At 41.0% G+C, this 60,948-nt stretch overlaps 1 protein-coding gene across 1 annotated transcript; it reads right to left on the bottom strand.

Moving 5' to 3' along the window:
• Positions 1-1,795: 1,795 nt before the first annotated feature.
• Positions 1,796-55,291, bottom strand: rad21b (RAD21 cohesin complex component b). Its single transcript, XM_072252679.1, has 14 exons — positions 55,137-55,291; positions 27,476-27,653; positions 26,608-26,737; positions 25,370-25,469; positions 20,118-20,224; positions 14,503-14,709; positions 13,737-13,859; positions 13,486-13,608; positions 12,138-12,361; positions 10,883-11,045; positions 9,443-9,588; positions 9,072-9,227; positions 7,779-7,862; positions 1,796-2,840 (listed from the first exon to the last, which is right to left on the bottom strand). The coding sequence occupies exons 2-14, from the start codon at positions 27,617-27,619 to the stop codon at positions 2,649-2,651; spliced, it is 1,899 nt and encodes a 632-aa protein (XP_072108780.1). The 5' UTR covers positions 27,620-27,653; positions 55,137-55,291; the 3' UTR covers positions 1,796-2,648.
• Positions 55,292-60,948: the final 5,657 nt, after the last annotated feature.

Genomic DNA, 60,948 nt, shown 5'->3' with positions numbered 1-60,948 from the left:
ACCTAGCACACACTCAGGTTGGAGGAACAACACCTTGTATTCCATCTGGGTAGCCTCCAACCTGATGGCATGAACATTGACTTCTCTAACTTCCATTAATGCCCCACCTCCCCTTTGTACCCCATCCCTTATTTATTTTTTCTTTCCTACCTTTTGTTTCCCTTTTCTTCCTCTCACTATAACTCCTTGCCCATCCTCTGGGTCACCCCCCTTTCTTTCCCCCTAGGTCTCCCATCCTCTCCCTTCTCCAGCCTCGTATCCCTTTTGCCAATCAACTTTCCAGCTCTTGGCTCCATCCCTCCCCCTCCTGTCTTGTCCTATCATTTCGGATCTCCCCCTCCCACTTTCAAATCTCTTACTATCTCTTCTTTCAGTTAGTCCTGACGAAGGGTCTCGGACCGAAACGTTGACTGTACCTCTTCCTATAGATGCTGCCTGGCCTGCTGCGTTCACCAGCATTTTTTTGATGTGTGTTGCTTGAATTTCCAGCATCTGCAGATTTCCTCGTGTAGGAGGAGATGAGTTGTACAGCTCTCTTTACATGCATATGCAGGTCAACTATTTGAGTGATTATGCAGAAAGTTTGAAGTTAATAACTCATCAGGGGTGATTGATAAGTTCGTGGCCTAAGGTAGAAGGAGATGAGTTATTAACTTCAAGCTTTCTGCATAATCACTCAAAGAGTTGAACTGCATGTGCATGTAACGAGAGCTGTATAACTCATCTCCTTCCACCTTAGGCCATGATACTTATCAATCACCCATCTGTGGACACTTTCCAGAGGTCCAAGATCTGTATGCTCCACGACCGCTGGACTAAGTATGTAAATGTAGGAGGGGGACTATGTTGAAAAATAAATGTGTTAGGTTTTCTAAAATTGACGCTGTCTACCTTAGGTCATGAATTTATCAATCACCCCTCGTATGTCACCATATACTATCCTGAGATTCATTTTTGTGGGCATTCACAGCAGAACAAAGGAATACAATAGTCAAGGAAAAACTACACACTGACAAAAGACCAATATACAAAAGATAACAACATGTGCAAATAAAAACATAAATAAATACTGAGAACATGAGTTGTAGAGTCCTTGAAAGTCCATCTGGTTGTGGAATCAGTTCAGTATTGAGCTGAGTGAATTTATCCACTCTGGAGACTGATGGGTAAAGGGTAGTAACTGTTCATAAAGCTGGTGGTGTGGGACCTCTTTCCCAGTGGCAGCATTTAGAAGAGAACACGGCCTAAATGGTGGAGTTCCTTGATGATGGTTGCTGCTTTCTTGTGGCACCACTGAAAGCACCCTACCCAGATGCACCACAGTTTGGGACAGGAGCTGATCTGCCCAAGAACCAAGAAACTGCAGAGTTGTTGCAGAGCTCCATCCATCACAAACATCAGCCTCCCCTCTGTGGACAGTCTAAACTGGACATCCTCTCCTCATGCCCTCCCCCTTCCATTGGGAAGAAGAGAAACCAACATATTTTAATAGCATCTTTACTCTATAACTTACTAACCAATGCTTAACTCCCAAATATTGTCTTCCTAGTATAATACTTTCAGTTACACATGCGGGAAAGAAATTCTTCTTGCTCCTTACAGCTAGGACAATCCCTCAGGACTTCACTTAATCAGAAACAGAAACTCAACTTTGCCCTCATGAGATGGATCAAAAATTATCATACCCAATTAAAAAACGGATGGAATAATGTCAATGTAAATTAGCTTATAACTACATGAGCAGATCATGATTTGTAAAAAAAAATAAAGGCATTGCACAAGACAAAACTCCCAAAACTGATACAAGTATTTTATTAAAAAAGTTATACATAACAGCAAGAACTATCACTGTTCAGCAACATTTAGCAATGACCTAATTAAGCAACAAACTAAAGACTCAGTAGCATCAGCAAAATGCTGCTTCAAATGAAAGCTGTCATCTTTTCCATAATTAGACATTCATTAAAAATTATCTACACATTTTATACAAAAAAGTGGATTGAAGCTTACAGGCACATAATGTTTAAAATGAAAACAGCTTTGTAACACTCCAGACAGTTAGAGCATCCTAGAATTATGAGCATGACATTAGAATTAACTGAATATTTTGTATGTCCTTGGTTGTATTTTAACAAATAATTTGAAATTCCAGTGCAGAATGGGTATACTGGTAGCCTGTGTTCTAAAATAAAATCTCAATACAAAGGAACCAGCACACAATTGTAAAAGTTAACTTAAGTGCAAATGTTCACTACCAATTCTATAGTACTTTGTTGTAATTTTAATAAAAATACATCTTATTGAGATAATCTACCAGCAATGGTGGTACACATGACTTTCTTGAATAATTCTATCAATAAACCCATAATTATATTTGCACAGAAACATACTAAATGTGTTCATAATCTGAATGTTTAGCATTTTTCCAATCATGATTTTTTCAGTATAAAACCCGCCATGGAGTGAAAATTATTTTTCTTTGTCATAAACACTGGAATAACACACCTATCCCAAATATTGAAGTTTCTCTGTCCAAAATAATCTTTTAATAGTCAATATACATAAAACCATCATATCAAAGAGTTGCAATGGTCTCAATTCCCCACTCGGGGCAATACATATCTAGTGAATAAACACTAGCCATAAGATCAGACAATATTGAACCTGGGTCCTGGAGTTGCAATGATATCGCTGTAAGGCTCAGCCTGTGTAAGCTCAATTGCCTGTTGCTTCTTCAATACTAAGAAACTGTAGAATTTTGCAGCTGCTTGTTTTCGGTTATTTTTCCGGCATAGATCTGCCAGGCTAATGGATTCAGCTCCTGTTTTAGCCAAAGCTCTCTGCAAAAAGAAAAAAAATTATTGAAGTCACACTCTAAATTATTTTTATACACACATACATACATAAACAAAAGACTACAAAAAAGGAACCTGTTATTGATCAAGTAAAGGACCATAAAAAATTGCTTGAAAAGCCGAGCTTAAAGCCACTTCAAAGGATGAAAGGGATTTTTATACAACTGTGTAATGTCTCTAATTGGCAAAGTCAGTACTTACTGGACATCTCTTCTTAACCTTAAGGTTTTGTGGTTAGTTGACTTGAATCCTTGACGTCTCCGGTGAAGATGTTCTCATGTGATTACTAAGTATTTCTAGTATTTTGAGTTAGGAACTACGAAGGAAAAATGATGGTGTTCCAAGTTTGAACAGTAATAACTTGGAGAGGATGCTACAAGTTATGATGGTAACGTTACCTTGCTGGACCCATGTCTCTCGATACAGATCAAACATAGGAGCTACTGCAAGGTAACATGCAGATGAGCACACGGCAGCCAAAGTGCATCTTTGGGATTAAGACAATGTTTTGGTGATAAATGACATGTCAACCAGAGACACAGCTTAACTGTAAATGCTACTGACTGACTAGACTGCAGATCTATTATAAGAGTATATTTCATTACGGACTTGACATCTTGCCACGTACTTGGGGAGTTAGACAAGTCAGCTGCTGCAGAACACCAAGAATTGTAGTTAATGGCTAGTTCAGTTCCAGTAACAGTGTCACCAACTTTATTGATGATGGAAGTTTTGCCAATAGAAGTGAACGTAAAGAGAACATGGGACAGATTGCCCGAGATATTTTGTCAATAGAGCTGGATGCCTCTTAATGATGCATGCCTGAATACTGTTCTGATCTTGCATGAAAGCAGACTTCTCCATTAAATGACAAGTTGCTATTGGAAGTGACCTTAGGAACAAAATATTTATTTGAAATTTAGTTTTTATTACATGGAGGCTCAAATATTACGCTCACTTCTTACTGAGCATCTCCAATAATATTTCCCACAGGGAGCACATCCATGTGGATCAAAAATGGCAGCAGTAGTTTCAGAGTAACTAGACAAATGCTATAATCGTATGATATATTAAAAAAAACAAAATTGGAGGAAGATAATTTTTTAGGCTAAATCAGTGTGTCCATGGAGTTCCCTGTTAATTTGGGACTTATTAGCAATGTATTAAGGGGAAATTTAGGACAGGTCCACAATCCTTTATCTGAAATTCTGAAATCTGAAAAGCTCCAAAAACCAAAGTTTTTTTTTTCCATGGAGTGTTTCGTAACAAGGTTTGGCGCACCAACAGCTGACGTCACACAGGCGTGACATGGCAGCACTAGCAGAGGCTGCCAGAAGTCAGTTGTGGATCAGCGCTGGTACTGGTTACACATGCATTTGCTGTTTGCTGATATTTTGTGTTCACTGTTGACCTTGTTTAATTCCGCTGTGAAAATGTCAAAAAGATCTGCAGATACCACTATGAGTAAGAATGAGAAAAACAGAAGGAAGCATCTATCATTATCAATAATGCAGAAAATATTCAGAGGTTTGGCTGCAGAAATTTAAGAAGCATCATGGTATAAAATATCTGAAAATCTGTGGTGAAAAAGCTTCTGCTGATCATGAAGCAGCTGAAAATTACATTGATGAATTTGCCAAGATAATATCTGATGAAAACCTTAGTCCTGAACAAATTTACAATGCTGATGAAACAGCTTTGTACTGGCGCTACATTCCTAGAAAAACATGAACAACGGCTGATGACGATATGGTGAAAATGTGTGATCAGTTCATTGCTGGCCTTGAACAATGTGCATTTATCAGTGAGCAAGAGATTATGGTAGTTTACTCAGTTAAAGGGAGATTGCTTAGACATAAACCTATGTTAATGAGACAGATGACACTTGAAGAAGTCTTTAAAAACGTCGTCTGTCGTAGTGCTGCTTCATAACTTGAGAATCCTGTTCCTGGCCCATCAGGTACCTGTACGTATTTAGCTTAGTTTGAACCTGTACATGTCCTAGAGTATTTACGTTCTACATTATTTCCAATAAGTCATTTACCATGTGCTTGACTCGGTTGGTTTGAAGCTGTATATTTTTATGTTTTATTGAATGTTTTTGTTGGAAATAAAATATACAAGTGTATTTATGGTCTATAATTATCCCACTATTTCATTTATCAGTATATTACTCTATAAATAAACTGTAACAGTATTTTTAAAAGAGTGCGGATTGGGAAAACCCAGGAGCTCTCGCTCCAGCACTCGTCGTTTGAGCATGCACAGACTTTTTTCTTGTCGTTATTCCCTAAACAATACAGTATAACAACTATTTACATAGCATTTACATTGTATTAGGTATTACAAGTAACCTAGAGATGATTTGAAGTATACAGGAGGATGTGCGTAGGTCCGGAGCTCCCCCGGGTCCTAAAGTTCACCACACTAAGACAGGTTAATTATCAATTTTCAGAAATTGTATTGGGAATGTTGGAGAAAACCAGAGCAACCAGAGGATACTTGAGCAAACCTGCAAATTACGCAGACTGCACCTGGGGTCACAAGTTAACCTGAGCCCTGGAGCTAACAAACCACTACACTAATGTATCACTATACTCAGGCTACGTCCACACTAGACCGGATAATTTTGAAAATGCCGGTTTCGCGTAAAAATGGGTATTTGGACATATCTCCTCCTACTGGGCATGCGTAGGACACACAGAAAACAAGCGAAGAGGAAATGGTATACTTGTGGCGCGTTTGTCCAGAAACGTTTCCTACAGCCATAGTCTCTTCACCAATGAACGGGACGACAGCTACAACTAAATGCAATAAGGCTTGTTACTGGGCAAAAGTGAAATTTGCTGTTACCTCATTTGTTTGCCTTTACTTTTGCCATGATTTTGTATTATTTTGCTGTATTTAACATGTGCAATAAAACAAGTTACTGGGCAAAAGTGAAAATTGCATCTATTGAATGTTTGCACAAGCAATACGGTAATAAAGCACCTTGTTAAATGTATAAGACATGTCTGCATCAGTGTTATCTTGTATTTCCATACAATGTTACATTAGGCTGTTACACATCTATTGTCAGATATTCTGGTTGTGGTGGTGGAGGTTGCGTTCAAGAAAACAATGAAATGCCGCGCTGCCGCCACCATTTGTTAAGGCACGTCATGACAGCGGTTTTAAAATTAGCTGCCCAACCTGCTGAGCTCCTCCAGCGTGCTGTGAGTGTTACTGTCAATCAATGCCTCTCAATAAACCTTTATCAGATCTCCCCTTCAACCTCTGCCACTCCCAAGTGATATTTAGATTCTATATATAGTGCTTCCTCCACTTTGGTATCAACAACGAAGCATGACACTCATGCAGTTCCCTGCTACAAGGAGTGGAATTGTTGTAATTTTGGGCTTTCACTGGATTACATTGAGTCCAATATAAAAATGCATTACAAGGCAGCAAAAATGACAATAGCAGCAATAGTAACTTAAGAACTTTTTTTTTTGCATTTGCAGGTTGGCTCTGATAACTTTCAAAAAAGCTTGTAATTGAATACTTACGTATCCAGTCATAGTTATCTGTTATAGCTTTCACTAAGGTTACAAATTTTTTTTTGTAACACAAGGACACTTTATTATAAAAAATCTTTGTTTAACCAAAAAGCTGCAGTTAAATTTACCTAGTGCACCCTATCAAAATGGATTTCATCCCTGCGAAGACTTAGAGCTCTTGGGTAAACAATTAAACAGCACTGAACACAGCAGAACTTAATATCTAATGCCCATAATACACACAAAAAATCCAGAACTTCTTGAGTTTCAATGGAGGGCTATACAGTGTATGCACGTTAATTCAGCCATTAGTTAATCAGGGACAGCCACTTATTTGGGACAACTCTTAAAGAACACCAGTCGAGAAAATAGCCGGGATTCTCTTAGTTATTTGGGACACTGTCACTTAATTGGGACTGGAGACTGTTGCCAAACTGTTGCTAATTAGCATCAGTTGTGTGCACTTGTGTGGCCATCAGACAGTACACCATACTTACAGCAAACAGTTTTTAAATAGCTTCAGCCGGGTGTGCTTGTATTCAAATAGCAGTGATCTTTGTCACTGAAAGTTTGTGAGAAATAAGCAGTAAGACAATTCAAGGACTGTTTTGCTCACTGTAGTTTCAAGCAGTCAGGCTTGGAAATGCCAGAAACAGCCGAGAGTGAAAATGAAACTATTTAATTACTTCAACAAATTAGGAAACTCAAAGAATTTAAACGTTACCATTGCCTGCCCTAGCATGACTCAGCGGATGAGATCTACAGTGATAACAAATGGCCAGGAAGGTGGCTCTGAAGAAGTCCTGATGAAGGACCTCAGCCCAACTGCTTATTCATTTCCTGCAGAGCTCCTGCAGCATTTTGTGTGTGCTGCTTGAAAATCTTAATAACTTCTAATATCCTTCCTAAAGCTTGTTGTTCAGAATTGAACAATTGTTCAAGTGCCTTTCTTTTGTCAGATAATTCTATATCTCTAGAAGCCTTCCAAACATCTAATGAAAAAGGTCAAATTTCAGTCCAAAAGATGCCATCTAATAATTAATCATCTAAAACAAGAGAAAATCTGCAGATGCTGGAAATCTAAGCCACACACTTAAAATGCTGGAGGAACTCTGCAGGCCGTGCAGCATCTATGGAAAAATGTAAAGTCTAAGTTTCAGGCCAAAACCCTTTGGCAAGATGTAATCATCCAACTCCAGTTTTACTCCATGTATTCTAATTGGCTGAAAACATTTATCTTAAGTTTGTCTTGACATCTCTTACTGTATTAACTCTGAGTGAATCACAGCTTAACACCTGAATCATTTTATACAATTTAACTGCTCAAATCGCTACCGAACATTCCGTAGTCCTTTATTTCTAAATTACATTTTAATCAACTTACCTGTAGTCCATGAAGCATTTGTTGAGTTCTCTTATTCCACCGCCTTTCTTCCTGATCCTGTTCACCTCCAACCGTTTCCTCTTCCTGAGAGCAAAACAGTTTTATGACTTAGCGATTACGTTTTAAGTATGGAAGAAACATCAATAACCCAAGCTTCATCCAAAAGGCCTTAATAAAGACCTTCATTAAATAATAACACTATCAAGTATTCAAGTCGCCTAAATATATGAATTATGAATTGCTCCATAACAGATTTTGAAAGATAAACGATTTGCAGATTTACTTTGGGTTATGGCCAAGTTTTGTTTTAACCAAGCTACAACTTTCATCATTAATTTTTATATTTGCACAGACAGATCAGCAAACCAGCTCATATCATTCTGTTTGAACTCTTCATAGAATAGAACTTTCCAGAATTTATTATTCGCCTCAATTAAAATAAAATGAAGATCACTTTGTTGATCAAATCTATGTCCTTTTTCATTACATTATTACCCGTGGTAAGAAATTTTGATAGTGAAAACTAATGGAAAAAGCAGAAGAAATCCTCAAATCCAGCGTCTTATTGCTCCCAATCGTAGTTCATTATTTCTGCCAACTTGAAAGCTCCCAAATGAATCTTTGAAATGGTCAATCAATACTTCCAGATATACTGGAGACATTTTAATTGAGTTTTGTTAACAGTAAGCTTTGGGGAAGATAAATAAGGAACTGCATCTGATTTTGTCTCCTCCCACACTACTGTTTTCTTTCCCCAAGATAGCAAAATGTCTTTGGACCATAGTCTCACTTAAGCAACCAATCTCAGTATCTGACAAACAGGGTTACTATAGGTGAACTGAATCAACTCCCACTTGATATTATGTGCTTACTGATTAACGTGAGCCTCAGGAATTTGTTTTTAAATCTTTGATACAAGGATGCTCAGAAGAATTATACCGAGATCAGCAAGCTCAAATAGCCTGAGGAAAAGGAGATTCCTTAGCTTTGTACCCTACCATTTAACCTTAAATTGTTTGAAGCACTGAGACGTGTTATTCTAGCAACTTCCCACTTTCACATAAAGTATGTTACAATATTTGTGGGAAAAAGTAATGTATAATTTTCGATGGTCTAATTTTGAAGAGATGGACCAACAGCTGGCTTCACTCTTGTACAAGTCTGTGACATATAGCCCATATATTTATCACTTACACAAAAGATCTGCTTCAGGATTTAAATCATTCGCTTCAGGAAAAAAAAAAGTGTGAAAAGATGATTTTCCTGTGGTTTAGAAGCAAATAGCTGACCCACCTCCTCCTCTTCCTCTTCATCTTTTTCTTTTTTCTCTGGCAGAACTGCAAGTTCTGGGACAAGGTCAGTGATGTGCAATTGTTCCTCAGGAGGAAGCTCTACAGGTGGAATCTGCAGTTCCTGTTCTTGTTGCTGTGGCTGTTGTTGCTCTTCTTGCTGCAGAGAGGTTCATAACCACCATTAGAAATGGGAAACACAAATCTCCAAAAGCAATGTCACATGACACTAAGTTATATTGAACTAAATCATAAGCTGTTTGACTTCAAACTGTACACTAATTTTTCAATATAACTTTAAAATTATACTTATTAACACTGACAATGAGCAAAAATATTTTATTTGAAAAAAACATTTTAAATGTATACACTTACTGGTAATGGAGGCTCAGGTTCCATTTCCTTTGATTTACGCTTGGCAATTCTCTGTGGTGGTGGCATGATTGACTCATCTAATGCAGTCCTACTGCTCTCTAATATAGATTCTTGCAGGCGACTGGGCTCTTCCAAGATGGGTTCATCTAGATTCCAAAAAACACTAAAAACTTTAACATACTCATTTTACCAGACAAATTCACTTCCATGTTGTAGCTGTCTTCTTAAAGCATTGACAGTATATAAAAGTATAAATTGAAACATGGTGACAATGCTGTATTAAGTATGATAGTAGCAAGGAACTCAACTTTAAGCCATCAAAAATCATCTGAGATTATGGAAAGGATATCAATCATGGTTATCGTGCAGATCCTGACTTTGCCATTAGCAGGAGCACAATTAATTTATTCACTGCCTCATTTCTTCAAGGGATTTACCTAAACCTGGACTGAAAACTGAATTCTTTTAAAAGTATTCGCCCCTGGTGAAACAGGATTTTTTGATACTAAATCCCAGCATCCAAAAGACAAATTATAAATTTTGCACTACCTAGAGGAGATTTACCAGGATGCTGCCTGGTTTAGAGAGTATGCATTATGATCAGAGATTAAGGGAGCTAGGGCTTTACTCTTTGGAGAGAAGGAGGATGAGAGGAGAAATGATAGAGGTATACAAGATATTAAGAGGAAATGATAGAGTGGACAGCCAGCGCCTCTTCCCCAGGGGCACCACTGCTCAGTACAAGAGGACATGGCTTTAAGGTAAGGGGTGGGAAGTTCAAGGGGGATATTAGGGGAAGGTTTTTTACTCAGAGAGTGGTTGGTGCATGGAATACACTGCCTGAGTCAGTGGTGGAGGCAGATACACTAGTGAAGTTTAAGAGACTACTAGACAGGTATATGGAGGAATTTAAGGTGGGGGGTTATATGGGAGGCAGGGTTTAAGGGTCGGCACAACATAGTGGGCAGAAGGACCTGTACTGTGCTGTACTATTCTATGTTCTATTAAAATATGAATACAACGGGCAAATAAAACTCCAAAAGGACAAAATTTGTAATATTCTGAGTTTAGTACTAGATGGGCATCACGGACAAGACTACTTATCGCCTTGTACATGCTCCAACATTTAAGAAAATTAACCTCATAAATTGCTGATTACTTTTACCCAGTGTCCTCAAATGTATATCTGTTAACAAAAAAATAAATTCAAATTGAGCTAGTATTAATTATCATTTGAAAATAGATCATTCTGTAGTTACTGCAGTCGAATTTACCTTTCTTGAAAGTGGTCGAGATTAAGCTATGACTAAATTACATTTATAATACTGAATACTGGCAGATTACCGTAAACAATTCAGAGACAGATATAGATGATTTTTGGGAAATTATGCAATTGAATTAGAGATACCCAATCTCTCGAAGAGTAGCAACAATTCCTACCAATTACATCACGCTGCTGCTGTTGTTGTGGCTGCTGCTCTTCCCTTGGCACCTCTGGATTTTCAATCTCTTTCAGGAACTGCTCCAAATTGTCTGCCTCACCTCCCTTTCTCTTTTTTCTCAGCTCATCTGGTACAATTGGAGTGAGGCAACGTGTGAACAGCTAAGCAGAAATGAAGAGGATTATAAGTAACACGATAAACAACAAATAATCTCAAAAGGCACGAAGTCATACAACCACCATACCTTGTATTAGCAAATATAAACACAAAACTGTATAAAATTAGATTGCCTGCTAACCAAAGTAATTTAGTGGTAGAAACTAGTGTTGCAGTCCCAATGTGAATTATATTAAATAATCAAAATATAGTATAAAAATTCAACTTTAGAAATTGAACATCAACGTCAATATCTCTAACCTGGTAATTTCTCACCCTTTCATTCTGGTTTCTCTCTCACCCCTTCAATTCTCCTCAGCTGCCTATCACCTCCCCCTGGTGCCCATCCACCTCCATTTCTCCCAGGGTCCACTCTCCCCAATCAAGATTCCTTCACCTTTTGCCCTTTTACCTATCCCCTCCACCTCCCCAAGCTTCTTACTTCAATTCCCACCTCTTCACCCACCTACCTTCCCCCTCACCTGGCTTCACCTATCACCTTCTATCTTGTACTCCTTCCCCCATCTCCCTGCCACCTTCTTATTCCATTTTCTTCCCCCATCCCCCTAGAAAGTCCTGATTTGCACTCTCAGCCCAAAACATCAACTCTTTATTCCTTTCCATAGATCATGCAGAGTTTCTCCGGTATCTTGTATGTGTTACTCTGGATTTCCAGCAACTGCAGAATCTCATGTTCATAACTTGAGATAATTTTAAATAAAGTTTTTAATCTGGTTTTAAAAAAAGGGGGCAGGGTGGAGACACATCTCGACCTCCTTCTCGCCACTTGCCTACAGGTAACCCATGGGAGCAGGTGGTGGTGCATATCACAATTCCTGGTTAAACGACCACTGATGCCAGGCAGACACCCTCTGAAGAATATTGATAATGGATGTGATCACCCGTTTTGCAAAGGCACTGGCAAGAACAAGGTGATAGCAAACAACTTCTGAAGAAATATTTGCCAACAATCATGATCATGGAAAGCCCATGATCGCCCACATCACAATGATGATATTGATGGGGGGGGAGGATCACTAATTATTATAAACATGCTAGATCACAGACAGAACATGAATATTTACACCACTACTTACTTTCAACAATCTGTTATTCCAGAGGGGTTGAGCTGGAAGCGAGAATAACTTCTCCACACCACCTGTCTCTTTCCACATCATAAGTTTTTTGGTTGGTGGTGCAAGATCCAACGTTGTTACAATGTCAGAGTAATCACTTAGTTGTGCCCGAATAGTTTTACTGTCCAGTTCCTTAACACTGTCTACAATCAGCTTCCTCTTCCTCTTGGCTTTTGTTTCCTTAACTGAAATAAATCACCCCAAATTTATCAATTTATTAAAAATACTTAGCTATTGAGAAAACTACATATATATTTTGTTTGTGTAAGTAACCAGAGCCATTCTCTTACAGCCAGAATAAAAAAGGAGTGTATGCAAGGGAACTCAGGCTGGGGAACTGAATATACTCAGAATGCAAGACGTTGGAGAAAAATTCTGAGTAAATTTATATATCAAATATGCATATGTCACCATACACTACCTTGAAAATCACTCTTGCAGGCGTTCATAAAAGAATTAATACAACAGAAACAATGAAAAGCTACAAACAATCCGCAAAAGACAAACTGCGCAATTTTTTTAAAAAAAGTAATAAATAATACTGAGAACATGAGATGTAGAGCCCTTGAAAGTGAGTCCATAGGTTGTGGAATCAGTTTAAAGCTTAGATGAGTGAAGTTATCCACGGTCATTTTTGGAGCCTAATTGTTAAAGGGTAATAACTGTTCCAGAACCTGGTGGTATGGGACCCAAGTTTCCAGTAGGTCCTTCCCAATGGCAGCAGTGAGAAGAAAACATGACCTAGATGGTGGGGGTCCTTGATGATGCTTTTGCACAGCAGTGTCCATGTAAATGTGCTCAATGGTCAGGAGGGCTTTGCCTGTGATGAACTGGGCTATGTCCACCACTTTCAGATAGTTTTCCATTCATGGCCACTGATGCTTCCATACTAGGTCACGATAAGATTGAAAAATGGCATAGCATAGATCTGATAATAAATACTGGCATCAGGACAGTAGCAAGAAAGACTAATATGTAAATCACTTTGGGTGACAAAAACACAGCAAAGAAACCCTTGCCAAGTGTAGTCATTGACCATTCAAACAGCAGCCATGCCGTCAAGCAAGCTATCATGAAATAATGAGCACCTATAACTAATCCAATGTGACAATCATATGTGACTTAAGAGTTCTTAAAGACTTGGTGAAGGTATCCTTGGAGAAGAAAGGAAGAACACATTCAAGAGCTTGACTGGCAAGCTAAATGAAACATCTGCCTGTGAGTTCCAGCCTGCTTTATACACGAGTTTGTAAAGTCCTCATTTCGATATTTGATCATGGCTCCGAAGTAAAGCTCAAAAAAAGCTTACCAGTTATATCAATTGGTTCCAATGCAAATGCTTCCTCTTCATTTGGTACCAATGTTGTCTGATCAGTCATGGTTGGAAGAGGTTCAACAGGATCATCAGAGTCTGGACTATCAGGCCCGCCGACTGTTTTAAAATAAATTTGAGATGTTATTTTACCATCCATAAATGTAATGCTCATAGAACTTTGATACAAAGCAACTCAAATTCAGTTTATGCATCCTACAAGGATTACAGGAGTTTCAAATACTCACTGGACATGACATCATCTTCATCATCATTATGGACAGGTTCTTCCGGCATCAGTACTCCACCATCTGTTAACACTGGTGGATCATCAAAGATACCACCATCGTTGTGACTTAAAAGTTTATCATCTGGAAAGTAAAATGTTTTTGTTAAATATTTATGAAAGTAAGCAGAAAGAGCTACAGTACTGACACTATTCTAATCTAACAGAGCAGCAAAATTTGGAGATTCACAAATTATCTTTTAAGGTGTAAAGATAAGTTGTTAGTTAAAAAGGCACGTTGGACCATCTTGGCCTTAAGGCACAAAAACAAGGAAGTTATATGAAGACTTACAGATTATTTGAAATGCTATAAATTGTTTCCTTGAAACTTTAGGGAAGAAATCAAGGGCTCAGGCAATATTTATTAGAAATAAACCACAAGAAGGTGTAGTTATGTGTTACTACCTTATGAGAAATTAAGGCCAAGAGACTTAATAACTGAACACCTTAATGAAAGGATTGAGTAAATATGGAGAAACAGATTTGCCTAGTAAGAGGAGCAGTAATGAAAAGGAAAAAAATTATATTTGTTTCTATATTTAATATGCCATTCATATGTGAAAATTCTGATAAGAAGCTATACTGTTTAAGAACATTCAAGTATACACACAAAAGCTCTATAAGGTGAAATTCTAAATAAACAGAAGATTTTTTTTGAAAACACTTGACAGCACTCACATTTTAATTACTTTACTGCTTTAGAATTGTGTGTAGTAAGTAAAACATACCAAGAATTCCACCATCAATACCATCCCCAAATCCATCATTTTTGAGGGGATCATCATATGCCAGATGGTTACTTTTCTCAGCCAGCTGAGATGTGGTGTTCTGTACTGGCTCCAACAACAGATTGGAATCACTAGTGCTTCCCATTATATCTTCTTCAAATGTGCTTCCTTCTCGCATAATCTCTCGGTCATCTACTCCAAAGTCACCTTTAAATAAGACATAAATTCCACATCAGCAACAAATTGTGTTATCCACCAGATGTCAAGCATATTAAAACAAAACTTGTGTTAAGCAGAAATGGTTCTGATGCTACATTTTGACTTTGTTCAATTTTTAATGTTGTAATAATGCAAGAATTAAACAGAGTGCCATACATAGTTCCAGCAACAGGCAGTGCCATTTTATACAAAGCCCATTCCTAAGAACTGTCCATTTCCAGATTCGCTTGTTTTAATTATTGCCCATAATCAAACTAATGGAATATCTAATGTATCCAGTCATTAATGATTACCATGAAACATTATTACCATATTAAGATGCTTTGAGAATGTATGGGAGAACTTGCATAAAATCAATTTCATAAACTGGGAAGTCAATGTACATTATATAATACTCAGAAGTATTTATATAGTGGATTTCAGCTAACATGGGCAACCTCTTTTTTGGAAGAACTCTTACAGATCAGAAAGTAATCGAGAAAATAGCCAAGCTTCCCTTCATTTATTTGGGACACTATGTCGCTTAATTGGGACAGGAGACTCTTGCTGAACAGGTTCGAGAGCATGCACTGTGTGGCCTCGCCCATCCCTAGGTGCCCTTGTCCTTACATGGGAAACAGGGTTTAAAGGTCAGCACAACATTGTGGGCCAAAGGGCTTGTACTGTTCTATGTTCTAAATGGCCCATTAAGTATGCTCCACCATTCCATCATGGCTGATTTATTTTCCAACTCAACCCCATTCTTTTCCCCGTAACCCCTGATGCCCTTACTACTTCCACTTTAAATATACCTGATAACTTGGACTCCACAACTATTTATGGCAATGAATTCCAGAGACTTGTCGTCCTATGGCTAAAGAAATCCCCCCTCATCTCTATTCTAAAGGGACATCGCTCTTTTCTGAGGTCGTGCCTTCCTAGGTTCCCCAACTACAGGGAATTTATCTTCACATCCACTATCTAGGCCTTTGAAAATTCAATCGGTTTCAATGAGATCCCTCCTCATTCTTCTAACTGCACCAAGTACAGGCCCAGAGCCATCAAGTGCTCCTCATACATTAACCCTTTCTTTCCAAGGATCATTTTCATAAAACAATACCAGCTCATCATTTCTCAAAACAGCTCACAAAATTAGATATGGAGCCCAAAACAGAAGATACTGAATTAACGCAAACACGAGAAAATCTACAGATGCTGGAAATTTAAGCAACACACACACACACATGGCCTGTTGCGTTCCACCAGCATTTTGTGAATACTGAATTAAATAAAGTTTTACTGAAAAAACTGTCTGGTTGGGACCAAGAGAAGGAATCTGGAAAAGGCAATGGATATGGGTAACATAAGGAAGCAAGGGTAGATTGCGATTAGCTAAAGAATTTCTAGCTCAGCCGTTTTGTTTTAACCCATTCATTTGTTTGGATATGGGCATTACTGCCAAGCCCAGAATTTACTGCATACCCCAGCAGAGTGGAGATACATCTCTACTCAAGGCGTTAGGCACTTCTCCGCTCCACTAGCCTGCATGTAACCCTTGGGCAAGGTGTAGCATCTGTTTAGCCTCCTAATCAGGGTCACGTGAAACCCAGGGAGCAGGTGTTGAACAGTCAGATGAGCAGCTGGTACATATTACAAGTCCTGGTTATGCAACCACAGATGTCAGGCAGGCAGTCTCTGAAGAGTACTGATAATGGGTGGGGTCACTCATCTTGTAAAAATAACTTTGCCATATCAAATTTGTTCAGGCCTTTTAACATTCGGAATGTTTTTATGAGATTCCCCCCTCATTCTCCTGAACTCCAGGGAATACAGCCCAAGAGCTGCCAGACATAGAAACATAGAAAATTGGTGCAGGAGTAAGCCATTCAGCCCTTCGAGCCTGCACTGCCATTCAGTATGATCATGGCTGATCATCCAACTCAGAACCCTATACCTGCCTTCTCCCCATACCCCCTGATCCCTTTAGCCACAAGGGCCATATCTAACTCCCTCTTAAATATAGCCAATGAACTGGCCTCAACTGTTTCCTGTGGCAGAGAATTCCAGATTCACTACTCTCTGTGTGAAGAAGTTTTTCCTCATCTTGGTCCTAAAAGGCTTCCCCTTTATCCTCAAACTGTGACCCCTCGTTCTGGACTTCCCCAACATCGGGAACGATCTTCCTGCATCTAGCCTGTCCAATCCCTTTAGAATTTGATGTGTTTCAATAAGATCCCTCCTCAATCTTCTAAATTCCAGCGAGTATAAGCCTACTCGATCCAGTCTTTCATCATATGTAAGCCCTGCCATCCCAGGAATCAATCTGGTGAAACTTCTTTGTACTCTCTCTATGGCAAGAATGTCTTTCCTCAGATTAGGGGACCAAAACTGCACACAATACTCCAGGTGTGGTCTCACCAAGGCCTTGTACAACTGCAGTAGTACCTCCCTGCTCCTGTACTCGAATCCTCTTGCTATGAATGCCAGCATACCATTCACCTTTTTCACTGCCTGCTGTACCTGCATGCCCACTTTCAATGACTGGTGTACAATGACACCCAGGTCTCGTTGCACCTCCCCTTTTCCTAATCGGCCACCATTCAGATAATAATCTGTTTTCCTGTTCTTGCCACCAAAGTGGATAACCTCACACTTATCCACATTAAATTGCATCTGCCATGAATTTGCCCACTCACCTAACCTATCCAAGTCATCCTGCATCCTCTTAGCATCCTCCTCACAGCTAACAGACGCTCCTCATATGGTATACCCTTTCATTCCTGGAATTATTCTTGTGAATCTTCTCTGAACCCTCTCCAATGTCAGTATATCCTTTCTAAAATATGGGGCCCAAAACTGCACACAATACTCCAAGTGTTGTCTCACGAGTGCCTTATAGAGCCTCAACATCACAGTCCTGCTCTTATATTCTATACCTCTAGAAATAATGCCAACATTGCATTTGCCTTCTTCACCAATGACTCAACCTGGAGGTTAACCCTTTAGGGTATCTTGCACAAGGAGTTCCAAGTCCCTTTGCATCTCTGCATTTTGAATTCTCTCTCCCATCTAAATAATAGTCTCCCCATTTACTTCTTCCACCAAAGTGCATGACCATACCAGGACTTAGACTCAGTGACCATGAAGGTGCAAAGGATAACAAATCAGTATAGTGTGCAACTTGAGCACCTGGAGTTCCTCACATTCCCATAAGACTAACGCCCATGTCAAGTTTTTAAATGTTTCCTGGACAAATTAGCTCCAATCAGTGGAGAATCACTCACTTCCTCCCTCTATGGTTAATCTGGTTGAATGTGCAGTCAAAGATGACTCCCAATGATGGCAGACTAATAGATGGCAATGCCTCTGAATGTCACGGTTAATGGTTTGTCTCTCTCTCTCTGTTGGAGTGGTCACTGCCTGACACTTCTGTAGTGCAAACATGACTTGCCATTCTCATCTCATGCCTGAGTGCTGTCTTGCTGCATGCAGATATGCTGAGAAGTTGCAAACACAATTGAACAATGTGCAATCTCAAGCAAACATCCCCACTTCCATGGTTATGAAATAGCTGAAGTCAGCTGGGTCTAAGATACTGCACTAAATACATCTGCAATTCTGTCCTGGGGATGAGATGATTGACCTATACTTTATCAAATGCTGGCAGTCATTTTAACCTCACTGCTGGAATTCAGCTCTGATCCATGTTTGTAAAAGACAATGAAGGCTGAAGATGATCAATTCAGCAAAACTGGGCACCAATGAGCAAGTTAGTGGTAAGTGCCATTTGACTGTATTGCAACAACACCTTCCACTACATTGTGAGTAGCATGGTGGTTAGCACATTGCTTTACAGTACCAGCAACCTGAATTGAATTCCTGCCCAGCTGTAAGGAGTTTGTACGTTCTCCCCATGACTGCATGGGTCTCTTCCCACATTCCACAAACGTACCAATTGGTAGATTAATTGGTCATTGTAACTGTGATTAGGCAACGGTTAAATTGGGAGTTGCTGAGTGGTGTGGCTCAAAGGGCCGGAAAGGCCTACATGCTGCATCTCAATAAGTAAATAAATAGCCAGGCTTTTACTTGCAAACAACAGGAATTCTGCAGATGCTGGAAATTCAAGCAACACACATCAAAGTTGCTGGTGAACGCAGCAGGCCAGGCAGCATCTCTAGGAAGTTCAAATCTCTTACTAACTCTTCCTTCAGTTAGTCCTGACGAAGGGTCTCGGCCTGAAACGTCGACTGTACCTCTTCCTAGAGATGCTGCCTGGCCTGCTGCGTTCACCAGCAACTTTGATGTGTGAGGCTTTTATTTGCCTTGTTTTTCGCAAATAGGATACACTGTGTAGAAGCAAGGGTTGTAGCTGCACGGCTAGAGGTTGCTGGCTTTGGAGTACAACTCTTCAGAATTGTAACAATGAACTCTGCTTTTTACGGCTGTAAGGAGTTCTACAATAATGGCGTTTTTAACTGCATCAAGATCTCAAGAATAATCAACAAGCACTTTTGTTTAGTTATTGTAGACTTCCTGTGCCATCAAGCGGCACATTGCAACAACCTCATTTTAATTTTAGCCAGAATTGCTCAGCTCCAGGCTTCGTCACCTCTTATAAACATGGATCAGAGCTGACTTCCAAACAGCAACAGAGGCAATGTCATCAGACCTTCTTGTTTATATTATGAAGGCTTCTACCTAACTTTAAAAGAGCTGCCTTACCCACAGTGGTTTGGAACATAGAATTCTGAAATTGTAATGTTTCACCTTTTTTTTTAAACATAGTGAAAAATCACATCAACATTTTGTGGATAACTTATTTCAGTAAAAAACCTAAAAAATCTTTTCAATGTTACATAGGAACATAGTAAACCTGCAGCACATTACAGGCCCCTCGGCCCCAAATGCTGTGTCGAACACGTTACTGACAGTAGGCTGAAAATATTATTAAGATACAAAAATGAGTGGGATGAAGAACAGGCATTAAAGCCTTAGCCATAGACAACGCAGTTCTGTGTGACAGATATAATCACTCGACCAATCTACTCACTAAGTAAGCACTCACAAGAGCACTCTTAACACAAATGTAATATTTTCCAAAATGGCAATTACAAATTAAAAATCCTATAGTATTTAGAAAATAATTACTTACTGGCAACCGTAATTACTTGGTTCACGACTGAAATCACCTTGTGGTACATTAAGGAAGCAACCAATGAATAGCAGAAAAACTGATGGCTCTTCTTAGCTATCACTCAACAATTTTACTTAGGCTGTTAAAGTAAAACATAGTACACAACTGCAGAAATGCTAGGGACAAAATTTCTAAGTGACCAAATTAAAGCATATGCACGAGTTTTGTCCGGATTTTTACAAACATTTCTGGTGTAATAATGATAAAGTTCAGTTCTTACCAAAGTCATTATCCTGAATTAAAGTGATGTTACCAACTTCCTCTCTCATTGTGATTTCTTCCACTCTACTCTGGTTCAAGGTAAACTGCTGAGCCACATCAATATCACTAGAAAATAGATCATATTCATTTACCTCAGAGAAAACACAGAGTGAAAAAATATCAACTAGATAGGAGCCATAGAGAACATCGAGTCAAGCCCTTTGCCCATCCAGTCTGTGCTGAACTGTTATTCTGCCTGTCCTATCAACCCGCACCTCATGAATACCCCTCTCAGGAACGTACTTATCCAAATTTCTCCCGAATGTTGAGATGGCAAACAAATGCCTATAGGATTTACAAAAATCAGGTTTCAAATATTATAATTAATATGTTTTCTCATAACTCTGGAAAAGCAATTGCCGAATTTACACATCATTATCCCCCAAGGTACTACGACATTCAGGTTTGGTAACTGTACCAGAACAGTAAGCAATAAATCAAAATACAGACAAAATCTGTTAATTCAGTATGCTTGGGATTTTGGTGACTCTGAGATATTGAGAGATCTCATTCTCTTAATATACAAACACAGCTGTAATTCATTTTTTCATAAAAGATGTTATGTAGTAAAATTATCCAGCAAAGCCAGTGGTTCAGGAAACAGGACCAGACAAGTTTTCCTGGTGTGACTACTAGATAGCTGTTTTTTTAGGATCTCTGAATTTATGATTGGGAACAAAGTACAAAAACAATTTTTTTTCTTTGCAGAATTTTCTGTTATTTGGACAAAAATTTTTGAGAGTGTTCAGTGGATAATTTTAGTTTTTTAAATTATGTTGCATATGGTATGCAACTTAATTATTGCTTCAACTTTAAAGTCCTCCAATTTTTGTATTAAAAAAATTGAAATCTGGGAGCTTCTCTACTGAACAACTTTATATTGTCACTTTAGGACTGCAAAAACATGAACACAATCTGTAAATTTGACACTAAAACACACTTGATCTTTGATATGCAATTATACCATATTATATCCTAATTTTTCATTACTGAAATATGCAATTGTCTTAACAAAACTAAGTTTTCATCTTCATTCAAAAAAATGAGCTTAAATTTATTTTCAGTGCAAAGCAATTATTTTAAAATACATACTCAAAATGAGATAATCATTCTGGAGTAACATGGCTTTCTTTGGTAGGCAGATGTTTAAAATCAATTGGAAGCAAAAGCACTACAATTTCAACTGTATCTGCATCTGCATGTCCTACAGTTAAATAAAATAGAAGAAAACTATTAAGTGTTTTCTTCCTAACGGCTAAATAACTCCTTATACAAGGGAATAATGTCAAAAGAGGTATATGCTAAACAGCCCTTTGGGCCTGCACATTCAGCACAGTGTAATAGTTCCCATCTCTTCACATCCCTATTCATCTGGCATTAATACATCTACCTCCACCTGAATATGTTCAATGACTTGGGCTTCACTGCCTTTTCTAGTAGATAATCTTACAGGTTCACCACTCTCTGGATGAAGCAATTTCACCTGATCTGAGATCTAAATGCCATACCCTCTATTGCGTGACCCCTGGTCTGGACACTCCAAGTAAACATTTGTTGCACAATCTCACTTGACACTGAAGATGATCATTACCAAATCTGTAATGCCAGGTTTTCCTACAGTCTGTTGTGATGCTCATTATCAAGGTTTAGCTTCTTGGCAAGATATTGGAGGACAATCAAGAAACTGGAAACAATAACATTAACAAATGAGAGTAAAAATCAACAATGCTGAGGTTGTGAACGGTAAGCATCACAAACAGTCTGTCTTGAAACCATGACTAAGAAAGCTCACTACTCCTCTACTTCCTCAAGAAGTTAAAAAACTTGGCATGTTCCCTTTGATCCTCACCAATTTTTAATCGATGCACCATAGAAAGGATCCAATCTGGACAAATCACTGTTTGGTATCGCAACTACTCTGCATGTGACCACAAGAAACTGTAGAGTTGTGGATGCAGCTCAGCATATCACAGAAATCAAGTCTTACTTGCATGAATTGTGGTTATACTTCACACTGCCTCAGTACCAAAGTTTTAAGTAGACAATAATCATGATCAAAGCACAAGGCCGACCTACTTCAAACAATCTCTTCTTTCCCCTACTCCCATCAGGTAAAAGATACAAAAGCCCAAAAACACATACTACCAGGCTCAAGAACAGCTTCTATCCTGCTGTTACAAGACTATTTAGAAAATAAGACCATATTTAATGAGTGCCGCGTACAATAAGATGGACTCTTGACTATTGTGTAATGACCTTGTACATTATTGTCTACTTGCACTGCACTTTCTCTGGAACTGCAACACTTTATTCTGCACTCTTGTTTTACCTTGTACAACCTCAATGCACTGTGTAATAAATTCAACTCAGTACACAGAGACTGTATAAAACCTACAACACAATACAGGCCTTTCGGCCCACAAAACTGTGCCAAACATGTCTTTACCTTAGAAATTACCTAGGGTTACCTATAGCCCTTTATTTTTCTGAGCTCCATGTACCTGTCCAGGAGTCTCTTAAAAGACCCTATCATATCCGTCTCCACCACTGTCTCTGGCAGTCCATTCCAGGCACTCACTACTCTCTGTGTAAAAAACTTACCCCTGACATATCCTCTGTACCTACTTCCAAGCACCTTAAAACTGTGCCTCTTGTGTTAGCCATTTCAGGCCTGGGAAAAAGCCTCTGACGATATACACCATCAATGTCTCTCATCTTATATACCTCATCTTCCGTCGCTCCAAGGAAAAAAAGGCTGGGTTCACTGAACCTATTCTCATAAGGCATGCTCCCCAATCCAGGCAACATCCTTGTAAATCTCCTCTGCACCCTTTCTATGGTTTCCACATCTTTCCTATAGTGAGGTCACCAGAACTGAGCACAGTACTCCAAGTGGGGTCTGACCAGGGTCCTATATAGCTGTAACATTACCTCTTGGCTCTTAAACTCAATCCCATGGTTGATGAAGGCCAATGCACCATATGCCTTCTTAACCACAGAACCAACCTGCGTAGCTGCTTTGAGTGTCCTATGGACTCGGACCCCAAGATCCCTCCGATCCTCCACACTGCCAAGACTCATACCATTAATTCTATATTCTGCCATCACATTTGACCTACCAAAATGAACCACCTCACACTCAGCTGGGTTGAACTCCGTCTGCCACTTCTCAGCTCAGTTTTACATAGAAACGTAGAAAATAGGTGCAGGAGTAGGCCATTCGGCCCTTCGAGCATACTTTCAATGTCCCGCTGTAACCTCTGATAGCCCTCCACACTATCCACAATACCCCCAACCTTTGTGTCATCAGCAAATTTACTAACCCATCCCTCGACTTCCTCATCCCAGTAATTTATAAAAAATCACGAGGAGTAGGGGTCCCAGAACAGATCCGAGGCACACCACTGGTGACCGACCTCCATGCAGAATATGACCCGTCTACAACCACTCTTTGCCTTCTGTGGGCAAGCCAGTTCTGGATCTATAAAGCATTGTCCCCTTGGATCCCATGCCTCCTTACTTTCTCAATAAGCCTTGCATGGGGTACCGTGTCAAATGCCTTGCTGAAATCCATATACACTACATCTACTGCTCTACCTTCAATGTGTTTAGTCACATCCTCAAGAAATTCAATTAGGCTCGTAAGACATGACCTGCCTTTCACAAAGCCATGCAGACTATTCCTAATCATATTATGCCTCTCCAAATGTTCATAAATCCTGCTCTCAGGATCTTCTCTATCAACTTACCAACCACTGAAGTAAGACTTACTGGTCGATGTGACAATAATAAATTTATTTACAAATTTAAAAATAATTAGAAATAGAGGTTTGAGTTGCAGACCTCAGAAAAAAATTTCACTTCAATTACTAAATTATGCATTTTGAAAATTTGAAATTGATTATAATTTGTAAATTTTGTCAGATCCTCAAAATGACCAATGAGTTTGTTCTATCAGACACTTGGGTATAGTTTCAATATCCTATTGCAAGAACAGTTGGTTGGATATTTCTCAATTCACCTTCTCTGCTTAAAATGACAAGTGGGGCATGATATCATTTATAGCTTTTCCATTTCGCTTTCCTTCAAGTGAATTCAAAATACAGGTTGAGTACCCCCTATCCACAATGCTTGGGGGGGGGGGGGAGCAAAAGTGTTACAAATTTCAGGAATCTTTTCTTATTTTGGAATATTTGCACCCATATAATGAGCTAGCTTGGGGATGGAATGCAAGCCTAAACACAAAATTCATTTACAATACATTTTCAGCTTATACATATATCCTGAATAATATTTTTAATAGTTTTGCATGTGTATACCGAACCATCAGAAAAGTAAGCTTTCTACCTCAGATGCACAGGTGGGGAAATCAGTGGCTGTTTGTGATCACTATCACCCCTGACTGAATTCATGTGCAGTGCAGTCTTTGTCTTACACTTGTTCATCACACACGTACTGATGCAGCTGTTCAGCCTATTATATCTTCACCTGCAACAATCTTGGCAAACCCAATGAGTTTCTCTGCTGTGTCATGATCAGCAGATGCTTTATCACAAATCTTTCAAAAAATAATGCCATGCCTTTTCTTAAATTTCTGCAACCAGCCTGCTGAATATTCACAATTGCCTTCAATTTTCAGTTAGTTGTGATAGATCACTGCTTGTTTCACAATTAGCATACCATTAAGTGGCATATATTCACTCCGATGCTGACAAATCCACTCTCTCAATACACGATCAAGATCTTCATTTCTCACTTTCTGCACTGTTTTTCTATTTTTCATTAACTTCTGTTCATTGTGAGGTCATTTCTCAGAACTGTCTATGGAACACAGAACCTTCCCAGTGCCTTGTAGAATTTTCTATTTGTGATGTCACATCAGTGCTCAAAAATATTTGAGGTTTTTGGATTTTGTTATTTCAGATAAGGAGTGCTCAACCTGTTTCACATCTCAATATCAAGCTTCACAAAGTAATTAGTGGAATGTTTTACAATTAAGCCAGGAATCTTGGCCAAATTTTAACTCAAGCAAAATTATTCCATACCACCTAAAACAAATTGGTGCACCTTTTGTTTCTCTTAATTCATTCTGTCCAATCTGACAACCAAATTTTAATGTTAAGGTTATGACGTTCTCTTGAGTCATGATCAGTTCTCAAATGTTTTGGGTGATACCTAGGAAATGGTCTTTAAAAAATTTCAAGTACTTACTCTAAGTCTGGTAGTGGTTGGTCAAAATCATGAAATTCTTCGGGCAAGGTGATAGCATTGTATGCAGCTTCTCGGTTCTCTTCTGGAAGATCTACCACACCTATAAAGCATATAAAATGTAACTAAGTTTGGAAAATATCCACTTATAATTTCAGCATTGTTACTGCACATGAAATGAGAAAAGTGAAACTAGAAAGAGTAAGCCAAAGTATCACAGGGCCACCATTAGTGACCAGATTTGAACTCCAATTGTGACCTGTGACTGAATGAGTCATAATGTACAATTAGACAAAAGTATTGAATGCATATTCATCAGGCAATTTTACAGTTTCAGTTCAAAATTATGCAATTAGAAATTTGAATTTGATTTGAGCCTGTCTGTCTTCTGAGATCTTTGTAACTCCAAACTGAAACTTCTCAGTTTGGCCTCAGCAGCCACATGCATCAATCATGAAAACACTGAAATCATGTTAATCACAGAAGAGTCAAACTATGGAAGGAATTTTCACTGGACCCAACATATGATTGTTAACTTTACTAAATCTGCTTGCTCCATTTCTGGAATGCAGCAAAGGACCAAAAAAAAGGGCTGCCGTTCTAAACTTACATATGGTAAAATACATATTTTAATAAAAGTTTAGTTTGAACCTCCAAAGTGAAAATTTTGCAATTAGCATGATGACAAAATGTGGCAGATTATTTTGGACTGTAAATTGTAAAAGCAGATATGGGCTTTCTAATTTTCTCTCTTTGGTTTGAAGACAATAAACAAAATCTCAGACACATTCCTATATTTTGCATCAATCTTACACAATGTATTAGAATGTGAAATGTTGATATCATTATGTACGCCATAACTACTAGCCTAAAAAGCAGCTGTTGTTCGGAATAATTGACAATCGCAGCAATTCACATTCTACCACAATGCCAACAAACAACAAGACACACAAAAGCCTTAGCAATTCAACTTAAGCCTGGCATTTTTTTTTGGTCTCGTTTCCATTTGTAAAGAATTAATATTGCACCAATGGATCACTCTTTGATCGATCTTAAATGAGAACTAATTAATAAATATACAGCCAGAAGCAAACCAGTTTAAAATTTTATAAGCTGCCTCTCCAAGGTTCTAATGTGTAATCCTGTCATGTCCAAATACAACTATTTCTTTTATATTCCGCCCTTTATTTTTTAAGATAGCAGAAACATTATTAGTATGCAAATAAAGTATCATATTCTACCTGGACGAAAAGCCATTTTAATCTTTATGAAGGCTTCATTGCAGTCTGCCAAAAGATATTTGGCTTTTCTATGATAAATCCTGACCACACCGAGCAAAAGATGCCCAGAGGTTCGCAAGGCCATCTTGACCTGGAAAACAAAACATAAAAAGCTGACACTAACAATTTTTCCAAATTATCAAGCACCAAATCAATTTCTGAAACAATGGGATGTAAAAGACAAAAATACTTTAAAACAATTAAAACTAGTCTATCAAAACAATGTTTATTTTAGAGTTCAAAGTAAATTTATTATCAAATTGTCACTGTTTGCTACCCTGAGCTTCTTTTTCTTGTAAACATTCACAATAGATCAAAGAAATATAACAGGGAAAAAAACATTTATTCAAACTGTTACTCAGCTGAATTAGATTTTCATAACATTAGATTTAATATTTCTAAGTTGTCATTTCTAAGTTCTATACAGTAACTGCTCAGTTACCCAGCACTTCACAGTTTTCACATTCCATGGATGGAGTACTAGGGAGAGACAAAACAGACTGTGCCAGGGGAGCTAGAGGGGTTGACAGTACTGAGGAAATGGCTAGCTGAGCTCAGGCTAACCTTCAAATGATCCACCTGTCAGAGAACTCCGCTTTTATTGCAGGGGAATTATGGAGTCCTGGTAGACAATATAGATGGATGAACTTAATACAGATTTTGGAAGTCCTACATTGAAGCACTTGGTGCATGCACACGAGGTGCAAGCAAAGAATTAAGTTACCTGAACAGGCAGCAAACATGTACCATATGCCACAATGTAGACATCGGAGATTAGCATTTACAAAAAAGCATGTTAATAATTCCTTTCAAATATTGGTTGAATTACCTTGGGGGAAATAATGCTTTCCACGCTGCTCTCCAGATTACATTCAAATACGTGGGCTTTAGTCAGCTTCTTGTCCCAATGGGCTGCAAGCCAAATTTTGGCAAGCGGCCCCCTTTTACTCAACACAAAGTGAGCGTAGAACATCTTGCGTGATCACTTGTAGCACAAGATCATAAATCTAGATAAAAGTAAAATGATCAAACACTCGTCAAGAACAGATTTACTCCATATTACAATGCAAATATTTCATCCCAATGTCCCCATCCTAAATTCAAGTGGTAGTGTTCATAAAAACTAAAAACAATCCAAGAAAAATTATTCAAAATGTTCACAAAAATAAACAATGTTTACCAGAACAATACTTAGTAGACTAAAAGGCACAAAGCAGAAAACATTAACCATTCAACTTAAATTTTTATCAACAAGTCACATAAGAATTCGCAATATCTTATTTTGAAGTAATTACACATACATATCAAAGAGAAGTGATCTCAAAATAATAAACTGAAAACAGGTACAACCATCTTTTGTTTTGGCACATTTAAAACAAATGGCAAACTTCTGGTAAACAAATTAATTTCAGAGTCAAAAACAACAAACAATTATCTCCATAAATTTTATATGAACCCATTCAACCATTTATTCTCAAACTAGACTCCCTGGTTGGAGTCCCTCAGACAAGGGAAACAAACTCCATGCATATTTTGACAATTCCACTTATTCTTCTAAACGTTTAGAAGAGTAAAGAGTAAAAGTCTGATAATAAGTGATTTGAATTACTCAGCATCTGGCAGGATGATATTACCAGTACTCCTTATAAACTAACTGCCCCATCTCTAACATGATCAATAGCTGATCAATTGGGTCCTCAACTCCTCATTATCCACTTCCCCATAATCATCAATTCTTCCATCTTTTATCTTGATCTTGAGCAGCTGCATCACTGCCTGGTTCAGGAATTGCACCATCTCCAATCGCAAGACTCTGCAGCGGATAGTGAGGTCAGCTGAGAAAATCATCGGGGTCTCTCTTCTCGCCATTACAGACATTTACACTACACGCTGCACCCGCAAAGCCAACAGCATTGTGAAGGGCCCCCCCACGCACCCCTCATACGAACTCTTCTCCGTCCTGCCATCTGGCAAAAAGTACCGAAGCATTCGGGCTCTCACGACCAGACTGTGCACCAGTTTCTCCCCCCAAGCCATCAGACTCCTTAATACCCAGAGTCTAGACTGACATCTACATCATTATATTGTAATTTGTCCTCTACTGTGCCTATTGTCTTGTTTATTACTTCTTGAACTGCCCTGCATTGTTTTGTGCACTTTATGTCATCCTGTGCAGGTCTGTAGTCTTGTGTAGTTTTTGTGTTGTCTTACATAGTCTAGTGTAGCCTTGTGTCGTCTCACATAGTCTAGTGTAGTTTTGTGTTGTTTCATGTAGCACCAGGGTCCTGGAGGAACATCATTTCGTTTTCACTGTGTACTGTACCAGCAGGTTATGGTCGAAATGACAATAAAAAGTGACTTAACTTGAAATATAAGCATATCCAAATGATCCTATTAAAATTACATGCTCCCAATTGCCACACTCCCTTTAAACTCATGGGGATTCTCACTCCTCAAGCTCCTTTTCGCTAGGAGTCAGTTTGCTACCTTCCCTTTATTCTCAGCTCACAAACTTGCTTTAAACCCACCAGGTTAACTGGCAAATTTATATAACTGCGCAAAATCTAAGTGAAAAACATGCAGAAAAAAACCTCAGTTCTGTTGAAATTACTTTTTGCTCATTTGATACAAAAATCACTACCACTAGAAAGGTGAAAAAAGCTCACTTATGCAGCAAAAAAAATAAACCAGTCTAATTCGCCGACGTAGTTAGTGCTGTCAAGAGAGACAGTTGGGAGACAAAGGAGGATTGAATATATTTATTCTGCTTTTGAAGATTTAAGCAGGATATGAAAGGTATGGGGAAAAAAACAAATAGAATACTAACTATAGGCAAGAGCTGAATGTGATGGAAACATCCAGAATACAATAAATATGTGATAAGAGCACAGCTTAAGACAGAAGGTCCCAGAAAGGCAGCAATGTTGGTGCATCTTTTGCAGACAAAAGTATATGGAACAAAACCATCTGAGAATGTCCCTCCAGCACTACCTAAATTAGTTATGAAACCAAATTCAGAATTAATACTGGTAGCAGAAGAGGCCATGTTAGCTCTTATTGGAAGTGGTGTACATACTCTGTAATTGGGATCCCACAGTATGACAGCGTTAACAGGAAGAAATAATGGGGACTTGGCAAAAAGGCAGTGATAATCATTGGTCATTTAAAACTATTTATAAACTGCAAAAATAGGTTCACAAAGATAGCTTGATTGTATTGGTAGCTGCACAACCTCCTCCCCCCACCCACCGCTAATTCCAGTGAGGCACTGCAGGAGCTCTACAGTGCCAATGACTTTTAAACCAAACACACTGATGTTATCTTCATTACTGGGGTCAGTCAAAGACAGTCCTGCCTGAATTCCACCAGCATATTTGTTTTTTTACCAGAAGTAAAAATACACTAGACCTGGTTTACACTAGCATAGCAGGTGCCTACAAATCCCACATTGGACTCTCAGATCACTTACCTGTAATAATTATTCCAGCAAATGGTCAAACCATTTCCGAAGGTAGTAAAATGCTGACCTGATGGTGCAGTCTCTGCACTGCAAGACTGCTTTGATAATACAATTTCCCTCGGGATCAAAAAAGTATGACTATGACAAACTGGAGAATGTTCAGGGAGGCTGTTACCTATGGCAACTATGTTGACATCGAGAAATATGTGGATTCTGTGACCAGCTACATGAGAAAAGTGTTCTGAGGCTGTTACCATCACAAACCACATCCTGGTGCGGGCAAATAAGAAGCCATGGCTTACAGCAGAGGTCAGTACCAAGCTGAGGGATCGTGATGCTGCTTTTAAATCAGGAGATGCAACAGCTCTCAAGGAAGCAGGAACTATGCTTTCCCGCTCCATCAGAGAATTTACAGGCATTCTCAGAGAATTTACAGCCACTTCTGCGATACCAGAGACACGCAGAACATGTGGCAGGGAATTCAGACTATAAGCCTACCCTGCGCATCAGTGAACATTAGAAATAGGAGCAAGAGTCGGCCATCCGGCCTGTCAAGCCTATTCCACCATTCAATAAGATCATGGCTGATCTGACCATGGACTCATCTCCACCTACCTGCCTTTTCCCCATAACCCTCAATTTCCCTACTATGCAAAAATCTATCCACCCTTGTCTTAAATATATTTACTGAGGTAGCCTCCACTGCTTCACTTGGCAGAAAATTCCACAGATTCACCACTCTTTGGGAAAAACACACTCCTCATCTCCGTCCTAAATATACTCCCCCGAATCTTAAGGCTATGTCCCTCAATTCTAGTCTCATCTAACAGTGGAAACAACTTTCCTGCCTCTATCTTTTCTATCCCTTTCATAATTATATATGTTTCTATAAGTTCTCCTCTCATTCTTCTGAATTCTAGTGAGTACAGACCCAAGAGACCTGATCTCTCCTCATAGTCTAACCCCCTCATCTCTGGAATCAACCTGATGAACCTCCTCTGCACTGCCTCCAAAGCTAATATATTGTTCTCAAGTAAGGAAACCAGAACTGCACACAGTACTCAAGGTGCGGCTCACCAGTAGCCTGTACAGTTGCACCATAACCTACCTCTCCACTCTTAAATTCAATTGCTCCAGCAATGAAGGCCAACGTTCTATTTGCTTTGACAGCATGCTGCACCTACAAGCCAACCTTTCGCGATTCATGCGTAAGCACTCCCAAGTCCCTCTGTACAGCAGCACTCTGCATTTTTTTTAACCATTTAAATAATCTGATCTTCCATTTTTCCTTCCAAAGTGGATGAACTTGCATTTACCAACATTGTGTTGCATCTGCCGGACCCTTGCCCAGTCACTTAACCAATCTAATCTCTCTGCAGACTCTCCGTATCTTCTGCACAATTTGCTTTTCTACTCAATTTAGTCTCATCAGCAAACTTAGATACACTACACTCAAGCCTCCTCTTCCAGATCACTAATGTACATCATGAACAGTTGCAAGCCAACGCCAACCCCTGCAGCACATTGCGCACTAATGATTGTCAACCAGCGTAACACCCATGTATCTCAACTCTCTGCTTTCTATTAGTTAACCAATCCTCTGTTCGTGCTATCACCCCCAACTCTATGCATCCTTATCTTATGGATAAGTGTTTTATGTTGCACCTTATCGACAGCATTCTGAAAATCCAAGTAATTAATGTCCATCTGTTCCTCTCTATCCACAGCTCTTGCTATATCCTCAAAGAAGTCCAGTAAGTTTGTCAAAGAGGACCTGCCTTTGCTGAATCCATGCTGCCTGATGGATCCATTTCTTTCCAGATGCCTTGCTATTTCTTTAATGATGGCTTCAAGCATTTTTTAAATTACAGATGTTAAACTAACTGGGCTATGGTTATCTGCCTTTTACCTACATCCTTTTTTGAACAGCGGCATGACATTCGCTGTCTTCCAATCCACTGGGACCTGTCCACTGTCCAGAGTCCAGAGAATTTTGGTACGTTATTACCAAAGCCTCTACAATAACTTCTGCCATTTCTTTCTGTACCCTGGATACATTCCATCAGGACCTAGGGCTATCTATCTACAGGTCCACAAGTTTGCACAGCACTACATCTTTAGTGATAGCTATTGTATCGAGGTCCTCACCTCCCATTGCATCAATAACATCTCTCTTTGGCATGTAGAAATGCTGTCCACCATGAAGACCAACACAAAACAGTCATTTAAAGCCTCGGTCATTTCCTTATTATCCAATTTCAATTCCCCCTTCTCATCCTCCAAGGGACTTAAGTTCACTTTAGCCACCCTTTGCTGCTTTATACAATTATAAAAATTTTACCCTCCGTTTTTATATTTTGTGCTAGGTTATTTTCATAAAATATCTTATTTTTCCATTATTGCTTACCTAGTAGTTCTTTGATGCTTTTTAAAGCTTTCTCAATCTTCCAACTTCCCACTGCTCTTGGCAACTTTGTACGCACAAACTTTTAGTGTGATGTCTTCTTTTATTTTTTTTTTTAAATTATCCAAGGCTGGCTCTCTCCACTCTTATTGTCCTTGCTTTTAATTAGAATATACTTTTGTTGAGCACCATGAAAAATCTCTTTGAAAGTCTTCCACTGTTCCTCAATCATCCCATCCTGTGTTCCCAAGTCTACACTAATCCTCCCTCATCCCATTGTAGTTTCCATTATTTAGGCATAATACACTGGTTTTAGATCGAACTACTACACGCTCCATTTGTATAAGAAACTCAATCATACTGTGATCACTCTTTCCAAAAGGATTCCTAACTACAACATCACTAATTTTACCTGTCTCCTTGCACAGGACCAGATCTAAGATAGCACACTCCCTTGTAGGTTCAGTAACATCATGGATGCATTCTATGAAGTCCTCCTCAAGACAGCCTCGACCAACTCGATTCATCCAATCTATGTGTGTCAAAGTCCCCCAGCATAACTGCTGTTCTATTCCTACATGCCTCAGATATTTCTGTTTATTGCCTGTGCCAGTGTAATATTATTATTCGGTGGCCGACAGACAATTCCCACCAGTGATTTCTTCCCTTTACTATTCCTAATCTCCACTAAGAGATTCTGCTCCTTAGATCTTGTATTGTCTCTCCTCATCACCCTGAGCTTGTCTTTAATTAAGAGTGCTACCCCACCTCCCTTACCTTCTTGCCTATCCTTCAGTATTACCTGATATCCTTGGATATTTAATTCTCAATCCTCTCCACCCTGCAACCACGTTTCTGTAATGGCCACTAAATCATATCTCTTTGTACTGATTTGTGCCACAAGTTCACTGACCTCGTTTCAAATACTCCGGGTGTTCAAATAAAGTGCCCTCACACTCATTGTGCTTTTAAAGTGTTGTAATCTTTTTCTCTTTTGCACTTGATTTTTCTTCACTCCACTCTTACTTTTCTTTCTTATCTTTTGCTTTTATCTTTATCCACACTTCTCTTTTTTACTTTATCCATACTTCTCCAATCTGTTGAACTCAACTCCCTACTATTTAATTTAAAGCCATATTCACAGTCCTAGTTATGCGATTTGCCAGGATCCAGGTCCTATCATGGCTTAGGTGCAGCCCATCCAATTCGAACAGCTCCTCCTTCCCCAATACTGGTACCAATTTCCCATGAATTCAAACCCACTTCTCCAACACCAATCCTTGAGCCACGCATTTAACTCTCTAACCCTCTTGACACTATGCCAATTTGTACATGGCTCAGGCAATAATCCAGAGATTACCACCTTTTTATTTCTGCTTTTTAATTTTGTCCCGAGCTGCTCAAATTCCGTTAGCAGAACCTCTTTCCTCATTCTACCCATGTCGTTGGTAACTGGATCTTTCCCCTCCCACTTCAAATTCCTCTGCAAGCCCCAAACTCAGGCTCCAGGCAGGCAACACAGCCTTCAGGACGCTCTATCTATTTGTCCATTCCCCTGACTATACTATCCCAAATTATCACTACATTTCTCTTCTCTCCCCCCTCTTGAATGACTCCCTGAACTACAGTGCCACAGGTAGGTTGCTCATCCTTCCTACAGCACCCACTTTCATCCAGGATGCTTCACTCCCTGAGAGGCTAAGTGTCTTCTACACCCAGCTTGATGCGCAAATCAAAGTGCTGGTGAGGGAGGCACCCCTAACCCCAGGGGAGCAGACACTCCATCAGGCTAAAGCTGAGGTGAGGAAGACCCTGGCCAGAGCCAATCCACGCAAAGCTGGGTGCCAGATAATATACCAAGTCCAAGTTCTGAAAGATTATGCAGCCCAGTTGACAGATATATTCAACAGCTCTCCAGAATGAACATTAAATTTCCCTGAATGCTATTGCTATCGCTTTGCTTTGGAAATTAAAGAAGAGAAACTCAGTTTATTAAAGAAGAAAGATGTGTAGCAAGACAAATATAGCTCCTCCTCATTTAACGAAGGACAATTTTGACGACAACATTTCTGGTTGATCTGCCACCCTTCAAGAAACCTCTAACATTTTAATTTCTTTTTCCCCGGCTTAAAGCCACATACAGCTGACCATGCTGGAATACCGGTTTCTCCAGATAAATCAGTACATTGTCCATGGTTTGGCTTTGCGCCTCTTGTATAGTCATAGCAAAACATGACACTATCAGGAACTAGCTCCACTGAAGAGGGACATCGTCCCCTTCTGATAAACTGAGAGTAATCCTTCGGATCATGACAATGTCATTTTTGAATGACCAATGTTTCTCTTTGCTACGATGAGATTGTCGTGCAGTTCTTCCACCATCATTCACGTTCCATTGCAAAGCCTTGGTGGATCCAAGTTCCTCATTGAAATGATGGGAGATACCCTCTTCAATTCCAGTTTATGTGGTGGCAATCCAGAGAGTTCGACCGAATCAAGGCATTCTATTGGAAAATGAGTGGTGTTAGCTCCTTCACTTACGGCATTGAAGGAACAGTATTCTTTCATAATTCCAGGGAAGCATCTAATGCATGTGAAGTTTATTTTTCACATCATTTCATTGAGAGGAACCAAGATATAATTCCTCGAGAGCAGTTCTGCAGGATTGTCGAAAGTCAGGTAGATAAAAATCAATACATTCTCCCATAGTTTTCGCTGGTAGAATATCTTCAGGTAATTCAATTTCATAGTTTTCATTTTCCTCAATCTTGTCTTCTCCAACATCCAATAAGAACTCAAAATATTGTCCTGGTAAGTAGTGGTATCTTATGGATAGCGGAATCAAAGGTTATAGGGACAAGGCAGGAACCGGGTATTGATAGTAGATAATCAGCCATGATCTCAGAATGGCGGTGCAGGCTCAAAGGGCCGAATGGTCTACTTCTGCACCTATTGTCTATTGTCTATTTTCCCTCACTCAATCGCATGTTTCTCTTCAATTGAAACTTGATGAAGCTTCTCCATAAGTAGGATTTTTTAATGCATGAATTCTCCACATCAGCATCATTTCCTCAATTCACAACTGCTAGAAACTGACAGAAATCGCCACAGCAAATGGTTAAAATACCCCCGAAGGCCTCATTCTTGCCACATACATCATGAAGAGTCCAATCCACGGCTTCAAAGCTCTCCCTCCTAATCATGGGGCACTCATCCCAGACAATAAGCCTTCCATTTCAGAGTAAATTTGCAGTAGTGGTATTTTTAAAATCCATGTTACAAAGGGCATGTTTATTGACTTTGAGGGTTATCTTGCACCTTGAATGTGCTGCCCTACCACCAGGCATCAATGTTGCTGCAATACCAGATGATGCTACTGCAATAGCAACACCTCCATCTCTCCTAACTTTAGCGAGGACCAAGTTGATGATAAATGTCTTGCCCATTCCTCCTAGTGCATCAATGAAAATCATTAAATTTCCTGTCCAAGCAGTCGCACACATATTCATATACTTCTCTTTGCTCATTATTCAACAGGGACTGCTTCTGTGAAACAAATTCCTGATGTTCGTCTCTGTTGTATTGCAGTTCAAGCAATAATTCCAGATTGCCAACACTTTGAGTAATTGTACTGTTTCTTGGTGTCGGCAAGTTATATTCTTCAAGTGTTTTGGCCAAGTTCTCAAGTTTCTCGTGGAAATACAGAAGAGCTGGTCCATGATGCCTCTCAGTTAGGCTGACCACATTTTTTTGACCTTAATGCTGGATAGAAGATACGAAGCAGTAACACCAAAGCCTCCAGGATGCTTGATTTCTCTTGATGATGTGGTTGGCGCTCTCTAAAATGGACGTGATATAGTCATCGCTGTCCTTTGACTGCTGCAAAGGGTTTGATGGGTGTTTCAAAGCACTTCATAACAATAAGATTTAATTATCTCTTATTGATGGGTCACAGTTTGATCTGTCCCAATCCTGAACATGCTGATGGTGATTAGCAGAACGTGACTTCTCGAAATAGAGCTGCCCTGCCCTTTTGCTGCGGTTGGTGAGCATCGTGATGCTTTGCTGAGGCTGGCTGTGCGCATGCGTCATGGTGTCCCGTCGCAGTTCCCCCCTCCCCTTCCATGAAAGCTGGAATCGGGTGTGGAAAGCAGGGCCTGTTGACGAGTGAGCAATTTTATACGAATATAACCCTGACCTTCGCATACATTCTGTAAGTTAGCGCATTTTAAGTCCATTTAGTCAAATAAAGTGCTGCTGTAATGCATCATTTGGGCTAATTTGAGGGCACAAACAGACAAACTGATAAACAGAATGAGAATTTTAGTAATGTATAGAAGATGCCAGTGATATTAAACCTAATTTGGACACGAGACTCTAGATCAGGGGTGGCCAACCCTTTACATTCTATGCGTCAATTTTTTCACTCACGAGTTTAGATGAGCCATACAACTCTTGTACCCCCAATTCAATTCTTGTAAAAATGTTAATATAGAACTCGTGCGTGGAAAAAAAATCGCGTCTGAACTCGTGTGAAAAAATTGATGTATGGAATGTAAAAGGTTGGCCACCCCTGCTCTAGATGCTTGTAATTGGAGCAAAGAAATTCCAACTGCCAAAGGAACTCAGCAGATAAGACAGCATCTGTGGAAGCAAAGGGATAGTCAATGTTTCTGATCGAAATCCTGCTGGTTGACTCCTTAAGCTCCTCCAGCTCCTCTTTTGTTTTCATGACAGCACTTTAATGGTGGGAGTTACATTCTGATGAAGTCCATCATCCCAGTTTCACAAAAGTAGTCGCCAGCAAAATGGCTGATGCCTCGTTTTAAATTTTCTAAAATCTCCCTTTTTTCCCATTACATTTGAAAATAGTAAATGCAACTGTATTCAGATTCAGGTTTATTTATCAAATGTGTATCAAAACATACAGTGAAATGTGTCATTGGCACTCAGAACAAACACACTCAAGGATACGGTGGGGGCAGTCCGCAAGTATACTCACATATACTGATGCCGACAATGCTCAGAAGAAAATCACAAGCAACAGAATAACCACAGCTAAACAAGCCCTGTTCCTCTTTACACAAATGCAGTCCTCCAACCCTAGGACAGGCCATCTTCTTTGGTATCCTACCTCCAGTGGACTCAGATTCACAGACATCCCCAGCCTCTGAACTCTGGCCATTAGGCCTCAATTTCTGGACTTCGACCATTGGTATCAAATCCAGAACTCAAAGACGATCAAAGAAGACCCAAACTCCACACGTCAAACACCAGACATGTTGATGACAGGACCCGCGCACCAGACCTTGAACTCCAGTCCTGCGTACCTAGGAGGTCACCCGCATTCAACCACATTCACGTTGCTGGCCTTCAAATGTACAGCAGAGGCTTAGAGTCCGGCTTGTCCACTGCTTCAATCAAACCCGCCCCTATATCCTTATCTGTCCCCTAACTCCTTTCTCTGTCCCCAAAATCATCCCTTCAAACAAATTTTTTTTTAAAAAAACAACTAAATCTGAGCTGCAACGTCGATGGCTTTTACATTCAAACAGGGAGACAGTACGCATGAAACAACTGGTCACTTAGCCAAACAACTGTAAGAGGGATGTTTTCTAACAAGCTTCTCTGAAAATCATAATAGTAGACGGAAAAATTACTTCAACTTTGCTCAATTACCTTGGTTTTAGGAAAGAAGACAGGAATGCCCAGCCAGACATGGTAAGAGAGATACTTAAGGCGCATTTAAGAATGGATGAAGGAAAGTGAAGGGCTATCTACGTAAGAGGGAATGGTTAGATTGATCTTAGAGGAGGTTAAAAAGTCAGCACAATATCATGGGCGAAAGGGCATACGCTGTGCTGGACTGCTTGGGAAAACAGGAAGGGAGAAGGGAGAAGGGAGAGAACGGGAAGCACCAAAGGGACATTCAATAAACCAGTTGTTTGGAATCAAATGACCTCTCATGGTGTTTCTGGGCTGAGTGTGCCTGCACCTGTGCCACCACCTCCAGCCCTTGACAGTCCTCTGCCACCTGGCCCACACCCCTCCCAATGCATTTCATGCTCGCCATTCCCAACACCCTTTGTTCCCGCCAGATTTAAAAACTCGCTTTCTGCTCCACGTTGACAAATACAATACTGTGCAAAATTGTTAAGCACCCTAGCTATACATGCCCAAGATCTTCGCACAATACTGTACTATATATATTGATGTCTGGAATTATCTATTTCACAAAGTAGGAAACCAAGTTGAGAGACAGACAAAGAAAGATACAAGAGGTGTATAGGTAGATTGTGCGAGTGGACAAAGACCCAAAAGAAAATTTGTAGTATGTAGAAAGATGCAAAACAATCCCTCAAGCAGGAACAAAAGAAAAACATTACTGTTGAAATGGTAAGAGACTTCTAAGAGATTAGCTTTTACTTGTTACATGTACATAAAAACACCCAATAAAGAATAAAGTATGCATTAAATCAGTGAGGATTGTGCTGAGTAGCCTGCAAGTGTCACCATGCTTCCAACGTAGCATGCCCACAACTCACAAAGCCTAACAGTAAATCTGTGAAATGTGGAAGGAAACTGGAGCACCTACACAGAGATGATATTGATTTTTTTGGACTGGACTGGAGAATGTCTTTGGAACTCTTGCACAAAGGAGATGGAAGCAGAGTTTTTAATATTTTTATGACAGAGATAGTTGGATTCTTGATAACATCATTACCATAAGTGAACAGGAATGGAAATTTGTAGTTACCAACAGATAAACTGTGGACTTTTTTGTTAAGTTGACAAAGTGAGTTTGAGAGAGCCAGTGATCTATTTCTGCTCTTAATTCTTAGGAGATGTGACAACTAAGAAAGGGAAATTAAACTAGGAGAAGGAAACCAATGGCATCGCTCATTTAGAGGTTTTAAATATAAGAACATAAGAAATAGGAGGAGTAGGCAATCTGGCCCATCAAGCCTTCTCCACCACTCAATAAGATCATGGCTGATCTAGCCATCATCTCATCTCCACCTACCTGACTTTTCCCCATAACCCTTAATTCCCCAAATATCAATAATATATGAAATGATTATATAAAAATAACTATTCTAAGATATTTCCTGAATAATGGTCAAAGGAATGGTCAATGGATAAAGAAAATAAGGATTCTATTAAGTAATGTGGCCTCACAATGCAAAAAGCTGATGACCAAAATTTATATGATCACAGTGCAACAAAATTTAAAGGCATTCAACCAGTTAATGTACTGACTCTTCAAAAGGAGCAATCGATCCAATCCAATGTTATCCATCATTTCCCTTATCCTCATTCTTCCTCTGAAAATAGAGTTCTTTTCAAAATATGCGTTATTTTGCATTTAAATGCAAAGCACTCTATGTGGTTCAGGCAGGTGGGACTCATCAGCCTTGGACAGCAGTCGCCTTGGAGAAGTTTTAAAACCTTGCGGCCATATCCACCCACGGGAAAGGCTTTGGGAGTAAATCCTGAGGAAGAAATCCGGAGCCGGGGTCCCTAAGGCAGTTTGATGTAGTTTACAACTTCACGCTGGCAACCTCTGTGACGACACTGATACCAAGCTGTACTGGCGCTTGCCCTTCCCTTGGACTACATCAGCGACATGGAGAGGGAAAACCCGCTGCATTGGCAACAGCCGGTTCTTCAAATCTTCCCGCCCAGGCTTGTGCCCTAGAGAGGACTACGTCGTCATCAAGGCTTCAATGTCCGTTTAGGAATCGGATGGCAGAGGGGAAGAACCTGTTCCTGAATCAGAGTGTGTGCCTTCAGACTTCTGTATCTTTCACCTGATGGTAACAGTAAGAAAGGGGCATGCCCTGGGTGCTGGACATCCTTAATAATGGACGCTGCCTTTTCTGAGACACTACTCCCTAGAGGTGTCCTGGGTACTTTGTAGGCTAGTGCCCAAGATGGAGCTGACTAGATTCACAACCTTCTGCAACTTCTTTCGGTCCTGTGCAGTAGCCCCTCCATACCAGACAGTGATGTAGCCTGTCAGAATGCTCTCCACGGTGCAACAATAGAAGTTTTTGAGTGTATTTATTACATGCCAAATCTCTTCAAATTCCTAATAAACTATAGCCACTGTCTTGCCTTCTTTATGACTACATCAATATGTTGGGACCAGGTTAGATCCTCAGAGATCTTGACACCCAGGAACTCGAAGCTGCTCACTCTCTCCACTTCTGATCCCTCTATGAGGATTGGTATGTGTTCCTTCGTCTTACCCTTCCTGAAGTTCACAATCAGCTCTTTCACCTTACTGACGTTAAGTGCCAGGTTGTTGCTGTGGCACCATCCCACTAGTTGGCATATCGCATTCCTGTACGCCGTCTCGTCACCACCTGAAATTCTACCAACAATGGTTGTATCGTCAGCAAATTTAAAGATGGTATTTGAGCTATGCCTAGCCACACAGTCATGTGTACACAGACAGTAGAGCAGTGGCCTAAGCACGCACCCCTGAGGTGCGCCAGTGTTGATCAACTATATGCTGAGCTATATATAGTCGATGAACAGCATTCTAACATAGGTGTTTTGTGTTGTCTAGGTGGTCTAAAGCTGTGTGGAGAGCCATTGAGATTGCATCTGCTATTGACCTATTGTGGTGACAGGCAAATTGCAATGGGCCCAGGTCCTTGCTGAGGCAGGAGTTCAGTCTAGTCATAAACAACCTCTCAAACCATTTCATCACTGTCAATGCGAGTGCTACCGGGTGATAGACATTAAGGCAGCCCACATTATTCTTCTTAGGCACTGGTATAATCGTTGCCTTTTTGAAGCAAGTGGGCACTTCTGCCCATAGCAGTGAGAGGTTGAAATTGTCCTTGAATACTCCCTCTAGTTGGTTGGCACAGGTTTTCAGAGCCTTTCCAGGTACTCCATCGGGACCTCTGCCTTGCAAGGGTGTACTCTAGCGTTAAGTTCATCTGGTAGTGAAGCATCGCTGCCATTCATACTATTGGGTTTAGCGTTGTAGGAAGTAATGTCTTGCAGACCCTGCCAGAGCTGCCATGCATCTGATATCGCCTCCAACCTTGTTCAAAATTGTCTCTTTGCGCTTGAAATAGCCCCCCGCAAATCATACCTGGTTTTCTAGACTTGAATGCCACAGATCTAGCCTTTAGCAGACGACGGACCTCCTGATTCATCCACGGTTTTTGGTGTGGGAATGTATAGTAAGTCTTTGTAGGCTGACACTCATCTACACAGGTTTTAATGAAATCAGTAACAACTGCAGCATACACATCCAAATCCAAAGATGAATCCCTGAATACAGTCCACTCCATCGATTCAAAGCAGTCCTGTAGGCGCACCTGTGCTTCCCTGGTCCAAACCTTCTTGGTCCTCACTACTGGTGCTGCAGTCTTCAGTCTCTGCCAATACTCAGGGAGTAGAAGTACAGCCAGGTGACCAGACTTCCCGAAGTGAGGGCGTGGAATAGCATAGTAGGCATTCTTGATGGTGGTGTAGCAATGGTCCAGTGTGTTGTTTCCTCTGGTATTACAAGTGATCTGTTGATGGTAATTGTTTAGTGATTTTTTCAGACTTGCCTTGTTAAAATCTCCCAAAACAATGGTGAAGGCATTAGGGTGCACTGTTTCGTGCACGTTGATCCCATTGCTCAGATTATCCAAAGCCTGCTTGACATTGGCCTGAGGTTGTATGTAAACTCCTACCAGAATGACCCCAGAGTGCTCCCATGGTAGGTAAAAAGGACGACACTTTACTGCTAGATATTCCAGGTCTGGCATGCAGAATTGGGACAGCACTGATATATTTGTGCACCAAGAAGAGTTGATCATGAGGCATACTCCTTCACCTCTGATTTTTAGAGACCCTATAGATCTATCCTGACGGTGTATAGTAAACCCCTTGATCTGAATCGCTGCATCCAGTATGGAAGGGGTTAACCAGGATTCCATGAAAGAAAGGACACACACGGTCCTACCTGTCCCTCTGATTCAGCACCCTGGCTGTGAGATCATCGACTTTATTCACCAGAGACTGCACGTTCGCCAGCAAGATAGTTGGTACAGGGAGTTTTAAACCCCGTTTCCTTAAACGCGCTTGTAATCCTGATCTGCAACCGCGCTTCCTCTGAGGTTTCTCCGCGGGCACTTCTGACCACAGCCTGCATTGTTGCCATCTTTTTAAAGCAGCAATAGTTCATTTAAACGTATTAAGACATCTTTGTTGACTGTACTGACCTTGGAAGTAGTTGTGCTTTTTAGCTGTAACAGGCTGAAACAAGAATATTTAATCATATCCATTGAGAGTACTGCTGCTACTTGAGTCGCACCTAGGCACCCTGGAATACATAAACGTCAAGACTTCTTTCCTGTATTTAACCAGCTTCACAAAAAAAACTCACTTAAGTGATATACCCTGTCTCTGCACAACATCCATTGAATGGTCTTTCCTGCTCTCCTTGTTCTGTTAATTATTGAATCTGTTCATGTGTTAATATTTATTTGTTTTATAGGTTTCAATAGGTACATTTAATGTCAGAGAAATGTATACAATATACATCCTAAAATTCTTTTTCTTCGTAAACATCCACATAAACAGGAATGCCCCAAAAAATGAATGACAGTTAAATGCTAGAACCCCAAAGCTCCGCCCTCCCACACATAAGCAGCAGCAAGGCAATGGCCCTCTCCCTCACCAGCCAAAAAAAACTTCAGCGTCCTCCACCGAACACCCAAGCGTGCAGCAAAGCATCAATACAGACTTCCAGTACCCCAAAGACTGCATGTTCACCCAGTATTCAGCATAACACAGGTGCTCTCCCTCTTTCCTTAATAAGGGAAGAAGAGGCATCCCCGTTTCAGTGAGGGGGGGGGTATAACAAACAACTCGCCGATTTAGAGAGGTGTTAAAAATCTGTAGTGTCACTTCTTCTGACCTCTGAGCCCAAAGATTATTGATGTTTGTGTAGGTGACTGTTCTGCTAATTGTTTTTTTGCTCATGGCTGTTTGCACTATTGTCTTATAAATTGTTGATTGCTACCTTGTTGTCTGTTAACTCCAGGAGAAGTGCAGGGAACGACAGAAACCCCTCTATGTCGCTTTCATCGATTTGACCAAGGCATTCGACCTTTTCAGCAGGGAGGGGTTCCTTCAGATTCTCCTCAAGCTTGGCTGTCCCCCAGAACTCCAAAGTATCATCAAGTTATTCCATGACGACATGAGGGCTACTGTTCAGTATGATGGCAGCTCACCAAAACCCTTCGCTATTCATAGTGGAGTCAAACAAGGATGCATGTTGGCCCCAACATTATTCAGCATCTTCTCCATGCTACTGAAGCACGCGTTTGGGACGTCGACAGAAGGCATCTACGTGTACACCAGGTCTGATGGGCGGCTGTTCAACCCTGCGCACCTGAGAGCAAGAACAGAGGTCCGAAAGATCTTAATACGTGACATGCTCTTTGCCGTTAATGCTGCTATAACCTCGCACACCAAACAGCAATTACAAACCCTCATAGACCGCTTCTCTAAGGCATGCAAGGACTTCAGGCTTACCATCAGCCTAAAGAAAACAAATGTCCTTGCCCAGAACGTAATGGAGACACCAGTCATTACCATCGACAACTATGATCTAGAAGTGGTCCATGAGTTCATGTACTTGGGGTTGACCATTAGCGACACTCTCTCCCTCGACGCTGAAATCAACAGGCGTATCGGCAACGCAACATCGATCCTTGCTCGACTCTACTCGTGGGTCAGGGAAAATCCAAACTCGCTACAAAGACCAAGACTGCTGTGTACAATGCATGCGTTATCAGCACCCTCCTGAATGGTAGTGAGGCTCGGGCCACCTACTCCAAACAGGAGAGGAAACTCAATAGTTTTCACCTGCGCAACCTTCGCCGCATCCTTGGTATCACCTGGAGAGACAAAGTCCCAAGCTCTGAGGTCCTCTCCCGCACTGGACTTCCCACAATGTTCATGCTTTTAAGACAACGCAGGCTGTGCTGGCTGGGCCATATCCATTGTATGAAGGATGGTCGACTTCATCCTCTACAGAGAACTAGCAACAGGCAAGAGGAACGTTGGTAGACCCCAGGTTCGCTTCAAGGACCTCTGCAAGCGTGACATGAAAGCCTTAAAAGTCAACACAGAGTGCTGGGAGGATACAGCAGATGACTGCAACAAATGGCGAGGTACTCTTCAGCAACACCTAGAGCAAGGCTGAGTCAGTTTGAGGAGCAGAGAGCTAAACGAAGAGCACAGCGGACAACAACTCCACAACACCCTACACATGCAGCAACTGCAGCAGAGCCTACCATTCCAAGATCAGCCTCAATTGCCACAGTCGACGCTGCTCGACAAACCAGTGACTACCAGAAGCGCAGTACCCATGGTCGACTACAACCAGTGGAGGCCATACCACACATGTGCTTGGCACTGAATCACAATCAATTCTGGAATGTTTCACATATTGGTATTAAATGATTCTGATTTTATCACTTTTAAACCTTTATTGGAAAACTTCAATCTTGATCCCAAAGAGATAAGAATTTTTTACAATCATTCATGGCTATAACTTAATTAACATATTGATGACCAAATGTGGCCTTACTAAAAGCTGGTGCGAATAAAACACAGTGCTAAGTAGCAATTGGATCTGTGTTTCTCTTCTCCAAGGTGAGCACAATTTGCTTTATGCTAAATTGAAAGCCTCAGGGTTCCGCTGGAAGGAGTGTTCAAGTGCCTCAATGAAGGGTGGAAACAATTCAAAGGAAATGTGTTGCATCTGCATGAAAGTTGGTGAATATGGAACAGTGAAGCAGAATTGCATCAGAACTGTACCTTCAAATTGTTCTGGAAGAGGATGGAAGGGTGCTAATGGCTTCTTTTACAATGAGGATTACCATGTGTTCTCATGAGTTTACTGATTTTTGCTATTCATTCTGGAAACCGGCAATTGAGGTCACTGGTGTACACCTTTGTTTCACCACTAACTATAAAACTGGGTGACATAAAATAATTGCAACCTAATTTAATTTCTTTCAAATTTGAAAACACTTACAATTTAAAAGAAAAACCCAAGTGAATATGAATTTAACTGTTGCTCTCTCTATTATACTGAGAAATGTAAAAGCAAGAAACTATTTATTTTTTAAAGAATCAATTAAGTCTCCTTTGTGTTTAAAAGTAGACATCCAGTATATTGGAGTCAAATCATTGAGAATAACCAAGTTCATCAACTGGCCAAAAGCTATAAACAAATTCATGGAATTAAATAGGATACTGTAGATTCACATCATTGATATACAGCTAACACACACAAAATGCTGGAGAAACTCAACAGGCCAGGTAGCATCTATGGGAGAGTACAGGCGACATTTCAGGCAAGACCTTCAGCAAGACTGCTTGGATTTCCTGCATCTGCAGATTTTGTGTTTGTGATTCATGTAGAGCTACTGTTAAACCATCACCAATTATAAAATTCATACCTCATTAAACAACAGAAACCATGTCATTCAGCGATTGTTTAAAGAAACAATAGGATGCTTATCCTTCAGCAAACTAGTCCACTGAATGTGATTTGAGTTTTCAAATAAGGGACAGAAAATCAGTAGCATAAACCCTTTTGGTCCATCACCAGTCATAAAAAGAGCTTGCAGATTAAAATGCTGGAGGTACTCAACAGGCTATGCAGCATCTGTGATTAATAATAAACAGTCCACATTTCAGGCCAAAACCCTTCATCAGAGACATAATATATTGAATTCTACAAACAAGACCTTTCAGCACAAGGTCCTTAGTCCCGTACATTGTACCTCTTCAAGTGAACGTCCAAGTACTTTTCAAAATTGACACCCATTGTTCATGGGGTTCCAGATTCCTTGTTGAAGTAAATTTTCCTCGTCTCTTCTCTAATACTTAGAATTATTTTGATCTCATCACTCTCTTTGTAGAATTCTATGTAGTATGTCTCTTTAGACCTGATAAATTTCTCTATGAAAACCATTCAAGCAAATTGAAGTTGAAATCTTTTAAGTTCTTTCTCAATCATTATTCTGAATGGCTTGGTTTTGAATCTTTTAAATATCTGCATAATAAACACTGTCTTAGGATTAATTTTACATCTCATGGCAATACTTTGAAAATTCTCATTTTAACGAGCAATTAAACAATCTTTTGAAAACTTATTTTTTTACTACAAAATTCTCAATTTATAAAAACTTCAAACACTAATCAGCTTGGAACCTCTGTACCTCCCTCTGCAATTGGTTCCTCGACTTCCTAACCAGAAGACAACAGTCTATGTAGATTGGTGATAACATATCCTCCTTGCTGACGATCAACACTGGCGCATCTCAGGGGTGCGTGCTTAGCCCACTGCTCTACTTTCTGTATACACATGATTGCATGGCTAGGCATAGCTCAAATACCATCTACAAATTTGCTGACGATACAACCATCGTTGGTAGAATCTCAGGTGGTGACGGAGGACGTAAAGGAGTGAGATATGCCAACTAGTGGAATGGTGCCACAGCAACAACCTGGCGCTCAACATCAGTCAGACAAAAGAGCTGGTTGTGGACTTCGGGAAGGTTAAGACGAAGCAGCACATACCAATCCTCACAAAGGAATCAGAAGTGGAGAGTGTGAGCAGCTTCAAGTTTCTCGGTGTCAAGATCTCTGAGGATCTAACCTGGTCCCAACATATCAATGAGGTTATAAAGGCGGCAAGATGTGGCTATACTTCATTTGGCGTTTGAAGAGATTTGGCATGTCAACAAATACATTCAAAAACTTACATATTTGTACCGTGGAGAGCATTTGACAGGCTGCATCACTGTCTGGTATGGAGGGGCTACTGCACAGGACCGAAAGCTGCAGGAGGTTGTAATTGTAGTCAGCTCCACCTTGGGCACTAACCTACAAAGTACCCAGGACATCTTTAGGGAGTGGTGCCTCTCAGAAAGGCAGCGTCCATTATCAAGGACATCCAGCACCCAGGGCATGCCCTTTTCTCACTGTTACCATCAGGTAGGAGATACAGAAGCCTGAAGGCACCACACTCAGTGATTCAGGAACAGTTTCTTCCCCTCTGCCATCCAATTCCTAAATGGACATTGAAGCTTTGGATACTACCTCACGTTTTTTAAAAAAAATACAGTATTTCTGTTTTTGCACATCTTTAAATAATCTATTCAACAAAAATAACTGATTTACTTGTTTATTAATATATTTTATATTACATTTTTTTTCTCTCTCTGCTAGATTATGTATTGAACTGCTGCTAAATTAACAAATTTCACGTCACATGCCCGTGATAATAAACCTCATTCTGATTCAACAACTATTCACCTGGATGTAGCAGTTCTATTGGGTCAAACTCAACTGCTAACCATCTTCAAAGTTGCTGGTGAACGCAGCAGGCCAGGCACCAGCAACTTTGATGTGTGTTGCTTGAATTTCCAGCATCTGCAGAATTCCTGTTGCTTGCTAACCATCTTGTTTTTTTTTGAAAAACGCATATTTAATACTATTCCAACTAACTTAGTATCTTATTCATGCCAAGGGAAGACATTTTGAAAGGCTGGTAGATTAATTGGTCATTGTAGATTGCCGAGTAATGAGGCTAGGATTAAATTCAGGATTACTGGGTGGTGCAGTTCGAAGGGCTGTATCTCAATAAGTAAATATAGTTCCTTTCAAATCCTTCTGTAGGACCTCAAGTAACTCCAAAGACAATAATTTATCTTTGAAATACATAGCTCAGAATGTCTACTGATACTGCTGCCAGGAGTTGGACTCTTAATCAAGTTGCTCAGCAAACGTCTACTTAAACAAAACATTACAGCAAACAGACTGCAGATTCTATGTAAATAGTACGGAGATATTTCCAAAATATCTTTCCCTGATGAAAGCTTATTTATTCTGAAAAGATGCAGGGGAATTCTATAATGTCAGTAGAAAGCATGGAGTGCAGGGTATTTACAAAGAAACTGGAAAGTCAACTCTGGTCCCTGAATGGTATTTACATTCTGGCAGGGCACTCACTGAAACAGCCAGTTCACTCACAATGTCCCACATAATACAAATTCAAGATTCAACTTTTTTTAATATCATTTCCAGTACACAAGTGTAAAAGAGAATGAACTGTTACTCCAGATCCAATGCAGCACAGAAAAAACACTAAAGAGCACCGTAATAAAAATTAAATACATTAAATGTAAATACATTAAATAACTTCTATACATAGATTGATTGTATGTCCATGAAGTGATGCTAGACACAGGAGTGATGTTCAGAAGGCGGTACTAAAAGGAAATGATAAAGTTGTATTGATGGGGAGTTAGAGTGGGAAGATTTTGCTCAGCTTTTCTGCTTGGGTAAAGTAACTGTTCTTGAGTCTGGTGGCCCTGCCATGTAGACTCCTCTCTGATGGAAGTGGTTGTTGTATGTTGTTCGTCCTTCGTAGTCGAAGATGACCGTGGCTTCAAAGTCAAATGGAAGATTGGTGGCTGTGGGTCCAGAGGTGACTGATGAGGCCAATCCGGGCCCTGAAGGCTCGCCCACATGTGAGACACAAGTGGGTGGGTGCTGTCGTAGCAGTGGATACTGCTCAGACCTTGCGCACAGCACGCTTTTGTTGTGCCTCGATGGTGCGCCTGACTTCAGCTGCACGGGCTCCTATGGTGATCTTGCTGCACCAAGCTGGACGGTTGAGGGCAAGCGTCTCCCACGTGTTGACGTCGACACCCAGGCCATTGAGGGACGCTTTGAGGCAGTCTTTGAAACGTTTTTTTCTGCCCCCCCCCCCCCCGACTGAGCACTTGCCCTGACACAGTTCTCCGTACAGCAGCTGCTTAGGCAATCGGCTGTCTGGCATTCTGACCACATGTCCAGCCCACCTGGCTTGGGCTTTCAGCAGGAGGGTGTAGACGCTGCAGAGCCCAGCTCGTTCCAGGATTTCCGTGTCGGGGACTTTGTCCTGCCACCTGATATGGAGGAGTCTGCGGAGACAGCTCAGGTGAAAGTGGTTGAGCTGTTTGGCGTGTCTGCTGTAGACAGTCCAGGTCTCGCTGGCGTAAAGGAGGGTGCTAAGGACCACTGCACAGTAGACCTTCAGCTTGGTGGTAAGGCTGAGTCCTTTCCGTCCCCAGACGTTCACACGGAGTCTCCCAAAAGGCGGCGCTGGCTTTGGCAATCCTGTTGTTGACCTCAGCGCCTATGTTCACTGCGCGAGAGAGTATGCTGCCCAGGTAGGTGAAGTTGTCGACTGGAAGTGGTACAGTCCATGAACAGGGTGGTTGGGATCCTTCAAAGAATCATTGGCTTTTTCCAGCATCTTTCTACAAATACGTCCTTAATAGTGGGTAGACTGGTGCCGATGATGCATCAGACAGTTTTGACTATTTTTGATGAATAATCAGATAAGCAACACGGTGGGTCTGGTAGCATCAATGGTGGGAAATGGACACTCAAACATTACAAGTTGAGATCCTTCATGTGGACTTTGATTTCAACATTTAAGAAAAGTTTTGATAAGTTCATGGATTGTAGGGATATAGAGGGGTATGGTCTCAGTGCAAGTCGATGGGAGTAGGCAGCTGAAATGGTTTGGCCATGGACTAAATCGGCAGATGGACCTGGTTCTGTACTGTACTTCTCTTTGACTGGAAAGAGGAGAATAGCCAGTATAAAAAGTTGATGGGGGGAGGGAAGGTAGAGCAAGAGTTGGTAAATGATAGATGGATCTAGGTGAGAGAAGGGTAGAGTGGGAATGATAAGTGGAAGTGACAGAGGGCTGAAGTAAATGGAAGTGAACAGGAGAGGATGTTGGACAGTGGGATAATGCATTGAGTTGAGAGGAACTGGATAAATGAATGCGTGGGTAATGGGCACATTGAGAGGGTGGGGAGGAGAAAGAGTAGGTGATGAAACTAGTGGGATAGAGGCAATGGGGAAAATCAATGAATTGTTTCAATCATAGATATTTGTATTTATTTTATTTCTTACATCCAAGGGAGTAAAAAAAAATCTTTAAGTTGCATCACCTTCACAATGGACAAGCAATGAAGAGGGGAAATGTGGGAGGATATTGCCCAAACACTTAAGATTGTAACATACACAAAATGCTGGAGGAACTCAGCAGGGCAGGCAGCATCCATGGAAAAAAGTACAGTCGACATTTCAGGCCAAGATCCTTCATCAAGACTGGAGAAGTTGTATACACGTAGTGCACAGACAGATGTGCAATCAGATCAATGTGTATTGATAAATCTGATGGCCTGGTGAAAGAAGCCATTCCAGAGTCTGTTAGCCCTGGCCTTAATGCTGCAGTAACATTTGCCAGACGGTAGTAGCTGAAGCAGTTGGTGGTTGGGGTGACTGGAGACCCTGATGGTCCTCCAGGCCCCTTCTACACACCTGCTGCTGTAAATGTCCTGAATAGAGGAGAGCTCACATCCAGAGATGCACTGGGCTATCCGCACCACTCTCTGCAGTGCCCTGCAGTTAAGGATAGCATAGTTTCCATACCAGCCAATGACACAGCCAGTCAGGATGCTAATGATGGTGCCTCTGTAGAAAGTCCTGAAGATTTAGGGTCTCATGCTGAACTTCTTCAGCTGTCCAAGGTGAAAGAGACGCTGTTGTGCCTTTTTCACCACACAGCAGTACGTACAGTCCAGGTGAGATCCTTGGTAACATGTTATACCAAGGAACTTGAAACTACTTATCCTCTCAACTACAAGTCCCATTGCTGTCAATAGGGACTAGGCTGTCTGTTTTTCCTGTAATCCGTGATCAACTGCTTTGCTTTTTAGAGCATACTCAACTCTGGTAATAGACTACTTGTACCCCATCATCGAACACAATCAGGCACTGCAAACCTGAGAGATTATGACCAACAACAGCATGACTTGACCCAATTTACTATCTTGTGGTTAAGAAGACGTAAGGTGTACTGGCCTTCATCAATCGTGGAATTGAATTTAGGAGCCGAGAGGTAATGTTGCAGCTATATAGGACCCTGGTCACACCCCACTTGGAGTACTGTGCTCAGTTCTGGTCGCCTCACTACAGGAAGGATGTGGAAGCCATAGAAAGGGTGCAGAGGAGATTTACAAGGATGTTGCCTGGATTGGGGAGCACACCTTATGAGAATAGGTTGAGTGAACTCGGCCTTTTTTCCTTGGAACGACGGAGGATGAGAGGTGACCTGATAGAGGTGTATAAGACGATGAGAGGCATTGATCGTGTGGATAGTCAGAGGCTGTTTTCCAGGGCTGAAATGGTTGTCACAAGAGGACACAGGTTTAAGGGGCTGGGAAGTAGGGCCAGAGAAGATGTCAGGGGTAAGTTTATTTACTCAGAGAGTGGTCAGTGCATGGAATGGGCTGCCAGCAACGGTGGTGGAGGCGGATATGATAGGGTCTTTTAAGAGACTTTTGGATAGGTACATGGAGCTTAGAAAAATAGAGGGCTATAGGTAAGCCTAGTAAATTCTAAGGTAGGGACATGTTTGGCACAAATTTGTGGGCCGAAGGGCCTGTATTTGTGCTGTAGGTTTTCTATGACGGTATCCGTTCGTGGGTAATTTTAGTTATCAAGAATATAAATTTGAACACAGATCGGCTATAATGGAAAATCGAATCATATCACCAAATGTGAAAAGAAACAAAAAAATATATAGCCACCTGTGTATTTGCTCAGATTAAGAGAACAGATTGACTAAATACCTTAGGGAAATGAACTGTGTGATGAGAAAAACAAGGACTTACCAGGTAATACAGAACGTAACTCAAACATCAGAATCAGGCTTGTACCATTGATATTCGGCATATAAACTATGCTGCAGCCTATATTCGTAATTCTTAAGTTTAGAAGTTTCAATGTCTTCAACTGAATATTTTTACTGAAGATTAAATTTTGTTTGCATCATATTCTACCTATTGAAAGTATCTTTTGGAACAGAGCATATTCTTTAAAGTTCTATACTTTAAACAAAAGCTCTCCAATACAACTCCAAAGTCAGAGGTATGCAATACATCTTCAGCAGTAGAATGGTGTGGTTTTTTTCACTGATTAGGTTGCTTACTTCCAAATATTTAAACACATTTCTGAATTTTTTTAAAAAACACAATAGTGCTGAAAAACGTGAAAAAAGTTGTAAGTTTTATAATTCTGTTGTCAAAAGAATTTTTTTTCTCTCTGCTAATATTACTTTTGCCAGTCTTTCATCTACCAAAAATTTCCATATCTAGCAAAAGTGTTTGCAGATCAACCTGGTACATCGTAAATATAAATTAGGAAATTCTTTGTAATGAAACCATGAATAAACAAACATGAGAAAATCTGTAGATGCTGGAAATCCAGAGCAACAAACAAAAAATGCTGTACAAACTCAGCAGGTCAGGAAGCATCCACGGAAAACAGTAAACAGCCAACATCTCAGGCCAAGACACTTCATCAGGACCGGCTTTCAACGGTCAGCTTTTGTGCAATATCTGTTAGCGAATGGACTGTCAAAGACAGGATTTGTCATAAATGCAAATTTCCCAGAAATACATTTGCAAGATGAGGGATTTTAAATTAGCATTTTGATGGGGTGGGGTAGAGGAAGATTTGTATGCACAATAAACGATCCACCATAAACATCATCCTTAAGTATCAAATGAACAGTCATGGTCACTCATAATATATCAATAAAACAAAGTTAATTTTAAATTTAATTCCTAGTTTTTTCTTAAACATAATATTCAAAAGGGAAAATTACTATGACTAAAGTTCTCTCACTCACACAATCCTTGCTACAAGTCAAGTTTTCTCCAAACATAAATGTGTGTGTAATGTCAATCTGGACTGAAAAGATGTATAGAAACCTGTTGTAAATTCAAGATTCCCATTGCCTCCTGGGTGTTGTTGGCTCACAACCCCTCAAATCAGAGAAGGAATATTCAGGATGGTACTGAGAACCTTACATTTTCTTATTAGGACAATGCAAAAGCTGTGTTAAGTGGGGGAAGCAATGCACCCATCTGCTACCTTCCACCTATCTAAGAGCACCTAACTGGCCTCATTAGCTACTCTAGAACCTTCAAAAACAGATTGAACAAATCCTCTTCAATCCCAAAGGAACAACAGCACTATTATTTCCCCTAACCACAAATAAGCATCAAATAATCCTGAGCCACATACACAAAATGCAGGAGGAAATGAACAAACAGTTGACGTTTTGGGCCGATACCTTTCTACAGGACTGGAAAGGAAGGAGAAAGATGTCAGAATAAAAAGGTGAGGGGAGACTAGCTTGGTGAGGGTGAAGCCATAGTGAACAAAGGTAAAGGGCTGGAGAAGGAAGAATCTGAAAAGAGAGCATAGTGGACCACAGGAGAAAGGGTAAGAGGGAAACTCATATTTAAATTGAGTTGTTTAAATTAAATAACCAATAATTTATGAAGAAAATATTTTGAGTCTATAAATCCCACATTTTATAAAAAGGTTATCACCAAAATAATGATTCTGTCTTTCACTGCAATTCTAAAATATTGGTATCTGGTGTCTTTCAAAGCACGATAGATGGATCTTCCAAACAAATTTACATATTGTAAATTCAGGTTATATTTAGAAAGTAAAAGCGACTTAGGAGGTAATACCATAAAGTTTTCACTTCAGCCTTACAGTAAAATACATCCAACCTGTCATATTTATTTTAAATGAACCTGCGCTATTAGGGCTCATTTTGTGAACAAAGGTACTTCTGTAACACCATACACATAAAAGGAATGGGTAAATTTAAGTGATTTCCCTCTCTTACCCACACCCCCGCCCCCACTGCCATGGACGAACAGATCAAAATAAGAGAACAGTCTTAGAATGTAGCAATGTCGTGAAGTTTAATATGAGATGTGAATGTCAACGCAGAAATATCAGGAACCCTACTAGCTCAGTAGTGACAACGAACAATGTTACAGTAACAGAATTGTAACCTTGCAGGTTTGCTTTCAGGCGCCCAAAAGACTGTACTGTAATCGACTAGAGCTTAATTGCAATGGGCACAAATCTAAACTGGCCCGAATAAAGCGCGGGCTAAACAGAAAATCTTTACTCCGTGTAAAATTCGTGCAGAGCCGCATATTCGCAATTACGCGAGAAATAACTTAAAAGACATTTTGGGAAGCCGTGTGCGGCGAAAACACAGAGGTCTCCAACAATCGCCGATTTAAAGCTGGCACAGATCGCTATCTAAACCTGTTTCCCAATACAAAAACAACATAGGCCACAATGTAACAACAATCACTTTCCTCCTGGCCCAGCAGCTTCTCAGTACGAGAAACAGAATAACGCGGTAACTCAAGGTCGAGGCCTCATCCACTGGCGCCATTTTACCCACATCGCTAAGGCTAGCTCAAGAGGAAAGGGTCCTCTATCTGCCGGTTTGCTGAGCTTTCCTCCAGCCCTTAAACGGCAGCGCAGAAGCCCCGGACTCGGGAGACAGGCCGAGGCCCGAATCCGGGCCCTCACTCCTTCGCGTAGGCGCTGACGTGCGCGTCCCTCCTCCACAAATAAAACCCTTAACGTCCAGTTGTTGCGGACTACAAAACATGAACGCTTGCAGCCGTCACTTACGATGAAGGGTACACTGCACGACCGCAGCCAGACTGCTCGCTTTGCGTTGCTAACCCTCGCCCGTCGGTGCAGACGCCGCTCTGCACAACACCGCGGTGCCCGGAGCCTGCGCTCGACAAGATGGCGGCGCCCGCTGGCACTTCCCGCCCAAAGAGGTTCAAACGCACCGGATGTTTACTGTGCGACGGCTGGAGGAGGGGAGAGTGAGGGTGGGGAGTGACGCCAGGCGGGGCAAGAGTGAGGGTGGGGAGTGACGTCAGCCGGGGCAACAGCGAGGTCAGGGGGGATAGAGAAGGGAGAGGGGGAGAGAGAGACATCAGATGGGGCAACAGTGAGATCAGGCGGATAGAGGAAGGAGAGAGGGGAGGGATGGGGAGAGTGAGGATGCAGGAAGGGAGAGTGAAGATGGGGAGTGACGCCAGATGGGGCAAGAGGGAGGTCAGTGGGGATAGATGGGGAGGGTGAGGAAGGAGAGAGAGAGAGAGACATCAGACAGGGCAAGAGTGCCGTCAGGGGGAATAGAGGATGGAGAGTGGGGAGGGGAATGTCGTCAGCCAGGGCTAGAGTGAGGTCAGGGGGGATAGATCGGGAGAGAGTGACATCAGGCGGGGCAAGAGTGAGGTCATGGGGATAGAGGAGGGAGAGTGGGGAAGGGAGAGATGTCAGACGGGGCAAGATTGACATCAGGGCATAGATGGGGTGGAGGAAAGACAGGGTGGGGAAGGGGAGAGAGATGTCAGACGGCAAGAGTGAAGTCAGAGGGGATAAGGGGAGAGAGGGAGGGTGGGGGTAGGGAGAGTGACGTCAGATGAGGCAAGAGTGAGGGGGAATACACGAGGAGAGACTGAGGAGGGAGGGGGAGAGAGTGACATCAGGCAGAGCAAGAGTGAGGTTAGGGGAACAGATGGGGTGAAAGTGAAGGGAGGGCGAATAGACGGGGTCTTGAGGGAGAATAGATAGGGCATGAGTGAGATGAGAGGGAACAGACAAGAGTGAGGGTGAGGGGAGGACTGAGACCATAGGAGAGCAAGGTGAGGGGAGGGGGACCTGATGATGAGAAAAACCTCATTTTCCAGATTACGAGGATTTTTAATGATAGGTGATGTCTTCATAAGGCACCACTCAACCAGCAGCTTCCATCATTAAGGACCCTCAATATCTAGGACGTGCCCTCTTCTCGTTCCTACCAGTCAGAAGGAAGTACAAGAGCTTGAAGACTCACATTTAGGAACAACTTTCCCACTGCCATCAGAATTCTGAACACTCCATAAAGACAACCTAATTTTATTGCACCATTTGTTTTTGTAATTTATAGATATTTATGTCTTTGCACCATACTGCTGCCAGAAAACAAATTTCATTGCATACGTCACTTGTAATAAATCTGATTCTGAAAGAGTGAGAGGGAACCAGAGTGACAGAAGGAGAGTGAACAAAAGAAGGAAATATAAATTATTATTCTCTGGACTTATTGAGTATGCCAGCAAGAAAATGGATCTCAGGGTTCAGAGGTTCAAAGATTAATTTTATTGTCGAAAGAACTCTGATATTTGTCTTCTCCAGATAGCCATTAAATACAGAAAGACCATGGGTGTTGATGAAAGGAAAGATATCAACTCCCTCCTCCAGGCACGAAAAAGAAAAGAGACAAAACTCACAGACTCCAAAATCCCCCTTTCCCCTGCGGCAAAAAAAAAGTGAGAATAACAATTCCCAACCACCTCACTCACAGAAAAGAACAGTAACAATCCCTGTCCCCCTCACTCACAGAAAAGAACAGCAACAGTAACAATCCCTGTCCCCCTCACTCACAGAAAAGAACAGCAACAGTAACAATCCCTGTCCCCCTCACTCACAGAAAAGAACAATGACAGTAACGATCCCTGACCCCTTCACTCGCAAAAAACAACAGCACTAGTAACACCAAATCCCCAACTCTCCCACTATTACACACAAAAAGTTAACAGATCACTCACCTGCCAATCATCCACAAGAAAGCAAACACCAAAAAACTTAAGGAGACCAATATGAAGTACAGACCAAAGAATAATCGCATAAATCTCAGAATATCGGAAACATCTTTTCGTCTGCTTATGAGGAGAGTGGCCACATGAACCCAATTGTTCAGTAAAGAGTGACCGCCAACCTGGGTCCGAACACACCAATCCAACTGCTGTCCGTCTCTGTTGGGAGCCATCGCTGACCCCTTCCGTATTCACCTTGATACTTCAATCTTCCTTGCCACTTCAAGATGGAGTCGTTCATGACCCGGCGCATCATCTCTAGAATTTTCCACGAGTCAGCTTGTGTGCTCAGTCCTTTTGGCCCAACCCCTCCCATTGCTAATCTCGACAAGGTAGCTCTCAGGACACAGCATAGTGCTGGAACCTTCGATCGAGCTCCAAACTGCACGTGACAGGCTCCAGCAGTTTTTCTATCACAAAGAAGACCAAAAGAACAAGCAGAAGGCAGGGAAAAAGCAAAATAATTGGAGAGATTCGCTATCTAGAAGATGTAGCCCGAAGAATTGTTGTTCACTGGTGCCATCTTGATCAGTTATATATGTGACATATATGTACCTTGATAATAAATTTACGTGGGCATGTGGCCAAGTGGTTAATGCATTGGACTAGCGACCTGAAGGTCATGAGTTCGAGCCCCAGCCGAGGGAACGTGTTGTGTCCTTGAGCAAGGCACTTAATCACACATTGCTCTGCAACGACACTGGTGCCAAGCTGTATGGGTCCTAATGCCCTTCCCTTGGACAACATTGGTGTCATGGAGAGGGGAGACTTGCAGCATGGGCAACTACTGGTCTTCCATACAATCTTGCCCAGGCCTGCGTCCTGGAGAGTGATGACATTCCAGGCTCAGATCGATGGTCTCGCAAGACTAACGGATGCCTATAATAAATTTACTTTGAACTTTGAAATTATTTATCACATGTATGTCGAAACATACAGTGAAATGCACTGTTCGTGTTAACAACCAACATAACCTCAGGATGTGCCAGGGCAGCCCACAAATGTCACCATTGATTGGCCTAATCTCGATAATAACGAAGCAGCCTACAGAGAAGAAGTCATCACCCTGACACAGTGGTGTTAAGAAAACAACCTCTCCATCAAAGTCGCAAAAACAAGGGAGCTGGTTGCGGACTACAGGAGGAAGACAGGCTATCAACTTCAATGGATCTGAGGTTGAGAGGGTGAGCAGCTTTAAGTTCCTCGGAAAACACATCACCGAGTATCTCACGTAGTCAGATGGTTGAAAAGGTTTGGTATGGGCCCCCAAGTTCTAAAAACTTTCTATAGGGGCATGATTGAGAGCATCCTGACTGGCTGCATCACTACCTGATACAGTACTTCCCTCAATTACAGGACTTTGCAGAGAGTGGTACGGACAGCCCAGCCCATCTGTAGATGTGAATTTCCCACTATTCAGGACATTTACAGAGACAGGTGTGTAAATACAGCCCAAAGGATCATTGGGGATCCAAGTCACCCCTACCACAAACTGTTCCAGGTGCTTCTATCTGAGAAATGGTACAGCAACATAATAGCCAGGACCAACAGGCACCGGGACAGCTTCTTCCACCAGGCCATCAGACTGCTTAATTCATGCTGATACCATCGTGTTTCTATATTATATTGACTATCCTGTTGTACATACTATTCATTATAAATTGCACATTGCACATTTAGACGGAGACTTAACATAAGGATTTTTACTCCTCGTGTATGAAGCGTGTAAGTAATAAAGTCAATTCAATATGTTCTGGCACTAACACAGCAGAGAAAGAAGGTGAGTGAGAGGCTGAGGGGGAAGAGAGAGAAAGGGGAGGGAGGGAAAGGCTGGAGACTAGTTTCTGTGATTGCAGGGATCACTGCTGGAAGCTGAGATGTAGAGTGAAACAGAACAGAAACAGCTCTTTCGGCTCAGCTTGTCCATGCTGACCAAGATGCCTTGGTAAACTAATCCCATACACCCGTCCAGACATTGCTATTGTACTCACCTCTACCACTTCCACTTGTTCCATATAAGACCTCACTCTCACTACGCTCTGCAGGAGGAGGTTGTTGCCCCTCAGCTCCCAGAAATTTCTCACCTTTTTGCACTCCAGCTCTCGATTCCCTTTCCCTGGGTAAAAGAATGTGTGAAATTCACCTTATCTATGCTCCTTCAAGATGTTGCACACCTCTGAAGTTCAGCCCTTAGGCTCCAACATTTCAAGCAACAAAGTCCCGGCCTGCCCAGCCTCTCCTACTACCTCATGCCCTCGATCCCTGGCAATGTTTTTGTAAGTCTTCCTTTTACTCTTTCCAGTTTAGTGCAGTCTTTATTGTCAGGGGGTAAACAAAACGGTACACAACGCTCCACATGTGGCCCGAGTTCAATGTTCAAAGTAAATTTACTATCAAAGTACATGTATGTCACAAATATACAACCCTGAGATTCATTTTCTTGCAGGCATTCACAGTAAATACAAAAAAACACAATGGAATCGATAAATAACAACACACAACAAAACAGACAAACAACCAATGTGCAAAAGTCAGCATTCTGTGCAAATACCAAAAAAACCAAAACAAAATGATATTAAGGCTCTCTATTGGTTGGGGTCAACCATGGATGTTGCAATGACATCCTAGCAGTCATACGCAAGCCAGGTCAGTATGATAAGGAGAGCACGATGTTGTCTGTGCAGCAGGTTCCCCTTCTCCACGCAGCTGATGAATCCAAAGGAATAACAGAGACCGACACAATTTGGCACCAGTGGCACTGCAGGTGTTGCCAGTCAGCACTGAGTTCAATGTAGGACTGCCTGAGGGATTCCACCTCTAGATATTTCCTCTGGTTTTACTACCGAAGCTTTCCCCATGAGTGTGTAAAGCCACAAGGCAACAGATGTTCAAGATCAAAATTTTCCTTCTCTTGAATGAGCTGCCAGTCACAGCTGACAAGCCCCATTTGCCTGAAGTAACTGTTTTTTTTAAGGCACCAGTAGCCTGCCTTTGCGGCTTCTCCTGTCAGTAAAAATGGTTCTGCCAAGCTTAGTAGTTTAGCTACATATGAAGGCTAGGAGCTAGACTTGGTTTTTCGAGGCTATTTGAATCATATGCCATTTGGAGCATTTGGGCACGTAGCCACGTGGTTAAGGTATTGGACTAGCTACCTGAAGGTCATGAGTTTGAGCCCCAGCCGAGGAAACGTGTTGTGTCCTTGAGCAAGGCACTTAATCACACATTGCTCTGCGAGGACACCAGTGCCAAGCTTCTGGTACCAAACTACATTGGTCCCTGCCATTCCTTTGGGTTCATCAGATGCATAGAGAAGGGGAGCTTGCTACATGGGCGACAGCTTGCTCCCCATATAACACTGCCCCAGGCTTGACAGCTAGGATGTAATATCTATGGTCAACTCTGACCGACGGAGGCTTCAGCAGCAGCATTATTCTCCAAGAGACGGATCACCTCTTTGGCAATTTTGGCTGGACTGATTATGCATGCTTCAATCTTGTAACTGCATGCAGGGTCCTGAACGTGCTGTTCAATGCTCACTACCATTCATGTTTTGACTAATGTTTATTGTTTACATTTTTTGAAACACCTTGAATCCCATTTTCTCAACTGCAGCTCGCCATACTTCTTTTACTTTCATATTCCTTTTTGTTCTCCATCTGTCTTCCACCTCACCAATCAAATTTTTGAGATAACCTTCCCTTTTTTTCATTTTAGTGGTTATATTTAGTCAACCACGAAGCTCTCATTTACACTTTGTGGTTATAAGTCTACATCTGAAATATTTCCTT

The sequence above is a fragment of the Mobula birostris genome, chromosome 1 (assembly GCF_030028105.1).
Source record: "Mobula birostris isolate sMobBir1 chromosome 1, sMobBir1.hap1, whole genome shotgun sequence".
Lineage (NCBI taxonomy): Eukaryota > Metazoa > Chordata > Chondrichthyes > Myliobatiformes > Myliobatidae > Mobula > Mobula birostris.
This window is presented reverse-complemented; position numbering and strand designations above follow the sequence as displayed.

Bases quoted from the DNA above. Each gene is read 5' to 3' on its own strand.
- rad21b (XM_072252679.1), bottom strand. From the start codon at position 27,619: ATGTTCTACGCTCACTTTGTGTTGAGTAAAAGGGGGCCGCTTGCCAAA. The intron at 20,225-25,369 runs GTAAGTACTTGA...TCTATTTTCTAG, and splicing joins CAACCACTACCAGACTTAGA to TGATATTGATGTGGCTCAGC. The intron at 7,863-9,071 runs GTGGGTCAGCTA...TTTTGCTCTCAG, and splicing joins ATGAAGAGGAAGAGGAGGAG to GAAGAGGAAACGGTTGGAGG.